The sequence below is a fragment of the Herpailurus yagouaroundi genome, unplaced genomic scaffold (genome assembly GCF_014898765.1).
Source record: "Herpailurus yagouaroundi ecotype Mexico unplaced genomic scaffold, PumYag 162, whole genome shotgun sequence".
NCBI lineage: Eukaryota > Metazoa > Chordata > Mammalia > Carnivora > Felidae > Herpailurus > Herpailurus yagouaroundi.
This window is the reverse complement of record NW_024412403.1, coordinates 36,667,231-36,739,319: the sequence shown is the minus strand read 5'-3', so window position 1 is coordinate 36,739,319 and position 72,089 is coordinate 36,667,231.

Genomic DNA, 72,089 nt, shown 5'->3' with positions numbered 1-72,089 from the left:
TTCTCCATCTATATTTCATTGATATTTTACTTTAAAAAGGGTGGATGATATATTTTACTTTTGAGTTTTATACTATGTTTATTATAGATGATGTTATAATCCTTGATGTTTTCGGTTATTTTATAGCTAGATAGAAACTGTAAGTAAAAGAGATTTAGCAATTTATGAAGTATCTCAATATTTACAGAAAAATAAGTGAAGGGATAAATACTTACACTAAAATATAGACCAGTACTATCAATAAATTACTTCGTAATATTATTAAATTAGTGCATATGATTCTGTGACACTATTGCATTTTAACTACATGCATGAAAAGAACCACACAAAGCTAGTAAAAAAGGATTCCATTATATTCATGAGGGCCATTTAAACCACTCATGGAGTAAGACTTAAAAAAAAAACTGACAGAATGGTAATTCAATAAAGAAGACTGAGATTTTTATTCAGACATGACAAGAAGCAATGATGTGGATCATTCTTTTTTTCTTTCTTCTTACCTTTCATTCTTTCTTTTCCTTTCATTTGCCCTCCTTCCCTCCCTCACTCTCTCTCTTCCTTTCTTCCTCCCTTCTTCCTTCCTAACTTCCTTCCTTCTTAACTTCTTTCTTTCTTTTTTTCTTTGCTTTGCTTTGCTTTCTCCTGTCTTTGTCTTATTCTGGTACTGGGACTATATTGACTTCATAAAATCAAATACTAAATGTTTACTCTCTTTTCTAGAAGAAATTGTGTAAAGTTGCTGTAAATCTTTTTGATTGGTTGATAAAACTGTCCATTGGAAATATATGACTCTGGAGGTTTCTTTTTTGAAATCTTTTGAGTTACAAATCCAATGTGTTCCATAATTATAGGACTATTTAAGCATATATTGCATCTTGACTAGGTTGTGATCATTGTGTTTTTTGAGGAATTGGTCCATTTCCTCTTTTAATTTCTATCAAATTTTTATTTAAATTCTAGTTAGTTAATACAGCGTAGCATTAGTTTAAGGTGTGGAGTCTAGTGATATAGCACTTACATACAACACTCAGTGCTAATCACAAGTGCCCTCCTTTATACCCATCACCCATTTAACCCATGCCCTCTACCCACCTTTTAATAATATTTGTTCTTCTAATCCATGAGCATAGAATACTTTTCTATTTCTGTGTTATCTTCAATTTCTTTGGTCAGTCTTTTATACTTTTCAGAGTACAGGTCTTTTACCTCTTAAGTTTATTCCTAGGTATCTTCTGGTTTTTGGTGCAATTGTAAATGGGATCTCTTTGATTGCTCTCTCTGTTGCCTCATTTTTGTGGATACAAATGCAACAGACTTCTGTATGTTGATTTTTTATCCTGAAACTTAACTGAATTCGTGTATCCATTCTAGCATGGTTTAGGTTGTGTGTGTGTGTGTGTGTGTGTGTGTGTGTTTTGGTGGAGCCTTTTGGGTTTTCTATCATAGATTATCATGTCATCTGCAAATAGTGAAACTCTGGTTTTTCCTTGCTGATTTTGATGCTTATTATTTCTTTTGTTATCTGATGCTGTGGCTAGGACTTCCAGAACTATGTTATATAACTGTGGTGAGGGTGGACATTCCTGTCTTGTTCCTGACCATAGAGGAAAAGCTCTCAGTTTTTCCCCATTGAGGATGATATTAGCTGTGAATCTTTTGTATACAGTCTTTATGATATTGAGGTATGTTTCCTATCCCTACTTTGTGGAAGGTTTTTATCATGAATGGCTATTGTGCTTTGTCAAATGTTTTTTTTTTTTTTTTTTTTTATGCTTATATTGAGGAGATCATATGGTTCTTGTCCTTTCTTTTATTAATGTGGTGTATGTAACACATGAATTTACTTGTGAATATTGAACCACCCTTGCAACCCAGGAATAAATCTCACTTGATCTTGGTGAATGATTCTTTTAGTGTAATATTGGATTCATTTGCTACAATTTTGTTGAGCATTTTTGCATCCATGTTCATCAGGGATATTGATTTATACTTCTGGTTTTTAGTAGAGTCTTTGTTTGGTTTTGAAAATTTTTTTTTAAGGTTTATTTATTTTTGAGACAGAGAGAGACAGAGCATGAACGGGGGAGGGTCAGAGAGAGAGGGAGACACAGAATGTGAAACAGGCTCCAGGCTCTGAGCAGTCAGCACAGAGCCCGACGCGGGGCTCGAACTCACGGACCGCGAGATGGTGACCTGAGCCGAAGTCGGACGCTTAACTGACTGAGCCACCCAGGCGCCCCTGGTTTTTGAATAAAAGTAATGCTGACCTCATAGAATGAATTTGAAGTTTTCCTTCCATTTTTGTTTTTTTGGAATATTTTGAGAAAAACAGATACTAACTCTTCTTTAAATGTCTGGTAGAATTCCCCTGGGAAGTCATTTGGCCCTGGACTTTTTTTTGGGAGATTTTTGATTACTGATTCAATATCTTTGCTGGTTATCAGTGTTCAAGTTTTCTATTTGTTCCTGTTCCAGTTTTGGTAGTTTATATGGTGTTTTGGAAATGAATCCATTTTTTCCTGTCTGTCCAATTTGTTGGCATATAATTTTTCATAATCTCTTATAATTGTTTTTATTTCAGTGGTGGTGTTTATTTTTTCTATCTCATTTGTGATTTTATTTATTTGGATCCTTTCTCTTTTTGATAAGTCTGGCTAGGGGTTTATCAGTTTTATTATTTTTTTCAAAGAACCATCTCCTGGTTTCGTTGATCTAGTGTTTTGTTTGTTTGTTTGTTTGTCTCTATATCACTTATTTCTCCTCTAATCTTTATTATTTCCCTCCTTCTGCTGGCTTTAGGTTTTATTTTTCTGTTTCTCCGTCCTTTAGGTGTAAAGTTAGGTTGTTTATTTGAGATTTTTTCTTTTTTCTTATTTTTTTTTTCTTTTTGAGATAGACCTGTTTTGCTCTATACTCCCTTCTTTTGTTTTTTTTTTAATTTTTTTTTCAATGTTTATTTTATTTTTGGGACAGAGAGAGACAGAGCATGAACGAGGGAGGGGCAGAGAGAGAGGGAAACACAGAATCGGAAACAGGCTCCAGGCTCTGAGCCATCAGCCCAGAGCCTGACGTGGGGCTCGAACTCCCGGACTGCGAGATCGTGACCTGGCTGAAGTTGGACGCTTAACTGACTGTGCCACCCAGGCACCCCTGTACTCCCTTCTTATGACCACTTTTGCTACATAACAATGACTTTGGAGCATCATGTTTTCTTTTTAATTTGCTTCAATGTATTTTTTTTAATTTCTTCTTTAATTTACTGGTTTGCCCATTCATTACTTAGTAGCATGTTTAATTACCTCCATATATTTGTGGTATTTTCAAATTTTTTCTTGTGGTCAACTTCAAGTTTCATAGCATTCTGGTTAGAACATATGCATGGTATGACATCAGTTTGTACTTGTTGAGGCTGATTTATGACCTAGTATGTGATCTCTTCTAGAGAATATTCTAGAGAATATTCCATGTGCACTTGAAAATAATATACATACATAATCTTCTGAATATATCTGTTCAGTTCATCTGGTCTAGTATATCATTCAAATCCATTGTTTCCTTGTGGATTTTTTCACTTAGATGATCTGTCCTTTGATGTAACTGGGGAATTAAAGTCCTGTACTATTATTTATTATTATCAATGAGTTCATTTTTTGCTTTTTATTATTTTTTTACATATTTCGGTGCTTTCAAGTTGAGGGCATAAATATTTACAATTGTTAGTTATTCTTTTCAGATAGACCACTTTATTATAATATAGTGCCATTATTCATCTCTTGTTCCAGTCTTTGGGTTAAAATTTAGTTTGTCTGGTATAAATATGGCTACTCTGGCTTTCTTTTGACATCCATTAGTATGAAAATAGTTCTTCATCCCCTCAATTTCAAACTGAAGGTATCTTTAGGACTAAAATGAGTATCTTGTAGGCAGCATATAGATGGGTCTTGTTTTTGTTTTTTTTGTTTTAATACATTCTGACATAATATGTGTTTTGATTGGAGCATTTGCTCCATTTATATTCAGAGTACTTATTGGTAGTTGGTAGATGTGTATTTAGTGACATTTTATTATTTTTTTTGTTGTTTTTGGAGATTTTCTCTGGTCTTTTCTAGTCTGTTGCTTTTAGTCTTTCCTTCCCATTCCAAGAGTGTCATTTATAATATTTCTTGCAGGGCTGGTTTAGTGGTCACAAACTCCTTTAGTTTTTATATGGGAAATTATTTATCTCTCCTTCTATTCTGAATTAAAGCCTTGCTAGTTCTAGTATTCTTGGGTGCATATTTTTCCCATTCAGCACATTGAATATATTATGCCACTCTCTTCTGGCTTGCCAAGTTTCTGTGGATGATCTATTGCTAACTGTACTGGTGTTCCATTGTAAGTTAGGGACTTCCTTTCTCTTGCTGTTTTAGGATATTTTTATCAGTATATCTTTGCAAAATTGACAACAATATGTCTTGGTGCTCATCTCTTTGTTGATTTTGATGGGAGTTCTCTGTTCTTTCTGGATTTGGATGTCTGTTTCCTTTCCCAGTTTAAAGAAATTTTCAGCTATAATTTGTTCAAATAAACCTTCTTCCTCCCTTTCCTTCATCTTCTAGGATTCCTATGATATGAATGTTATTATGTTTGATTGAGTCATTGAGTTCTCCAAGTCTACTTTTGTGATCCAGAATTTTTCTTTCTCTCTTTTGTTCAGTATTATTTTCCATAATTCTATCTTCTATATCACTTATACATTCCTCTGCTTCTTCCATCCTTGTGATTGTTACATCCAGTCAGTTTCACATCCTAGTTATTGCATTCTTCATTTCAGCCTGATTATTTTCCAGCTCTCTTATCTCTGTGGTATGGGTCTCCCTGGTATCTTTCATGCCTTTCTAAGTCTAGCTAGTATCCTTATGACTGTTGCTTTACATTCTAATTTTAGGCATAGTACTTATATATGTTTCTATTAGATCCCTGGCTGTGACCTTTTCTTGTCCTCTCTTTTGGAGTGAATTCTTCCATCTTGGCATTTTTGTCTAGGTCTCTGTCTTCATTTCTGTGTGGGGGAAGCCTGTTATATTTCCTCTTCTTGAGAGAAGTGGCTTTATAAAGAAGAGGTCATATAATGTCCAGGACCTGGTGCCTCAGGAAATGTCTCTGGTGTGGGCTTCATGCACCCTGCTGGTGTGTTTTGGCTGCTCCATCACTCAGGACCATTATCAACAGAGTTTCTCCTTACCTGATGGGTGGAGTGTTTGGACTCTTGCCAGAGTGTGGTGACTCTGTGTCTAGATGTACTAGATGTGCTTTGGTCTGGTTGTTAAAAGATACCTGATTCTATTTCCACTATAACTGAATATTTGTAGACTTCTATGGTCAGTACATATGGTTCATGAAGGGGTTTAAGCTGGTCTTCTGGAGAAGGGGCACACTGCACTGGTCCTGAGGCATACTTAGGTATGTAGCAGTACCAGGGGATCAATGGGGGCGCGGGACTTGGTATATGCAGATTAGGCAGCTAGTGCTGGTGCTGTGCTGTTTACTGAAGTTGTATTATGCTGAGGGGCAGGGGAGAGAAATGGCAGTAGCCCACTCTTTTATATCTCTGGAGATGTGAGTTCATGTTTGCTGCTCTCAGGGAACAGCTTTTAAGGGAGCAAAAAGTTTCCCCTCACACATCACAGGAATTTTTCAAATTGCTGATATCAGACTCTGTCTCTGGGTTGCTTGCCTGCCTGGAAAAGTGCAGTGCATCTTGGCCCTATTCTAGTCAAACTTGCTGACTTTTAAATTCCAAACTGCAGGGACCTGGGAAGGGGTCTTTGGAAAAGGGTCTTTTCATGCTGGAACTGATTCAGGTTTGACCCAGAAGGGCAGTTGCACCAGAGCACGGGGGTATGGAATTTGGAACAAGCAAGCTAAACAGCCAGTGTCCTGTTTAGTTGCCCTCGGCAGGTGTCTCTGTGCCTATGCTGAGGAATCAGGGAGGGAAATGGTGACTACTGTTTCTTTAGTTCCCAGAGGAGCAATGCCACCTCTCATAAATATGTTCTAAAAAGAATGAACAGTCTCTCTATGTTTCCCTTAGGCAATTCTCAGATCATGTTGTCTGCCCTGGGGTTGTTTGCCTGCCTCCTCTCTGGGAGTAGGGTAGCACCCTCAGGTCTTTATCCTAACCAAGTCTGGGGTTCTCTAAAACTCCAGTCTTAGAGCCCTGCTGGCTGCAAAAACTCATGAAGCTCAGCCCCTCTCATTTTCCAAGCCAATGAATGGCTTTATCTCCACACTTCCTACCTCCCATGCTGTGGACTCTTCTCTCCCTCTAGTTGTACAGTTTTTCTCCCAGTCCTTATATCAAATTCTTGAGTATTCAGAATGATGTAATAGTTATCTAGCTATGTCTGAGGGATGAGGCAAGCTTAGGGTCCTCCTGCTCTGCGCTTTTAACTCCCCATCTGATCTATGTATTCTAAATCATTAGTGTAACAAACAAATTTTTGTTCATGTTATTTTCTTATCTTTTTAATAGCTATAGAATCTATTGTGAAATGATGTTTTTCCTGACATTGGTGATTTTTGACTTCTCTCTTTTTATCTTTATCAATCTCACTGAAAATTTATCAATTTTAATGTTTTGAGAGCCAGTTCATATTTTATTGATATTTTCTATTGTTCCTCATTTTTGAGTTTATAGGTTATACTCTTATTTTTCTTCTTCTTTGTCTCAGGTTCATTTTGCTCTTTTTCCCCCTTGGCTCTTGGGGTGAGAAATTAGATTATTAGTTTGAGACTTTTACTTGTTTATAATGTATGAATTTCATGTTGTAAATTTCCCTTTAAGCACTATTTTTGTGCATTTTACAAATTTTGCCATATTGTGTTTTTATTTTTATTCAGTTCTATGTATTGTGTTTTATTTTTATTTTAATGTTTTATAGCTATGGCATAGTTTACCTATACCATTCTTTTTTTTAAGTTTATATATTTATTTTGAGAGTTACAGAGAGTTCAAGTTGGGGGGGGGCAGAGAAAGAGGTTGGACAGGAGATCTTAAGTGGGCTCCACACTTACAACAGAGAGTTGGGCCCAGGGCTTGAATCATGAACCATGAGATCATGACCTGAGCCAAAGTCAGACGCTTAACTGAGGCACTCAGATACCCTTGTGTTTTATTTTTATATCTCTATTCACTATGAATTATTTATAAATTTAGTACTTAATTATAAGTGGTTGAAAATTTATCCATTTTTATGTTATTGATTTTTAGTTTTATTCCGTTATTGTCAGAAATACTCTATATGATTTTAATTATTTTAAATATGCAAAGGCTTATTTTGTGGCACAGAATATTGTTAAATTTGTTCAGTGCTATATGGGATCTTGAAAAGAATACATATTTTGTTGATGGATGGAATGTCGTGTAATGTCAGATCCTTTTGTCTGGTGATATAGTATTTCTTGGTTGCTGAGAGTATGGTGTTGAAGTCCTTAACTCTAAATGTGGTATTGTCTATATTTTAAGTATTCCCATTTCTGTTACATCTATTTTGAAGCTCTGGTCTTTGATTAATACATATTTAGAATTGCTATCCCTTCTTCATAAATAGATCTTTTTATCATTACCTGATGTCCTACTCTGTTTCTAGTAACTTTTTCATTTGAAATTTTCTTTATCTGAGATTTATATAGTTACTTTTACTCTTTTTAAATTAATTTTTGCATGATGTAACTTTTTACATCCTTTTATTTCAAAATGGTCTGCATTAAGATTGAAGTGGGTTTTCTGTAGACAGAATATGGTCGATTGTTTTTTATTTTTTTTTTTTTATTTTTTTTTATTTTTTTTTTTAATTTTTTTTTTCAACGTTTATTTATTTTTGGGACAGAGAGAGACAGAGCATGAACAGGGGAGGGGCAGAGAGAGAGGGACACACAGAATCGGAAACAGGCTCCAGGCTCTGAGCCATCAGCCCAGAGCCCGACGCGGGGCTCGAACTCACGGACCGCGAGATCGTGACCTGGCTGAAGTCGGACGCTTAACCGACTGCGCCACCCAGGCGCCCCTCGATTGTTTTTTAAAACAATACTCTGTTAGTCTCTGTCTTTTTTTGGTGTATTTATTAGACAAATTTAAAGTAATATAGTCTCAGACTGCCTTTTTATGATGATTTTTGTTTCCTGTGTTTCTCATTTTTCTGATTTTTTGTGTGTTTCCTATAAATAATTTAAACATTTTTATATTTCCATTTTGTTTTATTTATAATGTTTTTAGTGTATTCCTTTGTATAGTGTTCTTAGGGGTTGTTATAGGTATTACCACATATATACATATCTTATCACAGTGTATTGGTGTTAATACTTTACCAGTTTGAGTAAATTGTAGAAATCTTATTTCCATTTAGGTTTCTCTACCATCATAATTTTAAAAAATACATTTCTTTTTTATTTCCATTGAGTAGCACATCTGATGTTGTTTAACTTTTGCTTCAGCTGAAAAATATAATTAAAAAAACTAATGATGTAAAAGTACTCTCATGTTAACTCTATTTTTACACACCATATTGTTTTACTTTAAATTCAGAAAAATCTGTGTTATCATTTTCTTTGAGTTATGAAAGCTACTTTAGGCATTCTTTATTGTTTCATCTGCTAGGAATTTTTTTTTTTTTAGCTTTCTTTTGTCTTGGATACCTTTATTTCTCCTTTGTTCCTGAAGGATAGTAGTAAGTAGTTTTAGTTTTGATAGTTCTCTTTCACTGTCTGAAAAATGCTAAGACAGATCTTCAAACTTTTTATGACAAGAAAAAAATTGTAACTATGGTGATGGATATTAACTAGACAAACAAATTAAAAAAAGGAAAAGAAAAATATGCTATTGTCTTCTGGTCTCTTTGGAGTCATATAAAAATCTGTTCTTTATAAGGAATGTATCATTTTTCTTTGTTGCTTTTAAGAGTTTTTCTTCCTCCTTTTAGTTTTACAAAGTTTAATTATTGTTTTTATTTGTGAGGCTTTACTTGGATTATTCCTATTAAGATTTATTCAGCTTCTCTAATAGATTTTTGTAGCACTTTTATGAAAGCCATTTAAAAATCTTTGTTAGATCATTCAAACATCTGATATCATCTCAATATTAGTTGATCTTTTTTTTTTTTAATTTAACTTAAATTCTGGTTGTTTGGGTTTTGCTATATTGAATCATTTTTAGTTGTGTTCTGAACATTTAGTTTATTACCTTGGCAGACTTTATTTACTTCTATTTTATCATTCAGCCATTTTGTTCAGATTTGGCATATATGTACTTTCTTATTTGATGGCTTTAGTTTCATTACAGGTTAGTTTTTGACTTCTTGCAAAGGGTATGTTGGTCTACTTTATTTTTCTAGTGGCATAAACATTACTCATGAATCTTTGCTAAAAATGTTTACATAGGTAGAAGGAGCTTTGCTGGGTTGCTTGTTTTTGCTGGGAAACTTCCATTTTTAGTAAAAATAGAATACTTATCTGAACAGTCAGTATTATTTTAATCCCTTAAGGTACTACTAAGGGTGTCTGTGGTAGACATACATTTATGCAGGCCTTTATTCTGTGTTCTTTATTCATCTCCATAAAAATGTTGCTAAGGCCAATGTCTAAGAGATTACTGTTTTTGTTTTGTTTAGAAGTTTTATGATTTCAGGTCTCACATTTAGGTTTTTAATCCATTTCAATTTATTTTTGTGTATGGTGTAAGAAAGTGGTCCTATTTCATTCTTTTTCATGTAGTTATCTATTTACCCCTGCACCATTTATTGAAGACTGTCTTTTCCCATTTTGTATTCTTGTCTACTTTGTCACAGATTAGTTGACCACAAAAGCATAGGTTTATTTCTGTATCTTATTCTATAGGCTCTCTTTTCTATTTCATAGATTTATGTGTCCATTTCTGTGCCAATACCAATGATTACTAGAGCTTTGTAATAGCTTTGTAGTGTAGCTTTCTTTGTCTGCAACTTCATTATTTTTAATTGTTTTGATTTTTTAGAGGAGTTTTAGTTTCACAATAAAATTGAGAAGAAGGTACAAAAGATTCCCATATGTCCCCTGCCCTGTCACTTGCATAGTCTTCCGTATTATCAATGTCCCCCCCCCCCGAGTGATACATTGTTCATAATTGGTAAACTTACTTTAAAATATCATAATCATACAAAGTCTATGGTTTAAGTTAGGATTCATTCTTGTATATCCTATGGGTTTTGACAAATGTAGAATGATATTCATGTAAATGTATTCATCATCATAGTATCAACAGGATATTTTCATTACTATAAAATACTCTTCTTCAGTTCTCAACAGTCTCTTATGCTTTGGCTCTCTCCCACTCTAACCTCTTTTTTTTTTTTTTTCCTTCCCCTCCCCCATGGGTTCCTGTTAAGTTTCTCAGGATCCACATAAGAGTGAAACCATATGGTATCTGTCTTTCTCTGTATGGCTTATTTCACTTAGCATCACAGGGGTGGGAGGGAGGAGAGGGTGGGTGATGGGTATTGAGGAGGGCACCTTTTGGGATGAGCACTGGGTGTTGTATGGAAACCAATTTGACAATAAATTTCATATATAAATAAAAAAAATAAAATAAAAAAATAAAACAACTTCATCTATCACCTCAAAAAAAAAAAATAAATAAAATAAAATACTCTTCTAAGATTAAGCACCTCGTACAAACCAATGGTAACTGCTAATCTTTTTATCATCTCCATAGTTTTGCTTTTTCTACAATGTCAGGTAGTTGGAGTTACACAGGGCATAGCCTTCTTAGATTGGTTTCTTTCACTTAATAATATGCATTTAAATTTCCTCCATGTCTTTGGATGGATCGATGGCTCATTTTTTTTTTGTGCTGACTAATAATATTCCACTGTACCAAAGTTTATTTATTCCTACTGAATGACATTTTGGTTGTTTACAAGTTTTGGCAATTATAAGTAAAATATTTCTAAACTTCAACTTTTAGATCTCTGCGTGGACCTAAGTTTTTAACCCCTTTAGGGAAATACCAAGCAGTAATAATAATGGATTATGTGGTAAGACTATGTTTAGTTTTGTAAGAAACCACCTAACTACCTCCCAGAGTGGCTATTATATTTTTCATTCCTATCAGCAATGAATGAGAGTTTCTGTTGTGCATTAAGTGAGCATTTGATGTTGTCAATGTTTTGTTTTTTGCCCATGCTAATAGGTATGTTACTATATTTCATCCTTGTTTTAATTTATATTTCTCTGATGGCATGTAATATGGGATATTTTTATATACTTATTTGCTATATGTAAATATCCTTTGGTGTGTTGTCTACAAAAGTCTTAGGCCTAGTTTTTTGTGCTTTTTTTTCTTATTGTCAAGTTTTAAGTGTCATTTATATATTTTGTATAACAGTCCTTTATTAGATGAGTCTTTTGCAATTATAACCTCCAAGTCTATGGCTTGTCTTCTCATTCTCTTGACATTGTATTTCACAGAATAGAAGTTTTCAGTTTTAATGAAGTTCAGCTAACCAATTCTTTAGTTCATGAATTCTCCCTTTGCTATTATATCTAAAAAGACATTGCCATACCCAGGGTCATGTAGGTTTTCTCTTTTTTTTTTAATCTAGGATTTTAATAATTTTGTACTTTACATTTAGTTCTTTCATACATTTTGGTTTTTGGTTTCATACATTTGGTTTTTTCATACATTTTATCTTTTTGAAAAAAGTGTAAGGTCTATCAAGATTCATATTTTCATATGTGGATGTCCAATTTTTCCAGAACCATTTGTTAAAAAGACTATCTTTGCTTCATTAAATTACCTTTTCTCCTTTCTCAAAGATCAGTGGACATTACTTATATGAGTCTACTTCTGAGCTCGCTACTCTGTTTCTCCAACCTATGTGTCTATTCTTTCTCTAATACCACCCTCTTTTGATTATTGTAGCTCTATAGTAAGTCTTGATATCAAGTAGGGTGGGTCTTCCAACTCTTGTTCTTCTTCAGTATTGTGTTGGCTCTTCCAAATATTTGCCTCTCAATATAACTTTAGGGTCAGTTTTTAAGTAATCACAAAATGGCTTAATGGAATTTTTATTGGGATTGCATTAAATCTATAGATCAAGTTTGGAAGAACATACTTTTGATAGTATTGAAACTTTGCATTTATGAATACAGAGCATCTCTCCATTACTTAGTTTTACTTTGATCTTGTTTATCAGAGATTTATAGTTTTTCTCAGAAAGATTTTGTGTACACACACACATGTAATATTTATACCTATTTCATTTTTAGATGCTAATGTAAGTGGCATTTTGTTATTAATTTAAAATTCCACTTGTTCAGTATGGTTATATGGGAAAGCAATTGACTTTTCTATGTGGATCTTGCATCTTGCAACCCTATTTAGTTCCAGATGGGTTTTTTGTTTCTTTGTTTCTTTCATATATTCTTTTTTTTTTTTTTCATACATTGACATGTAATCTGAAAACAAAAACTTTTATTTCTTCTTTTCTAATTGGGGTTCCTTTTATTTGGCATTTTGGTCATTGCAGTAGCTAACACTTCCAGGGTGATGTTGAAAAGATGCTGTTAAAGGGGACATATTATTCTTGTACCTGATTATAGAAGAAAAGTTCAAGTTCACATCATTTGTGTAATGCTAGCTATACCATTATGTAGATATTCTTGATCAAGTTGAGAAAGTACCTTTCTATTGCTGGTTTACTGGAAGTTTTTATCATGAATGAGTGTTAGATTTTTGTCTCACAAAGTGCATTTTTATTGGATGTTATTGAAATAATCATGTGTCTTTTCTTTTTTAGCCTATTTATATGATAGACTATATTAATTGATTTAAATCTTCCAGTCTTCCATACCTGTTGCTATACCTCTTCAAGGGGAGTGTGAGTACCTACAATAAAATAAAAAAAAACAGCACAAAAAACAAAAAGCAAAAAATATCCTAATTCTTGTCTCCCTTCCCTTGTATAATTGCTGTCATTCACTCATATATAGGTATACTATATGCGTGTGTATGTGTGTACATGTGTGTATACATAATTGAACATTGTTATTATTATACAGAATAAGTTGTTAATAAATTAAGAGAAATACAGGTTTTAATTTTATTTTTTCTTATAGTTTCTTCTATGCTCTTCCTTAAATTTTCAGATGTGAGTTTCTGACTTATATTATTTTCCTTCTCTTTAAAGATATTCATTTAATATTTCTTCCATGGCAAGTCTACTAGCAAACTTCTCTCAACTTTTGTGTTTCTGCAAGCGTCTTTATTTCTAATTTACTTTTGAAGAATAACTCATAAGGTACAGTAGTCTACACTGGGGCTACAAAAAAAAACCCCAGAGTACAGCTATATGTTTTTAATGTTAATATGGGCAGATGACACAATTATTAAACACAGAGAACAGAAGGTATTAATATGGACTATGAGAGATAACTTATTGTTGCCATTACTTCCACAAATAATTCTTTTTATGAATTCTTTTTATGGTCACCTGACCAAAAGTTAAACAGTAGTGATGTGTTTTCCAAGTTGACTCTGGATACCATGGAAGTCCCGGTGGTCACATTATTCAAGACTCTGTTCTCCTGTTTTTATAAACCAGGAAAATTTTAATATCTTCCTTATAGTTGGGCATTCTGGCTACATTTCTCATATTTTTCAATCAGCTGCTTATAGAAAAAGACTATATATGATTTGAGTCCTGAGGAGAGCCAATCTTGTCAACACTTTGATTTAGGATTTCTATCTTCTAGAACTGTGAAAGAATAAACTTCTACATTTGCATGTTCATATCATTTTTTTTAATGTACTCTGCTGAGCTGCATGACTATTATTGGAACTTCTCTCTATAGTTATACATGATGTATAGGTATTTTGAGTTTAAAATTATTTGATAACTGTTTCTACCAAATCCCAGTAATGTTTTAATGACTGTTCACTCTAAGACATTATGTATTAGCTACTGTTTCAGGTAAATTTTAAGCCCCAAATTACAATGATTACCACTGGGGCTGTTTTAGAAATCTACCAAATACTCTATTTATAATACTTCCATGTGATGGCTATTTTCAAAATTATTTTTATGTTTGGATTATATTCCTCAGAGTGTAAATTAATAGTAAATGTACAGTAAATAGTTTAGGCGTTTTCCACCAAGTCTCTCAAAGCCAGTGAGTGTCTGAACTCTATTCTAATTCAAATATCCTTTTAAACACTAGAAGAGATAGGGTTGACCTTCAAAATTCAAAATAGTTACAAAAGGCATTTCGCATAATTTTTATCATTAGTGTTGGCAAAGGAGGCAGCTTATTTTGAACTCTATGAGGAATGTTTCTTATGACCACTCCAATACAGTTATCCCTAAGAATTCAACTGACTGGATTATCCTTTTTATCCTAGGCTAGTTCACATGTTAATACAATTCTTAAATCTTACTTACATTCCATATCTGTTCATATTGAATGTTTGATTTTAGCTGTGGTGCCATCTACCAAGTGATAAAACACTGAAGGGTGAAATAATATGATCAGTTTGGGCCAAAGAGATCTCTACATTTTTATTGCTGTTGTGATTGTATGAGTAATGCTGTTATTTGTTCTTTGTATTTTGTGTGATATTTATTGGTAGAATAGACCAATACATTTTTTTTGTCTTAAACAACAGAATTCATTTTCTCACAATTCAACAGGCTAGAAGTTGAAGATCAAGGTGCCGTCAGTGTTGGTTTCCTGAGATATCTCTCTTCCCAGCGTATAGATGGTTGCTTTCTTGCTGTGTTCTCAAATATGGGGAGAAATAGACGTCTCTGGTGTCTCTTTCTTTTCTTTTTTCAGTTTTTATTTCAATCACGAAGTGTTCATCACAAGTCCATTCCTTAATCCCCATCAGCTATTTCACATGTCTCCCTCCCATTTCCCCTCTGATAACCATGTGTTTGTTCCCTGTAGGTAAGAGTCTGTTTCTTGTCTTCTATCTCTTTTTTGTTCTCCTTTTCACATTTATTTTCGGTCTTACATTCCACATAGGAGTGAAATCATATGGTATTTGTCATTCTTCAACTGACTTATTTCACTTAGCATAATACTCTCTAGTTCTATTCATGTTGTTGCAAATGGAAATATTTCATTCTTTTTATAGCTGAATAATATTTTATTGTATGTACCACATCTTCTTTATCCATTTATCAGTGAATGGATGCTTGTACTGCTTTTATAACTTGGGTATTGTAAATAATGCTGCTATACAATTAAGGACACATGTATCCCTTTGAATTAATATTTTTTGTGTTCTTTGGGTAAATACCTTGTGCTGCTATTGTTGGATTGTAGATTAGTTCTATTTTTTGAGGAACTTTTTGAGGAACTTCCATACTGTTTTCTGCAGTGGATTCATTGGTAGTCATTCCTACCAACATTTCAAGAGGGTTTCTTTTTCTCCTGCTGTTTCCTCTGTTGTTGGTTTTAGGCATTATGACAGATGTGAGGTGATAACTCATTAAGTTCTGATTTGCGTTTTCCCAATTATCAGTATTGTTGAGCAAACTTTCATGTGTCTTTTGTCCATCTGTATGTTTTCTTTAGAAAAATGGCCATTCATGTCTTCTCCTCATCTTTTAACTGGAATTATTTGTTTTTTTGGTTGTTGAGTTGTTCTTTATGTATTTTGGATACTAACCATTTATGGGCTATGACATTTACAAATATCTTTCCCATTCCATAGGTTGTGTTGTACTTTTGTTGATTGTTTTCTTCACTGTGCAGAAGCTTTTTTATGTTGACGTAGTCCCAGTAGTTTATTTTTGCTTTTGTTTCCAATGCGTTAGGAGATATATCCAGAAAGAAGTCTATGGCTGATGTCAGAGAAATTACTGCCTGTGTTCTCCTCTACGATTTTGATGGTTTCCTGTCTCATATTTAGGTCTTTAATCCATTTTGAATTTATTTTTGTGTATGGTGTGAGAAAGTGGTCCAGGTTCATTCTTCTGCTTGTTGCCGTCCTGTTTTCCCAACAACGTTTATTGAAGAGACTGTCTTTTTCCTATTGGATGCCCTTTCAAGTTTTGTCAAAGATTAATTTACCATATAGTTGTGGGTTTATTTCTGGGTTTTCTATTCTTTTCCATTTATCTATATGTCTATTCTTGTGCCAGTACCATAGTGTTTTGATTACTACTGTTTTGTAATATAACCTGAAGTCTGATGTGGTGTTGCCTCCAGTTTTTGTTTTTTTTTTTTTTTTCTTTTCAAGGTTTCTTTAGGTTTTCAGGATCTTTTGTGGTTCCAAACTAATTTTAAGATTGCTTGTTCTAGCTTTGTAAAAAATGCTGTTGGTATTTTGATAGGGGTTGCGTTAAATGTGTAGATTGTTTGGGGGTAATATAGGCATTTTAACAATATTTGCTCTTCCAAAGCATGAGCATGGAATGTTTTTCCATTTCTTTGTGTCATCTTCAATTATTTTCATCACTGTTTTATAGTTTTCAGGGTACAGGTCTTTCATCTCTCTGTTTAGGTTCATTCCCAAACAAACATTCCATTCTAGTTTTTGATGTAGTTATAAATGGGATCAATTCGGGGCACCTGGGTGGCTCAGTCAGTTGAGCGTGCGACTTCGGCTCAGGTCATGATGCTGCAGTCTGTGAGTTTGAGTCTCACTTCGGGCTCTGTGCTGAGAGCTTGGAGCCTGTTTCAGAATCTGTGTCTCCCTCTCTCTCTGCCCCTCCCCCACTCATGCTCTGTCTCTCTCTGTCTCAGAAATAAATAAACATTAAAAATTAAAAAAAAAATGGGATAAATTCTTTAATTACTCTTTCTGCTGCTTCACTGTTGATGTATAGAAATACAACAGATTTCTATATGTTGATTTTGTATCTGTACTTTACTGAGTTTGTATATCAGTGCCAGCTATTTTCTGGTGGAGGTTTTGGAGTTTTCTTTTTCTTTATTTTTTAATCTTTATTTATTTTTGAGAGAGAGAGACAGACAGAACTCAAGCAGGGGAGGGGCAGAGAGAGAGGGAGACACAGAATCTGAAGCAGGCTCCAGGCTCTGAGCTGTCATCACAGAGCCCAATGCAGGGCTCTAACTCATTCACGGTGAGATCATGACCAGAGCTGAAGTTGGACGCTTAACTGACTGAACCACCCAGGTGCTGTTGGAGTTTTCTATATAGAATACCATGACTTCTGCAAATAGTGAACATTTGACTTCTTCCTTGCCAGTTTAGATGCCTTTTATTTCTTTTTGTTGTCTGATTGCTGTGGCTAGTACTTTCAGTACTATATTAAATAACAATGGTAAGAGTGGACACCCCTATCTTGTTCCTGACCATAGAGGAAAAACTCAGTTTTCCCCATTGAAGATGATGCTAACCATGGTTTTTTCACATATGGCCTTTATTGTGTTGAAATATATTTCCTGTAAACCTGCCTTGTTGATGTTTTTTTTTTTATCATGAATAGATGCTATACTGCATCTATTGAAATGATCATAAGGTTCTTATCCTTCTCTTATTGATGTGAGGTATCATGGTATTTGATTTGAAAATATTGAAACACTCTTGCAAATGAACAATAAATCTCACTTGACTGGTGATTTTTTAAATGCATTGTTGGATTTGGTTTGCATGTATTTTGTTGAGGATTTTTGCATTCATGTTCATCAGAGATATTGGCCTTTAGGTCTCTTTGTTGGTGGAGTTTTTATCCAGTTTGGAATTGGGGTAATGCTGGCCTCATAGGATGAATTTGAAAGGTTTCCTTCCTTTTCCATTTTGAAATACTTTGAGTGGAATAAATATTGCCTCTTCTTTTCTTTAATAGTTTGGTATATTTCACCTGTAAAGCCATCTGGCCTTTGATTCTTGTTTGCTGTGTGTATTTTGATTACTGATTCAGTTTTTTTTTTTCTGATAATCTCTTCAAATTTTCTATTATTCCTTTTTCATTTTTGGTAGTTTATACATTTCTAGGAATTTATCTATTTCTTCTAGGTTGTCAATTATTTTACATATGTTTTTTCATAATATTCTTTTATAATTCTATTTCTGTGGTATGGTAGTTATTTTTCCTTTCCCATTTATTATTTTAGTTTTCTTTTTATCTATATAAGTATGGATAGAGGTTTATCATTTTTCCCCCCAAAGAACCAGCTCCTGGATTCATTGATCTGTTCTATTGTGTTTTTGTTGTTGTTTGTTTGTTTTGTTTCTGTGTCATTTATTTCTACTATATTTAGTACTGATACTAAATATAGAATTTTTTATTTACAAAAATATTTATAAATATTTATTATTTCCTCACTTCTGTTGGTTTTAGCTTTTGTTTTTGTCCTTTTTCTAGCTTCTTTAAGTGTAAGAATAGGTTGTTTGAGATATTTCTTGCTTCTTGAGGTGGAACCTGTATAGCTCTACAATTCCCTTGACAACTGCATTTGTTACATTCCAAAGGTTTTGGACCATTATGTTTTCACTTTCATTTGTTTCCATGTAACTTTTTTATATCTTCTTTTATTTCCTGGTAGACTCATTCATTGTTTACTAGCATGTTACTTTAATTTCCATGTATTTACAGTGTTTCTGGAATTTTTCTTGTGCTTGATTTCAAGTTTCATAGCTTTGTGGACAGAAAAGATGGATGGTGTAACGTCTATCTTTAATTTTTGAGGCTGCTTTTTCGACATAATATGGGATGTATTTTGGAGAATGTTCCATGTACATTTGGAAACAATGTGTATTCTGCTGTTTTAGGTTGTACTGTTCTGAATAAATCTGTTAAATCTCTCTGGCCCAGTGTGTGATTCAAAGCCATATATCCTTGTTGATTTTCTACTTAGATGATCTGTCCATTGATGTAAGTGGGGTGTTGGAGTCCCCTACCATTATTTTATAATCATTGATTAGTTTCTTTGTTTTTAACTGTTTTTAGTATTTGGATGCTTCCATTTTGGGTGCATAAATATTTACAATTGTTATATCTCCTTGTTGGATTGCCCCCTTTATCATTATATAGTGTCCTTCTTTGTCTCTAGTTACAGTCTTTGTTTTAAAGTCTATTTTGTCTGATAGAAGAATTGCTACTTTTGCTCTTTTGACATTCACTTGCCTGATAAATGTTTCTCTATCCCTTCACTTTCAATCTGCAAGTGCCTTAAGGTCTAAAATGAGTTTCTAATTGGCAATATATAGATATTAAAAAAAATAATGTTTGTTTGAGTGTGCCCGGAGGAGGGTCAGAGAAAGAGGGAGACACAGAATCTGAAACAGGCTACAGGCTCTGACCTGTCAGCACAGAGCCCAAGGTGGGGCTCAAACCCACAAATGGTGAAATCATGACCTGAACTGAAGTTGGATGCCTAATCAACTAAGCCACCCAGGCCCCCCAGCATATAGATATTTTTTTATCCATTCTTTCACTGAATGTTTTTTGATTGAAGCATTTCTTCTTTTTAAATCCAAAATAATTATTGATAGATATGTACTTATTGCCATTGTATTACTTATTCTGTGGTTATTTCTGAAGAATTTCTCTGATCCTTTCTTGTGTTGCTCTCTTTCACGGTTTACTGGTTTTCTTTAGTGATATATTTTGATATTTTTAAATTCTTTAAAAATTTATTGGTAGTTTTTTTTTTATTTGTGGTTACAGTTAGGTTTGTATATACCATCTTCTACATAGAGCAATCTGTATTCATTTGATGGTTATTTCAGTTTGAACTCCTCTCCTCCCTTGTTTTAGGTATACGGTATCATATTTTACATCAGTTTATTTGTGGGTTCCTTGATGTATTTCTTCCAGAAATATGTAATTTTACTGATTTTGTGTTTCCTAATTTGTACTGTGATTTTTCATCTAACCTTTCCATTCAATGTGTCCTTTTTAATATTTGTTTCAGGGCTTGATCAGCAGTCAAGGGCTCCTTTAGTTTTTGTTTGTCTGGGAAAATCTTTAGCTCTCCTATTCTGTTTGTTAGCCTTGCTTGATAGAGTGTTTCTGGCTGTGGACTTTCCCCATTCAACACTTTGAATATATCATGCACTACTTTATGACTTAGCAAGTTTCTGCTGAAAACTCTGATCATAGCCTTATGAGGATTTCCTTTGTATGTAACAGTCTTCTTTTGTATTGCCCCTTTTAATAATTTTTCTTTATCTTTATATTTTACCATGTTAATCACAACATGTCTGTGTGGACCTGCTTTTGCTGATTTTGTTGGGGGTTGTCTGCTGTTTTATTCCCCAAATTAGGAGAGTTTTTCAGCCATTATTTATTCAAATAAAATTTCTCCCTCCTTTTGTCTCTTCCTCTTCAGAGACTCCTATAATATGAATGTTACTATCTTTTAAAAAGTTACCTAGTTCCCTAAGTCTATTCTCATTTTGCATAATTCTTTTTCCTCTCTTTTCTGCATCTTGATTAATTCCCATTACTCTGTCTTCTGGACATTAATTTGTTTCTCTGCTTCTTCCATTCTGTTGTTTATTCCACAAGCATGCATCTCATTTCATTTTATTTATTGAGTTCTTCATCTTTCTCCTGTTATTCCTTATCTCTATGTTAAGAGTCTCACTCATGTCTTCCATTCTTTTCTGAAGCACCCTGAGTATCCTTTCTTGGTGTATCTTTGCAGTGAGTATCCTTGATCATTTCTTTAAATCCTCCATCGGTCATGTTACTTATATTTGTTTTGCTTAGATCTCTGGCTGTGGTCTTGTCCTATTCTTTAATTTGGGACAATTGCCTCTGTCTTCTCATTTTTTTAAGTTTCTGTGCCTGTTTCTCTGTGTTAAGAAAGTCAGCTACATCTCCTAATTTTGAGGGTAATGGCTTTATGAAGAATAGGTCTTTTATTGACCTGCATTACAGTATCCTCTGTTCCCCATGGCCTGGAATTTCTGAGTGTCTCTAACTCGTAACACATATAATCACATAACAGGTGTCCTGGCAGATTTGTCTATCTGGACAGTCATCTGCAGAGTCTCTCTTTGCCTGTTGTGGGCAGTGTTTGGTCCCTGGCTTGAATGTGGCACATTTTAACTAGTTGTCCTCTGGTCTGCTTGTGAAATTGAAACTGGAAATGAGGCCTCATAAAACTCCCAGGTTGGGAGATGTGGTATGAACAGGGGTTTCAGCTTGTGTTCTGGGGGATAGGGCTGTCATGCTGGGACTGAGGCAAGTTTGACTGGGATGGGTGGTGGTTCTGAAGCATGGCGGGTGTGGGACTTGGTGTAAGCATTTATGTAGGGAGTATTGGTTCTGTACTGGTTTCTGCAGGTGGCAATGTACTTATGCTGAGGGATGGGAGAGAGAATAGTGACTGCCAGTTCCTTTTTTCCTGGAGGGGTCTCTCCATGAACGTTATCTCTCTGGGCCTTGCTCCAAGATGAGCAGTTAACTTCCTCACTGTGTGCCCCAACTGCTCTTCAGATTGCTGTTTACACGGTGTATGTCTGTGGGCTATTTGCCCTTTGTTTTCTACAATAGCATCCGCAAAGTCCTCTGAGCTCTCCCAGAGGCAAGCACATTGACCTTTAAAATTCTGGGCGTTAAGCCCTGCTGGTTGCAAGAACTCAAGAAAATTTTCCCTCTCATTTTCCAAGTAAATAACTATGGGGATTTGTTTTCCCGGTGTACTCCTCTATGTGTTAGTCTGTCTCTTACCGTTCTCTGCAACTGTAGCTCCCTCCCCACTGCAGTGGCCACAATCTGTTTCTCTCCCAAACTGTCTCTGTATTTAATACCTTCTTTGATATGGTCTCTTCTCTACCTTTAGTTTGTTCTCCCAGTCTTCGGATCAATTTCTGGGGTATTCAAGATGATTTAATAGTTATCTAGCTGTATTTGTGGGATGAGGTGAGCCTAGGATCCTCCTACTCTGCCACCATCTTCCACTCCTGTAGACCAATACATCTTTATAGCAAGTGAGAAATAAATTCACAAATATGAGAGGGAAGAACAGGGAAGAAATTCAAAGGACAGAGAAGAAAAATGTCTTGACGTAGATAGAGTATAGTAAGTGTTATGCCCAGAATTCGTGATCCCCAAATACCGCCAAGGAGCTGAGTCCAATGTAAAAGCAAAAGAGCCTTTATTGGAGCTAGCTCGAGCTCAATCCCCTACCTGCACCGATGCAGCAGTGAGATACCTGGGAGAGAGAGCTAGTTTCAAAAGGACAAAGGTTTTATTGGGGCCTAAGGGCAGTTGGTGAGGTAATGGCTGTGGCTTCAGCTGATTGGCTGGGGAAGGGTCCTAGTCCTGTTAGGCAGGTGAGCGGGAGGTTACTCAAGGGGAGGAGGCATGGTCAAGGTGAAGGACACAGAACAAGTTGGAGTTGGGCGGCATAGGCCCACCCTTTCAGTAAGCACAGTTATCAAAATCATAAGTGGAAGGATAATGAATTATTTTTTTCTGTAGTGGCCAAAGAAGACTCTTCTGTTGTAGGATTAGGTGTATCCATAAGTATGATGCTGTAAAGGAGAGTATAGATTTGTTATTTTTCTTTGATGATGGGGCAGTTATTGTCTCTGAGAGACAAACAAGAAGTATGTCTGTGGCTAACTATATAGTTTAATGTAGATTTGAAAGTACTGCTGTAGGGAATAAGAGAGATATCACAACTTGGATAGAGAAGGAACTACAGTACAGTCCTGAAAACACAACTGTTTTTGCAAATGAGAGTTTATGGTAGTAACAATCTACAATATTTTGACTTTGATTAGCATCCATAGCTTAGAAGCTTGGAGTCTGAATGGCTTTAAATTTTTTAATGTTTTTTTTTTAATTTATTTTTGACAGAGAGAGAGAGAGCGAGAGAGAGAGAGCATGAGTGGGGGAGGGGCAGAAAGGGAGGGAGACGCAGAATCTGAAGTAGGCTCCAGGCTCTTATCTGTCAGCGAGATCATGACCTGAGCTGAAGTTGGATGCTCAACAGACTGAGCCACCCAGGCGCCCCTGAATGGCTTTATAAAGAAATATTGCTTAATCAAAGGTGATCATCAGTAAGTGAGTGGGGTGGGGAAGCAAGGAAATATAGATATCCAGAATATATAATGGAATGGCTTATTTTTCTTTCACCATTTTGACTGTAGGCTAATTAGTAAAAGACTTCAACATTGAAGGTAATGATGAACAGATCTAAAATGTATACATTGTGTGATTCTAGAAGTAGGTATAGTTAGTGTGATCACATTATGTATGGTCTAAACTAAGACACTTTTAAGATTGAAAATGGAAATGATTAATAACTTTGAGAGTGAAAAGATGGGATATTAAAGCTAACATCAAGACGAGAGTCATAAAATCTTAGACAATTCTGACCAAACATCACTGGATAGTCATTGTAATTATGGAAAAAATCCCTAAAGAAGATTGTTGGATAAGTCCTTAACATTGACCTTGAAGTTGCTCATAAGGGCAAGAGATGGAGTGGAGAATATTTGTGACCTAAATTAGATATGGTATGAAATCACAGAGATAAGTAATACACAGTGTAAAAGATATAATTCACTTGAAATAAAGAAAACACTGGTATTCATGCTCCTTAAAAAGCTTAAAATCTAGTTTTTTTTTTATTTTATAGTAATACTCAGATATCATAAAGAAATTATTAAGTGTCAAAGGGATCTTTGACACACCATCTCCCAGAGAATTATAATTATTATCATACACAATGAGAAATTTTCATGGGAGAGTTTGAAATTATAAAATTTTCAATAAGAACATATTCTATATTCATATTAAATTGGCTTTGTCAATATATACAAAATGCACTTTTATGCATAGCATATCAGAGTTGAACAATTCTACAATGATGTTAATTAATTTATTCATTCTATGTTTTCATTTCTAACAATAGGTTTATGCATCTTCATTAACAATGAATTCTATGTTTAGAATCAATAAATTAATGATTTTATCAAACTTTTTTTTTTCCTGAGGAAGAAACAAAGTCTCTTATACTTTTTAACTGGTTATGAAAGATAAAAATTTGATTTATATTAAATTCTTTAAGATAAGAAGTCAAAACTGTAAGTGGCTACTCAAATTTTTTCTCATAGAATATTAGACAATATGAAGAAATGTGAATAAATAAGACTAGAGAAGCAATAAAAAGTAATGAGAAGTAAAAGATATAGCACTTTTCCTGATAATAGATAAAAAAATCTTTCCAATTTTGCAGACCATATAACATCCAAAAGAGAATCAAATCACAGGCAAATTTTAGTCTCGGGCAGAAAAATCCTAAATACAGTGTTAGGAAGTGAATTCTAGGAACTCAATAAAAGGTTAGTAGGGATTTTTCTTCTTGAAGAAAAGTGAGATGGATTTAATGTTTGCAAATCAGGAAGTATAATTTACCATATTCACAAAACATAACAAAAAAGCATATGATCATCTCAAAGGATGCGACAAAAAACTTTTGATAAAATTCAATATGACAAAATTTTACTACTGTAAATATTAGAAAAAATTTTAATCTCTTAAAGAATATTTAAAAAACTGCCTTAAATTATTTATAAAGAGGATATCTTAAAGACTTTTTACTTAAGATTGGTAATGAGACAAGGTCTGTTCTCTTTGCAACTATTCAGTGGTATACCAGAGGATTTAGTCAGTGTATTAAATGAGAAAAAAGTAATAAAGTATATATATAGAGATAAAGGAAGAAACATTTGCAGGTGACATGATTATATAACAAGCAGAATGTAAAAAATTATAAATAAATTTATAACTAGGATATACATTTGCACAAATTGGCAGTTATGGTATACAAGTTCAATAAAAAACTATTTCAGGGGTGCCTGGGTGCTCATTCGGTTAAGCGTCCAACTTTGGCTCAGGTCATGATTCTCCGGTTCGTGGGTTTGAGCCCCATGTTGCGCTCTGTGCTGACAGCTCAGTGCCTAAAGCCTGCTTTGGATTCTGTGTCCTCCTCTCTCTCTGCCCCATCCCCACTTGTGTTCTGTCTCTCAAAAATAAATAAATGTTAAAATTTCGATTTTGGCAGCAAGAAATTATAAAATAGAATTTCAGGAAGACTCCATTGACATTAGCAGTTAATATTCCATAAGTAGAAAAAAATCCAATAAAATATTGACCTTTATATCTATCCCTGCCAATAAACCATACAAAATATTATCAAAAATTAATAAAGAGAGGGATATACCATGTATATGGTATAGATAAACTCTTACCTCATAGCATACATCAAAATAAAGCCCAGAAATATAGAGTTTAAATAAAAAAGTGGGGGCGCCTGGGTGGCGCAGTCGGTTAAGCGTCCGACTTCAGCCAGGTCACGATCTCGCGGTCCGTGAGTTCGAGCCCCGCGTCGGGCTCTGGGCTGACGGCTCAGAGCCTGGAGCCTGTTTCCGATTCTGTGTCTCCCTCTCTCTCTGCCCCTCCCCCGTTCATGCTCTGTCTCTCTCTGTCCCAAAAATAAATAAACGTTGAAAAAAAAAAAATTTAAAAAAAAAAAAAAAAAAGTGAAGGGGTGCCTGGGTGGCTCAGTCAGTTAAGCATCCAACTTCAGCTCATGTCATCATCTCATGGTTTGTGAGTTCGAACCCCACGTTGGGCTCTGTGCTGACCGCTCGGGGCTGGAGCCTGCTTGGGATTCTGTGTCTCCATCTCTCTCTGCCCTCCCCCACTTGTGCTCTGTTTCCATCTTTCAAAAATAAATACATGTAAAAAACACTAAATAAGAAAGTGGAAAAAAAGGAGGAGAAAAAATCCACTATTTATTATGTGGGGTGCACACACACACACACACACACACACACTCTTGTGTACAGATTTGGCATTTTTTAAAATCTAAAGTACAAAACGCAGATAATAAACTCAAAACTGTCCAAAACACACCATTTTAAAATAAAAAAGTAGTATGTTTTTGTTTTAAACTCTTTAAAATTAATATTTACATAAATTATGCTAGATAAAAGTTATAAAGATACAATATTCAGAATCAAAATCCTTTATCAAACTTATATCTAACATTGTTATATGTGAGATCTAAAATCTAAACTCTCAAGAAGCAAAATCCAGGGCCAGATGGCTTCACAGGCAAATTCTACCAAACATTTCAAGAAGAGATAATACCTACTCTCAAACTATTCCAAAAAACAGAAAGGAAGGAAAAATTCCAAATTTATTTTATGACACTGACATTACCCCACTATCAAATGAGATAAAGACTGCCCCATCCAAAAAGAAGAGAAAAATCTACATGCCAATGTCCCTTATGAACATGGATGAAAAAATTCTCAACCAAGTGCTTACAAACCAAATCCAACAATACATTAAAAAAATCATTCACCTCAATCAGGTGGAATTTATTCCTTGTTTGCAAGAGTGATACATACAACATTCACAAATCAATCAATGTGATACACTACATTAACAAAAGAAAGGATAAGAATCACTTGATCTCAGTAGATGTCAAAAAAAGTGGCAAAGTACAGCATCCATTCATAATAAAAACCTTCAACACAGTAGGTTTAGAGGGAACATTTCAACATAATAAAGGCCTATATTAAAAACCCACAGTTAACATCATCCTCAATGGGGAAAAACTGAGAGAGTTTTTCCTCTACCGTCTGGAACAGGACAGAGATGTCCACTCTCAACCACAATTATTTAACATAGTACTGGAATTCCTAGCCTCAGCAATTAGACAACAAAAAGAAATAAAAGACATCCAAATCATCAAGAAAGAGTCAAACTTTCACTATTTGCAGATGACATGATACTACATGTAGAAAACCCAAAAGCTCCACCAAAAATAGCTAGCACTTACACACAAATTCAGTAAAGTTGCAGGATACAGAATCAACATGCAGAAATCTGTTGCATTTCTATACAGCAATAATGAAGCAGCAGAAAGAGAAAACAGTATGGAGGTTCCTCAAAAAATTAAAAATAGAATTACCATATGATCCAGTAATTCCAATACTGTCTATTTACCCAAAGAAAACAAAAGCACTATTTTGAAAAGCTATATACACATCTATATTTATTAAACATTATAACAATAGCCAATAAATGTAAGCAATCCAAGTGTCCACCGATAGATGAATAGATAAAGAAGTAGTATGTACATACAATGGAATATTATTCAGCCATAAAAAAGAATGAAGGGGTGCCTGAATGACTCAGTTGGTTGGGCGTCCGACTTTGGCTCAGGTCATGATCTTGTGGTTCCTGAGTTCAAGTCCTGCATCGCTCGGGCTCTGTGCTGACAGCTCAGAGCCTGGAGCCTGCTTCGGATTCTGTGTCTCCCTCTCTCTCTCCGCCCCTCCCCTGCTCATGCTCTGTCTGTCTGTCTCTCTCATAAATAAACGTTAAAAAATTAAAAAAATAAATCTTTCTATTTGCAACAACATAAATGGATCTAGAGGGTATAAGGATAAGTGAAACAAGTCAGAGAAAGACAAATACCATTTAATTTCTCTTGCCTGTGGAATTTAAGGCACAAAACAAAGAAAAAAAGAGACAAACTAAAAAACAGACTCTTAACTGTAGAGAATAAACTGATAGTTACTAGAGGAGAGGTGGATGGGGGGATGGGTGAAACAGATGAAGGGATTAATGAGTGTACTTATCATGATGAGAACTGAGTAATATACAGAATTGTTGAATCACTTTAATGTAAACTTTAAAATAATATGACACTGTATGTTAGCTACTAGAATTAAAATTTTTTAAAAAGTAGTAGGAATAAAAGAAAACTCAAGTTTCTATTTCCTATAATGTTAAAGTAACTACTTTATTATAGAAATTAAAATCCTGTTAAAATTTAATATATAAAATTTAAGATGAACAATTGAAGTAAAAGGAAATCTTTCAGAAGGTTAAATTCCAGAAGAACAACTCAACAAGTATTGAGTCGTTAGTATTTTACTATCATAATTGATTTTTTAAAATATTTTATTACATTGTTATTTAAATATTATACCAAAATGATGACTTTCTCATTCCTGAATAAGAATTTTATATCCTATTACATAACACTTTGTAAAAATTGCTAATTGATGAAGTTAGACCTGAACCACATAGCTCAAATAATGTAAAATTAAAACTGAAAAATAAGAAAATGTGACATAATTATCATTGAGAACAAGTCTGTAAGTAGAAGAACTGCATACAATATGTTTAAAAGCCTTAAAAATGGTCATCTAGCAGGCAATATATATATATATATATATATATATATATATATATATCCTGCTTTATATATATTATAAATATAAATATATAAATATAAATAAATTTATATATATATATATATATATATATATATAGCAGGATATACATTCTCTAGTTTATTACAGTCTTCACACCATGTTAATTATGTGAGTTTTCCAGTTTACTAGAACCACCACTCAGTGGTTCTCTATCTTGAGTATACATTAGTAGCCCTGGGAATAGTTGTCAAACCACATATTGTTGGGACCCATATTCAGATTTTCTTATCATTAAATAAGTGAGGGGAAGGAGGAGGATGTTGGTGAAGGTAAGACAGATAATTTACTCTTCTAAAAAGTTCTCTGACTCAACTCACCTGGAGACTGAAACTTTGAGAACCACTGACCTTACTAAGTCCTGAAGGTGTTTTTGTTTGCAAAGCATGACTAAATCCACTGCCAGTTCTGTTTTTTTTTTACTAATGGGAGATTACAAGAAGTCATCCTCAAAAAGAGTAACAGCCATCAATATCTTTACTTCTACTTGAAAAAGTAAAGATAAGAAAGGAAGCATCCAGTCTCAAAATAATACCATCACAGTATTATCATTTAGATTTTTGTTGGATGATCGTTGTTTAATCTGGCAAAACTCCTTTCTCCTGAATAAAAAAGTTGCCATTAGCATTCTTATGTTAGACCAGGCCCCTTGGATGGAGGAGAGGAAAACAAATGGGGACACTGGAAGGGTGTCTACTCACTGGCAATAGCAGCTCATGAAGAACAAGTCAAGGACTTTGTAAGATTGTTTACTTCATAATCATCTGGGGACTGGAAAGAAAAATGCACTACTCACTAAGTCTGTTGGGAGAGGAAGGGCATTGTTTTTTCAATGTGGAATGCCCTAGCCGATATTCTTTGGGAATTTTAGTGAATAAGGAAAGTATGTGGAAGCTTAGACAAAACTATTCTCCCTTTTTGAAGCTGACCATGTTCTGTGATGCTGCTCAAGGACATTTAAATCTCTAGCATATAAGTTGGTCAAGTCTTTCGGAAAAATTCTAATTAGACTTCTTTACCTGTCAGGAATGCTTCTGGTGCTGAATATTCTAAGCCCCAAGGAAGTAGGTAGCAAAACACTCAGAAGTATTGTCAATTTACCAACTATCTGAATTAGCTAAGTAGGCGTTCTTAACTAATTATTTTATTTGGATCAAAGACACGTATAAAATTTTATGTTTGAAGTTAAAATTATAGAGTTTTATTTACAAATTTGCAAACATTCATACTTAATTGCTAATTGGAATTATGAGTTAGTAAAATAAATTCTATCACTTAGATGATATTGCCCAACTGTAAGCTAATTTAAGTGTCTGAGCACATTTCAAGTAGATTAGGCTAAACTGTGGTGTTCAGCAGATTAGGTGTATTCAATCCATTTTTGACTTAATGATATTTTCAACTTGTGAAGGTGTTATTGGGACATAAGTCCATCATAAGTCAAGGAATATCTCTACTCAGTAATTCATACATATCTCCAAGACAACAGCTATTTATATTAACATCACGAAAAGTCTTTACTTGAGTAAGTTAATCATCTTACATTTCCTAAATAAATGGGGGAAAAGATTTACATTTATATAACGTTCTTTACCATCCATAACACCATGATAACAGCAAAAGTGTGTTTTCAAAGGTTTCAGAACATCTTAGGATTATTTTCAGCTATTTAGCACTTTTACCAGCTACTGCTGTGTTCTATTTCCTTCGATAAGACTTAAAAAAAAACAGATCAAGTCTCATCCTCACCCCATTTGTTTTTATCAACATGAAATATCAATAAAGCTAGTGAGGGTACTGGCAAAAAGTGGGACACGTCTATGATATTTTCTCCTGGAGTATATTGACAAATCTTGTCTATGTTGCTTCCCCCTGGTTACAGGCAAGAGAAAGAGAGAAAAGAAAGAAAGAGAAAGAGAGAAGAGAAAAGAAAGAGAGAAAAAAAGAAAGTAATATTAACAGCTGCACTCTGAGAGATCTATTTTTATGAATCCAAACAACTGACCCTTTCTACACCCCTAGGAGTTTATTATTACCATAAAACTGTTGTTTAAGGGGGAAAAGTGACTGCCAAGTTTTCTGAGGGACTGGTGCTAGCCTTGTAATGACCAGAGAATTCAGAAAATCCCTGTGGACCCACATTAAGGATGTGTCCAGTAGTCTATGTCCAAATGACTCTCAATTCTTCTCTTCATTTCTGAGCAATTCTAAAGGTGAAAAACTCCAAGCATTGATAAATCAACAATTACAACATCAGTTCTTATACTTCTTATGGGAGGGCATCAACAGTGAGAATTATTAAAACCAAACTTAATTTAGCAACACTCATATCCTATGCTTATCTCTTTCAAGTATCTGATACATGGTATAATAAATATTTTTTGCCTTTGAAGATTACCAAAAACTTGAAAGCAGACACTGAAAAACGTAATTTTATTTTTGGTGCTTAGTACAGGATCTGGTGTGTAGTAGATTCTAAGTTTTTCACAGAATAAATAGTTGGGAAATGAATAAATGATTGAATAGATAGATTACTCCAGTGTCAACAAAACACTGATTTAAAACAGTTCTTTAACATTAGTAGAGCAAAAGCATATGATGACTTTAACTTTACTACTTTGGGCTTTTAAAAAGTTATGATTGAACAGAGTTAGAAAAAAAATCCTATTTTAAAAATGATAAAGGTCTTGAGTTATTTGATATTTTGTCTAAATAATTAAAACATTTCTTGAAATGTCCCACGATGTGTCAATATATCAGATAGATGGTGGGTTGATTTTTAAATGCATCTTTAAATTTTTTTCATTAATTAATGGAAAAGAAATATGTTTATGATTAATTGGAAGGTCATGCCAGGAAATTGGTAGTTTGGATAAAACATCATTGAAAAAGAGTTTTTTAGATAATGAGTTAGTAGGCTATTTTGTGTAAGTCAGAAGATTCATATAGATGTGTGGAAAGGCAGATTAGGATTGGACAACAGAGTTTATCCAAAACAAATGTGTCATTTAAGGTTACATTTACCTTGGAGTAATAAAGATCCCAGTATAACAGTGACTTAACATAGAAACATCTTTCTTCTTCAAGCAAATTGAATCTGAAAACAGTCTAGGACTTATATAATAGAAAGACAGTTTGCCACAATCTACCTGGTCTGCTATGCTTAGCATGTTAATTTACTCCATACTCAGTTTAGATAAAAGAATGCCGAAGAATACACCCATTCCTATTAAAGGCATTTCTTGGAAAAGACAGCCAGTTGGCTTATGACTACAATTATTTCCAAGTGAGTCTTGGAAATACAGTGTTTATTCCAAGTGGTCATGTGCCCAGATACATCCAGGTCCCTGGATATTTTGGTGGAAGACTAACAGTTTGGACTCCAAAATGAGCTAACTGTATAATATCTGTGTTTAGTTTCATAGAACATTTTGACAGTACTAAGTCTCAGGTTCTAGGTCTTTGGCAGATAAAATCCTATATTCAGTTTGTGATGGTTAATCTGGCTCTCCACTGTACTCAGATATTTGGCCAAACATCATCTAGATATTTCTGAAAAGTATGTTTTTTTATACAGAAAAAAGAGTTAAATCAGTAGACTTTGTATAAAGCAGATTACACTCCATGATGGGAGTGGTCTTTATCAAATCATTTGAATGTTAAAGTAGAAAAACACTGACTTCTTCCTCTGAAGAGGTGATTCTGTCAGCACACACTACGTTCCAGTTTAAACTACAGAATCCTGTTTTTCCTGGGTCCCCAACCTACTCAGAAGATTTGGTGTCTGCAATAGCATAAACCAACTCTTTCTCTCTCTTTCTCTGTCATATGTATATATGTATGCATGTAAGGGGGGATATATATGCATATATAAAGATCTATCTATCATCATCGTCATCATCATCATCTATCATCTTCAAGATATAATGGAACAGTTTCAAGTTCAGCTGTTGCTTTAAAAAAGAAGGTGAATCAGCAAATCAGCAACACTGGGTATGAGCTAACAAGTGGTTGTTCCTTTCTTTTGAGTCTAAAAATCTTCCAACAGCCTCATTTGAGATTCTACCTTAAACAGAAACATACAAAAATTAGTATTCTGGAATATAAGGCTAAACCTAGCCAAAGTGACATGACAAATCTATTACACCATTCAATAGAAAAAATGGATGAATGATAAGCATTGATAATTTATGAAAGCAAATAAAACTGAGCAAAAAAGCAAAATTGTTAAAAATCTCTGTTAACTGAGATTTTGCAAAGTAGAGAAATTAAAATTTAGGTTAAGGTGCTATATTATTTTACCACCATCATGCCTTCAAAGGCAAAAATGTAGGGTACTGTTATTCATTGCTTGGGACAATGCAGATTGTAGCACAATATCAAAATTTAGAGATGCATGTACTCTTGTATTCATAACATTGTTCCTATGATTTTTAATTTTTTTAATGTTTATTTATTTGTGAAAGAGAGAGAGACTCTCTCTGAGTGTGAGCGGGGGAGGGACAGAGAGACAGAGATACAGAATCTGAAGCAGGCTCCAGGTTCTGAGCTTTCAGAACAGAGCCTGACACGGGGCTCGAACTCACAAACTGTGAGATGACCTGAGCTGAAGTCAGACGCTTAACTCACTGAGCCACCCGGGGGGCCCAACATTCTTCCTATGATTTAAAAACTTAAATAGAAGCATTAATGGATATTCATGTGTACTGAAACACTGTTTACAATGGCCACAGAAAAAAAAGCAACATTGTGAATTAAGACCAATAAGTGCATAATTAGTTCATTTTGCTTACTTATAGAAGCACTACAAATAAGCAATTAAAGCTATGTCAAATGCATTAAGTATTTCCAGAATAGTGTAAAAAAATCAGATTAGTTTCTGTAGCATAAACATATTTCTAAAAGCAAGTAAAACAAAGATGTATGTTTTATCATTTTGTATATGTGTATGTTCATGTAGAAATACATCAGCCTTAAGGGTATTATTTAGTGTATGTGGGTATATACAATACAGGAGGAGGATAAGGAAAGAGAAAAAAAAGGAAAATAAACCTCCTACATATATCATATGATGTAACTTATGTGAAATTATATATGTGTGTGTGGTGTACAATTAAGATACTGTTAGGTTTATGTGTTTGCTTGCTTTTAGACGTACAATAGCTCAGGCACCAGATCACCAAACTTGTAGATATAGCCATAACTTATCAAAAACAAAGTTGAAGATTATTGTATAGTATATTTCTCTTTAGGAAAACTGTCAGAGAGAGCTTTATCAGGATATATGAATGCATATAAGCATATAAATGAAAATGCAACAACGATTTGTTTATAATAGTTACTATAAAGAGGGTATAATAAAATGTGAGGAAAATATTAGAAAATATTCTAACAGATTTTGAAAGGTCATTATTTCTAATTTTCAAGTAAGTATCTTAGTGTATATTTTAATCTCCTAGGTCTTATTTAGTGATATTTAATTATCAAGTTTTCCATCGACTCAATTAGATATTTAAGCATAGAAAATGTACAATAGCTCAGGCACCAGAGCTTTAGAAACTAAGTTTACTGAAGGAAACGAATTATGAAAAAATTGAAAAATATGTAACATTTTTTTACATGTATTTATTTTTGAAAGAGAGAGAGAGAGAGACAGAGCACAAGTGGGGAGGGGGCAGAGAGAGAGTGAGACACAGAATCCAAAGCAGGCTCAGCCTGACATGGGGCTCAAACTCACAAACCGTGAGATCATGACCTGAGCCGAAGTCAGAAGCTTAACCGACTGAGCCACCCAGGCGCCCCTATATAACATTTTGATACACACTATATTATATATTACTTTGGGAAAGGAAGATAAAATGCCTAACCTTCCAGAGAATAAAGGAAATGATTTATCAACTGTGTGATGCTTGATCACAATCCTGAAGAATGAGTAGGAGTTCGTTTCTTTCAATCCCAGAACTGAGATACATCGTGTTTGGAGTTTAAGCAACAAATGGAAGTTTGATAAAGAGTATTTTGAAAATGTAGACTAGGTCCCAAATATCAAGGGTTTTGCATAACTTACTATTGATATTGAACATAGCTATTATTTGTTGCGCAGTTATATGTCAGTCACTGGACTAAGTGGCTTATGTCAATTGTTACTTAATTTTATACTTGAACTAACTTTAAGACTGGTAAATTAACCTTCATTTTACAGATTATAAAAGAAGGCTTAACACCTTAGTTATGGGTTTTACTTTTAGGCCATGTGTTTTTAGGCCAAAAACATTGAGGAAATCAGAATTCAGCAAATAGTGACATGGTCATTGTTTTAGAATGTTAAGGTGATACTATGCAATAGTCCCAGGAAGAAATATTAAAAACATAATTTAAAGCGGTAGCTCAAGAAGATGGAAATGGTGGATATGAGTTAAGTGATATTTGGGATACTCAATTAGCAAGATTTGGTAATCTGTTGGAAGCTTGAAATCAGAATAAAAACTACAGTCACATTTGATCTTGTATTAGGTACCTGAATGAATAAGTGCTATTAATTAAAATCATGAAAGCAGTAAAAAGAATGTGTTTCATTTCTGTCTTGAAGAGATCACAAGTTCACAATTAAACTGTTAATAAAACTGAGTTGCCTTTGGGGTGCTCAATTGAAAAATAGCCAGGAGAAATTAGGAATGTATTCCCAGCTTGGTACAGATATAGGGCAGGACTTCACCATCATCTTCATGATGGAAATAGAGATCATGTGTGTGGATATTTCCTTGATTAACAATGAATTTTGACTGAGTTAGTCATATTGCATGGATCTGATAATCCCCAATTATATATCAATCTCAAAAACTAGAATTGGGACAGAAAGCCTCATCTTGGAGAGGCTGGTTTGTCCTTTTCTCTCTGCTTAAGTGTAAGTTTATTATGTGCCTTTTCTTTCTTCTTTTCTGTGTGATTTAATGCTTGGAGATATCTGCATTAAAAATATATTAAGATTCCAGAAGTAGACTCACATAAAATATATGCATTTAATTTTTGACAAAGGAGCAAAAGCAGATATATTGAAGAGGGTTAGCTTTTTCAACAAGTCATGCTGGGTCAGTTGGACATTCATATGCAAATGAATAAATTTTAACCTCACACTGTATACAAAATTTAACTTAAATTGGACCAAGGATTTAAATGTAAAACACAAAACTATAACACTTCTAGGAAAAATGAGATATTTGGTAATTAGAATTAGGAAGATATTTCTCATACTTGACACCAAAAATCCAATACATGAAAGAATTATAAATTTGACCTCACCAAATTAATATTTTCTCTGTGAAAGATCCTGTTAAGGGGATGCAAAGATAAATTTTAAAGTGGAAGAAAACATTTGCAAATTATATATATGACAAAGAATTTGCATTTATAATATATAAAGAACCCTCAATATTCGACAGTAAAAAGAATACAATTAATAAATGGTCAAAGGGAGTAAGCAGTCATTTTACAGAGAGGATATACCCACGACAAAATTAAGAAAAAAAAAGAAAGTCAATGTCATTAGCCATACAAAAAATGCACATTAGAATTACTAGGAAATATCACTACACTCCTATCAGAATGGCTAAATATACAATTAGTGATCCCACCAAATGCTGATGAGGCTACAGGGGAACTGGATCACTCACACATTGTTGGTGGGAATGTGAAAGTGTACGGCCACTCAGGAGAATAGTTTAGCAGTGTCCTTTAAAACTAAAAATAAAATGGACTTTTTTGGTCCTAGAGGAATAAAAATATTTTCATATTAAAATTTGTAAATAAAGGTTCATGACAGTTTTATTAAAAAGAGCCAAACATGGACACAACCCAAATCTTCAACAGTGAACAGGTAATCTGTGGCACATCCAATACCGTGGGACACTAATCAGCAATACAAACAAATAAACTTGATGCACACAATGACTTGTTTGAACTTCAAGCAAATCATGCTGAAAGGAAAAAAGCTAAAAGGAAACATTTCTCATGATTGCATTTATATTATATTTGTGAATATATATACCGTCATGATAAAGATGAAAAACTTAGTGGTGGTTAGGAGTTTAAGGTGAAGAAAGGACATGCTTCTATGAGGCTGGTGTGTTGGAATCTTGGGATCAAGGTGGGGTAAGTAATTTGATTTGGGTCATTACGGTTACTTGATTTTGGTTATACATGACTATGTCCCTCACTTGTAACAGAATTGTATAGAGCCACACCCACACAAATACGTGCATGTATAATCAATGAAATCTGAATAATGTCTATAGTTTGCACCAGTGTCTATTTCCTGGTTTTTCACACTGCGCAATAGTTCTACAAGATGTTAACATTGAGTTAAGCTGTAGGGAGTGTTCATGAGACACAACTTTCTGTGAAATCTATAAATAGCTCAAAACATTAAAAAAAACATTCTCCTCCTGAGTTTTGAATTATTGACTTGTGGAATTCCTGGGTGGTATGGGATGACTGTATTTAAGAAGGTCTACATTTGTTTTGTTAGCCCCCTGCACATTTCTACAATACAAGTGTATAGTTGTTAATCTCTATATGTATTCATATTATCCTGAATGTCAACAGAAGGTATATGAAGAAATGCAAATTAATTACATACAGAAAATAATAAGTATGCTTCTCCTCTTTGCCCCAATTATTCACCCTGGGGTGAAACATGGAGAACTAGATATCATCTTATAAATGGTAGAGTGATGTAAAGGAGAAATCTCAAAAAAAGTAAATGTGGACAGTTATGTAAGAGAGAGAGTCAGTTGTCTCTCTTCCCTCTCTGAGATAATTTTTTTCAGAAATATAATGGGAAGGATTTGGGGTTTTTACTCTAATCCTTTGGTATGTAAATAAAAGATGATATTAGTATCAGCAAATTTATAATCTAGAGATAGCTGCAGAGACAGGGTGATTTATCTACTGTTGAAATGTAAATATAACTCTAGGGATGTTTATCTCACTAGCTAATTAGTCATAATTTAACTTTTAGGCTTTTTAAAATTTTAGAGCAGGTGACAAGTTTCAGTAAAATTTACTTGGGAAAACTTAACTATGCAGAAACACAAAATATCTTTTCTCTTGTCTCCAATAAATCAGGATTTTAAAGAATTTTAAACATACTGTTCTATATTTTCTAGAAATGATTTCTGTTACATTAAATTTAGTATCATATTAAATTCAATATCCATATTTCATCATTTTCAGTGAACTTGACAAGGTACTAAAATTATTAATAGACAGTATTTTATACCACAGGTGGATCATTACAGTGGGCATGGGAACTTTAAGATTTTACTTATCTGCCCCTAAGGAACTGAAAGAGAATTAGAAATATTATGTGGACCACTCATTGAATTGTGAAGTTGATTAAGTTTTGAAAATAAATGACCTAAGCAAATCTATCTCCTTTCTTTAAGAAGTGCTTTCTTGAATTGTATAAGAATGTGTTTCCTTTCCTTATGCTCTCTCTGTATAAATTTGTGATTTAGTTTCAATGGCATTATTTTTCACAAGTTTCAATATTTAACATTAAGCCATGCCTTTATTCCTAATTATCCTTGAGAGAAAATATGTCCATATATGTATTTAAACTTGTTGATAAATATTTAACATATTAGAGATACTATCAGTCATAGGTTTATTTTTCAGTTTAAGAATTTTAAGAAATTTCAGAATTTGAAGATTTTTAAGATTTTCATTGTAGGCCCCAGTAGACATTAATAAAGTCTTATTGAGTATGCCATTTGACTTACCAAAGTTTGCTGAAATATTTCTTCTTACAAAACACATAGAACCTAAGTGCGATGAACAATAATTCTATCAGAATCTGTTTAGAAAAGTTATCCAATGCCTTCTGTAAAATGAATTTACAGACTATTTCATTTTGCAATATATACTTTAACTTCAAAAAGAAAAGAATTTGATATGTAGCTGCAGGTTTAACTTTGAGGAGTTTTTATTGGGAGGAATTCTTTTTTAAGGTGGAGGAAGTTACATCTTTAAACAAAAATGCTATTCAGAGCCTCTCCGAGAGTGACTAAATAACAACATTAACATTTCTGTCAAGTGACTTCCACAAATTCAAGGCCTAAAGTTTTGAGTATGTGCCTAAGATTGTGAACCTACTTTCCTTGTGAGCTTTTACAGTATCAGCGCAATTTGACTAACTATATATCAGAGGACCTGGAATTGGCTTGTGTGAAACGTTTAGAAACAACCATAGAAATTTGTTAAATGATTTAAAAGTCCTAAAAGCCATTCTTAACTTAATATGCACAAATACGCCTCTGTGAATGCTATCCACAATTAATGATGATAAAATCCAAGGAAGACAACAGAATTTTAAAATGTCTAATACATCTCTTATGCAGAAACTCCAGAAAAGAAGTAGCTTCTATAGAGATAATAAACATATTTTTTGTGCTTTTTAATATTATTTTCATATTGCAAAAGAAGGAAAAGCAGTTCGTACTGGTGCTATATTAATTCAAGCATCAATACAGTAAACATAGAAAAATGCAGCAACAAATGCTGTAAATGAATACAGAAGCTTTACATGGATTTTATGGAAGCTTTATGGAATTTTCTAAGCATATATGCAAATGTAGAGAGAATAGCATCATGAACTCCTTTGAGTCCATCCTCCAACTTCAACAATGACACCAACTTTAAAATAGTTTCATGTATATGCCTGCTATTGCCTACCCACAAGTTATTTAGAGGTAATCACAGATATTATGCCATTTATTGATAACGAATTTTCTAATGCCCAATGTCTGGTTTGTGTTTAAATTTCACTGCTTATCTGAAAATATTTTTTATTTTATATTTGAATAAGTGAATGAGATTCACCTACATTTAGTTATATGTCCCTTAGCCTTCTTTTCATCTATAACATGCCCACCATTCCTACCTTGTCACCTTTTTAATGCTAGTTTTTTTTAAGATAAAGGTAATATTATATGAAAATAATGTTTGCACTGCATCTAAAATGTACTATTTAAAAAGAATGTCATTTTTAAGGTAAGGTTTCTCACTCACATCTTGATATATATTATATATCTTCGGGGTGCCTGGGTGGCTCAGTTGTTTGAAGTGTCTGACTTTGGCTCAGGTCATGATCTCATTGTTCCAGAGTTTGAGCCCTGCATTAGGTTCTGTGCTGACCATTCAGAAACTGGAGCCTGCTTCAGATTCTGTGTCTCCTTTTCTCTCTGCCCCTTCCCCACTCACGCTGTCTCTCTTTCGCTCTCAAAAATAAATAAACATTTATAACCTTAATATAGATCTTCATTTTATATAATTTATATATATATATATATATATATATATATATATATATATGATTTAGATTTTGTCAAGCTGTGATCATATAATGAAGTTTCTAACAACAATCCCATACAGGGTTTTACAGTCTTTTTAGATTTGACTATATTTAAAATGACATTATAATCTTAATTTCCAAAAGTATACATAATTTAGAATTGATAAAACATTTTTTTTCTGCTTAAAGATTTGTTTGCAAATATTATTTTTGGAAGACATGTGTCAATAAAAGAAACTACAGTTTACTTTGTTTTTATTCAATGGGCTAGATTTTCAGTAGAAATCATCATATTTTATAGGTTCAGTACACTTAACACAAAACACTAATTATGAATTTCAGTAACTTCTCTTTAGAGGACCACTTTAGGTTGCATGAATATAAACCATGGTTTGGTTCAAGAGAAACTTGCGCTGGTACATGCAATGGTACATTGCCATAATCCATTTGTAAATTTCAGGGTACTTTTCTGCAATATTTCTGTCTATAGACCACCACCTGACATTTCTGTACACAATTATAAAACTATACAGTCACTGCTGTCTAAAACTGCACTTTAGACTTTAATATGTTTTTTCTATGTACAGAATCATAAAATATTAGCTAGGGAAGGAAAAGATTTCTAGGTCATCTTGTCTCTCTCAGCTCCAATATGAGATTGTTCCAGGCAATATATTCTTAAATATTCTATCTAAGAGAGATTTTAAATGATGTGGGTTAGAGAACTTCTGTTACTTCCCATGGGATGCCATTCTGCAATTGAACACACTTCAGCAGAAACCTATTTAGCATTCTCACTTATATTTTCATCTCTTCCCTTTTGCTACACTTTGTTGAATTTGGTGGTAGAATGCTGCTTTGTCATGTTGTCCTCCAGATATGATGAGCATCTCTGCTGCCATGCCACTTTTTAGTCCAAGGGATGGGAAAACATTATTAGAATAATAAAGGAAGCCTACTATATCATACTATGTTTAATAATACTGTAAAAAAAAGCTTTAAACATAATCGCAATATAATTGTATTACAGAAGTTAAATGCCTTAGTAACTTACTTATATATATTTTCTAATCTAATCTAATATGCCTGATTGAGAAAAGTGTCAGGAAAAGCCTGCTGAGCCCATCTAATTTCCTAAAACAGAGTAGTGATGGGGTGCCTGGGTGGCCCAGTCGGTTAAGCTACCGACTTCATTTAAGGTCATGATCTCCTGATCTGTGAGTTTGAGTCCCACATAGAGCTCTGTGCTGACAGCTCAGAGCCTGGATCCTGCTTCAGATTCTGTGTCTCCCTCTCTCTCTCTGTCCCTCCCCTGCTCACATTCTGTCTCTCTTTCTTTCTCTCAAAATTAAATAAACACTAAAAAATAAAACAGAGTAGTAGTTTGTCCAAAATCAGTGGAAATCAATATTGCAATTAAGTTATATTTCAGCACTCTTAAACCACTAAAAAATAAAGACATTAGTAGAAATAAATAGGCAGTGAAGGAGGGCTCATTGAACAAGAATCCTTTAGTTGAGAAAAATCTGGACTAACCCTCACTGTATTGAGAAGCACAATGTTGCGTATTTTTGCCCCCACACAAACATTCCAAAAATCAAATTTTTCTTTTAGCACAGCATAAAGTGACCCTTTGCATTAGTAAATATTTTCTCCAAAGGAGAAAACATTTTGTAGTATAGCATTAGCAATGAACATACTACAGGCTAGTCAAGGGACAGTATACTTGTATTATTTTCTAATTAAGTACTATGGATACATTTATATTAGATATATTTTCATTTGACCTTAGGCTAGTCAGAGTCCTTTTAAGATTATCAACCTATTCCAAACATTTAAATGATCCGATCCTAGAAGATTTCAGTAAGGAAACAATTTGTGACCCCTGCTTTTTTTAATGAAAATGTTGACTATCAACATTTCAAACCCTTGTTTCTTTTGAACTCAGTTCCATCCTATAAAAATCCAAGAGATATATGTGTGTGTATTGTGTGTGAGCATACGTACAAATACATACAAGAACATTTCATTGTAACACATAGCTTTATAAAGTTATAAAAATCTCTGCATCCCTTTTCATAGTATGCTTAATAATATCTGTGTTTTTAAAAAATACATCACAAACTAGTATTTCTATCATTTTATCTCTCATTCTGTTTAAATTAAGATATGTTTTGTCTAGACAAGATTGATTTGGAGACTGGAATGACCAGGTTTAAAATCTAATTATGCTGGTAAATAGCATGGTAGCTAGATTCAAGATTTTTGCTGCTCTGTGATTTCATATTCAAAACAAGACACTTAAGTTGAATATCCACTAAATTTTCTGAAACTTGGCCTTTCTTCATAATTTTTGTTGTTGCTGTTTTTCAAATACACACTTTGGTAAATGTTTTAGTGACAATAATATTTCAAATTAGAAAGGTTTGAGATATTTTCTTTTTTATAATTTTCCATGAAACATTTCTTTTGTTTGTAACATAATTCATGTTAATAATTCTGTTGACTTCTGGTACACTGACTAATCTGTAACAATCTCTCTTTCAATCATTTGCATTTATATGACACACCTCTTGCTCATACTTTAAAATGCTTTACAGATCAGAACAAATTAGGAAAACACCAACTCAAATAAAAGTGTTTAATTTGGATTTAAACTGTGACAAGGACTATGAGAATTTAATCCTGAGAGAAATAAAATGAGGAGAATTAAATACTGGCAGTTATTATACAAACAATAGTCTATTTTACAGCTAGCCTATTTCTAAAATGAGGCATTTAAAATTAAAGAAGAAATGAAGGACAATTATAACATGTCAAACATGCAACTTTATTCTGAGGAACTGAAAGCATGCCAATTTCTCAGTCACAGTGTGAATATTCCAGAAGGGAGAATCGTCCAATTGCAAATTTGAGGCATAGCATGCAAAACACTAGAATCATATAACAAATTTTAATATCAATATTGGAATACAGACTTCTGTTGTCAGAATTCTATCTAATCTCTATAAATTCTACACATTGCTAAACACAGCAAAGCTTTGGAAAAACTTAACAGTTAGTGTTTAGCTTTGTTATTACATATGTAGCTTTTCTTCATGCCAGGTTGTGAGGTTTTGTAGTTCTGGAAGTGTAGTTGGGAGGAAAAGGCGATGGAGGGTGATAATAAAGTAACATATATCCGGCTTTGTAGAAACTAAAAATTACGTTTTAGAGGAAGAAAGGAATCAATGATGCTAATAGTGTAATGTGGCTGTCCATTTTGAATTTCGGTCTGCCATCTTGTATTGTTCTTGTAACTATGTTGATATCCTTACCTTGATTATCAAAGTATTCAAAATAGCCATTTAAATTATGTCTAACTTAGAGCGTATATGATCTTTTGAAAGCAAATAAGTAAATAAAATTGTCTAATCAAACCTTGGGGGGAAAATACCACTAACCTGATATTTGTTGGTCATTCTGTTCTGCCCATCTACTTGTGCACAGCAGGCAATTCATCACTTTTTAACTTGTTTTGCAAACACAGCATCATCTACAGATGACTAATCTGCTTCTATCTCTATGCTGTATAAACTTAACATATTTCTTAGTCATTGAATCTTCTTTAACAATATGGTTATAGCTCTTAGTGACTGTATATAATTTGATTGCAAGCAGATATACCAAAATAAGATGTTATTTTTCATTTTAGGTCATTTGCTCAATATTTGCTTTCCTTAATTATGAATTGATGGCCAGCTTTTAGAATGCATTTACTTATTTAGAATCAATTCCTATAAAAAGTATTTCTGTTGGAAATAGCTTAATTATGTATTAGGATTTGGAAAATATATAAAATATATTTCCAAAGGAAAGGTTAACACATATATAAATGGAAGCAATTCATATTAGAATGCTATGAAATTCATTTTAATTCTCTTATGAGCAGGTGATATGATAAATCGCTTTAAAAGATTTTATGATTGTAAATTCTCCTGTTTCTGTACTAAACTCTATTTGACCATGATGGGCATTAATAGTCCACCAATAATAATTAATTGATGTATTATTTTTTCATTTTATGTTAATGTTAACTTTTGAAACACATTTATAGTTTTTTTTTCAGCCAAGCATAGAAAGCCAGGCTATTACTATATCATGTATTTTAGGCCCCTTTATTCTTTTATGTTTTTTTAAAATAAAGAATATATCAGAAGCATTTTAACTTCAATAAATAGAACCCAATATAAAAATGAACTTCTGATTACATTGAATGTTTCTTTATAAATCTTCCATATTTATTGGTCTAATGATTTTTTTTAGTTTTATAATTTTTGTTGACGTATAATTGACAATGTTATATTAGTTATATAGTTATTTGACACTTATATACATATGAAATGCTCACCATGCTAAACATAGGTACTGTTTGTCTCCAGTTATTATAATGTTATTGACTATATTCCCTACAATGTACCTTTCATCCTATGATTAATTTATTTTAATATTGGAAATTCGTACCTCTTAATTCTCTTCCCCAGTGTCCCCCCTCCCACCTCCTTTCCCCTCTGGCAACCACCAGTTCATTTAAGTCTATTTTTCTATTTTGTTTGTTTGTTTCTTCATTTTATAGATTCCACATGTAAGTGAAATCATATGGTATTTGCTTTTGTCTGACTTGTTTCACTTAGCATAATACCCTCTAGATCCATCCATATTGTCCCAAACGTTAAGATCTCATCCTTTTATGACTGACTGATAGTCCATTGTATATATATCCCACTTCTTTATACATCTGTCATTGGACTCTTAGGTTACTCCCATCTCTTGGCTACTGTAAATAATCCTGCAATAACCTTAGGTTTGCGTATATCTTTTTGAATTAGTGTTTTCATTCTCTTTGGGTAAATAGCCAGAAGTGGAACTACTGCATTGTATGGAATTTCTACTTTTTTAATTTTTTGAGGGATCTCCATTCTGTTTTCCATAGTGGATCCACCAGCTTACATTTCCACCAGCAGTGCACGAATTCTTTACATTCTCAGCAATACTTGTTATTTCTTGTTCTCTTGAGTCTAGTCATTCTGACAAGTGTAAGGCGACAGCTCATTGAGATTTTGATTTGTATTTCCCTGATAATTAGTGATGCTGGGCATCTTTTCATGTGTCTGTTGGTCATTTGTACGTCTTCTATGAAAAATTGTCTATTCAGCTCCTCTGCCCATTTTTAATCGTACTATTTGTGTTTTTGGTATGAAGTTAGATGAGTTCTTTATATATTTGGAATATTAACCCCTTATTAGACATACTGTTTGCAATTGTCTTTTCCCATCCTGTGGGTTCCCTTTTCGTTTTGTTGATCGTTTCTTTCACTGTGAAAATTTTATAGCTCTTTGTTATTGTTGATTTTATTCCCCAGAGAATCAAAATTTAAATTTATTAAGTAATAAACAGAGTCTGAGATTGAATTCCTAATTCATTAACTGTGTTTTAATCTCAACATTTAATTTTGTTTTTGTTACTTTTTTTTTTTTTTTTTTTTGCTTTGGTGTTTTACCACAATTTACATTTACTTTAATTTGTTTTTAAGTTTACAATCAAGATGTTTTTAGGTTATAAATGTGGCTGTCATTGCAGCTTTAACTGCAATCATTTTGATGCATATCTATTCATACATCAGTTTTCTACATGTGCTGCGACTGTTATTATAAGTACCACTTTTGTTGAGAGTGCTGCTATAAACATTGGGGTACAAGTGCCCCTATGCATCAGTACTCCTGTATCCCTTGGATAAATTCCTAGCAGTGCTATTGCTGGGTCATAGGGTAGGTCTATTTTTAATTTTCTGAGGAACCTCCACACTGCTTTCCAGAGTGGCTGCACCAATTTGCATTCCCACCAACAGTGCAAGAGGGTTCCCGTTTCTCCACATCCTCTCCAGCATCTATAGTCTCCTGATTTGTTCATTTTGGCCACTCTGACTGGCGTGAGGTGATACCTGAGTGTGGTTTTGATTTGTATTTCCCTGATAAGGAGCGACGCTGAACATCTTTTCATGTGCCTGTTGGCCATCCAGATGTCTTCTTTAGAGAAGTGTCTATTCATGTTTTCTGCCCATTTCTTCACTGGGTTATTTGCTTTTCGGGTGTGGAGTTTGGTGAGCTCTTTATAGATTTTGGAGACTAGCCCTTTGTCCGATATGTCATTTGCAAATATCTTTTCCCATTCCATTGGTTGCCTTTTAGCTCTCAAAATAGCCAAATTATGGAAAGAGCCTAAATGTCCATCAACTGATGAATGGATAAAGAAATTGTGGTTTATATACAGAATGGAATACTACGTGGCAATGAGAAAGAATGAAATATGGCCTTTTGTAGCAACGTGGATGGAACTCGAGAGTGCGATCCTAAGTGAAATAAGCCATACAGAGAAAGACAAATACCATATGGTTTCACTCTTCTGTGGATCCTCAGAAACTTAACAGAAACCCATGGGGGAAGGGAAGGAAAAAAAAAAGAGGTTAGAGTGGGAGAGAGCCAAAACATAAGAGACTGTTAAAAACTGAGAACAAACTGAGGGTTGATGGGGGGTGGGAGGGAGGGGAGGGTGGGTGATGGGTATTGAGGAGGGCACCTGTTGGGATGAGCACTGGGTGTTGTATGGAAACCAATTTGACAATAAATTTCATTAAAAAAAAATAAGTACCACTTTAACTTCATAAATTCTAAAAAAATATTTTTCTTCCTTTGAAATTCCAGTTGTCTTATTTATCTTTGTGGGCTTTTAAAAACACATGGCTTTGACTGTTTTATTAAAATAAGAGAATTTAAGGAGTACAGATTTTATTTGGGGGCCATAAGCGGAATTTTTGGTAGTGAGGTTTCATTGAATTTTTTGTAGCTAGAGCACAGTATTTATACAATTATCAAAAAATTAAATAAATATATAAGTATAGGATTGTTTTGCTTATTTATTACATATTCAGTTTGTCAAAGACATGTCCATTAAAATCTGCAATCTAAGGTGTTTTCCCAATTTCCTCTAACTTTCAATTTTTTTATGTATGTTTCTTCTGTGCATAGATATACTTGACTCATATTCTTTGTCTATTGAAATACTTGTTAATACAAAATTGCTTTTAAATTATTTAGGCCTTTTTGCTCTGATAATATTGATATCAGATAATTATTGACTTTTTTAAATAATTGATAATTATTGACTTTTTAAACACTTATATATATTATTTTCCTTTGACATGCATTTAAAATTGTGTTTTCTTGGCTGAAGGATCAGTGTATGTAATGTTCCTTGTGAAGAAGTTCCATGAGTTATGTAGCTTGAATTAGGAGCATTTTATAACTAAAATAGCTGCCTTTGTTACCTTCCGGAATATAGCCACCTTCTAGAGAGTAAGGAATATTTTCTCACTAGTGCCTGCATTTCTTTCCTATGAAATAGGATCAAAATGTATAGGAAAGACACACATTTCTGAGGTCAGAAGCACTTCTCTCTGTAGAATATTCTTTACCAGAAATGGAAGGAATTATTTCTTTCTGAGCAAAAACTCAACATATTTTTCTACTAGAAACAATATCTAAAACAATTGTTTGGTTCTTAGGCTAGTAAGGTACATTTCAAATGGCAAGAGACAAATGTCCAAGATAGAGTAAAAGAAGAATTTAGTGGATTTCACAATTTATGGGCAAAAAACAACTCAGAGAAGGGAAGAGAAAGATAGTATTAATTCATGTAATGTCTCAAGTTGAAAACCACATATGAAGGTCAACCATTGTTTCTTTAAAAATAGAGAAAATCTTAAAATACTCTGATTTGACTCGTTAGGGACAGAGAGGTGGTAATGCCAATTCTTTTGTTCTTAAACAATTAAAATTAAAAATGTATGTTCTTAAATTTATGACTTAAAAATTATGTTCTAACAGATGCTAAAATTTACTTTAGGATGTGTCAGGTATTATTCAGCTGATGAATAAACAGAATGTGGTAAATCCATGCAACGGAACACCATTTGGCAATGTAAAGGAAAAAAAATACTGATATTTGTTATGGCATAGAGGAACCTCAAAAAAAACCATTCTAGTTGAAAAAGCTAGATGAGAAGTACAAAATATTCTGAGTCCATTTTATATGGTGTGTCTAGAAAAGACACTTTTATTCAGTATTTGGATCATTGGTTGCCTAGTACTGGGAAGCTGTAATTGAAGATAGATTAAATGTGGATTTGAGAGATATTTCAGAAATAGTGAAAATGTTCTAAAGCTGGGTTGTCATTATATTTCTGCAAATCTATAAATTTACTTAAAACATTTAATTCTGTATTTATAATGGTTAAATTGTATGGTCTATTGGGGTGCCTGGGTAGCTCAGTTGAGCGTCTGACTTTGGCTCAGGTCATGGTCTCGCAGTTGGTGAGTTCGAGCCCCAAGTGGGGCTCTGTGCCCAAGCTTGGAGCCTGAAGCCTCCTTCGGAATCTGAGTCTCCCTCTCTCTGCCCCTTCCCCTCTCATGCTCTGTCTCTCTCTGTCTCTCAAAGATGAATAAATGTTTAAAAAAAATAAAATAAATTGTATGGTCTATAAATCATGATGTAGTAAATGTATAAAAATAGTTTAAAATTCTATTTTTTTATCTGACTCATTGACCAAACTACTTGGATTGTGATTCCCTATCTTTTAAAAGATTTAAATTTGGTGTTATTTTTTATTGATCAGCTTTTATACTTATTAAATCTTCTTTGTATCTACTCGGCCAGCAGCAGTTTGTTTTTCTTTTCTTTAATAGATTTGATAAGAGATTCTATCTATTATTATGACTGCCATGGATTTAATATGCTGATAATTCCAAAAACTATAACTCCTTTTTAACTCTTCTTTTCAAACTCCATGTACTTCTATATCCCTCCTTCTAGAGTGTTTTTTTTTAGATGAGTTACAGGTATCTCATATCTAATGTCAACTAAACTAGCCAATAGATGGAAGCCTATACTACAACTTCCAGTGATATGCTTTCCAACCAGTGTAAATAACTTTGCAACTGTGGAAATTTTGCCAATTTTATATTAATAAATAATACAAGAAAGGAGAATACAGTATGATGATAAAGTAGTAGAAATTAGTGTTTTCTAGCTGCAGTTAAAGAGTGACAACAATATCTAAATGTGTCAAAAGGTATAAGCAAATTGGAGGATACATTATTTGCAAAATTTCCAACATTCATGTGTCATGTTGTTGAAGTGAATAAGTGCCTCTGTCTCTCCAACGCTGCCAATGAGAATTAAGACCTTTTTCTCCCATGAATCATCATATATAGGCATTTAATATCTTTAAGTGACTATTTGTTTTGGTATAAAATTTAAAATTTTTAGCGGATCTTTGGGAACGCAAGCTGGTGCAGCGACTCTGGAAAACAGTATGGAGGTTCCTCAATAAACTAAAAATAGAGCTACCTTATGACCCAGCAATTGCACTACTAGGCATTTATCTAAGGGATACAGGTGTGCTATTTCGAAGAGACACATGCACCCCAATGTTTGTAGCAGCACTATCAACAATAGTCAAAGTATGAAAGAGCCCAAATGTCCATCGATGGATGGATGGATAAAGAAGATGTGGTATACACACACAACACACACACACACATTGGAGTATTTACTCAGCAATCAAAAGGAATGAAATCTTGCCATTCGCAACTACATGGATGGAACTTGAGGGTGTTATGCTAAGTGAAATTAGAGAAAGACAAAAATAATATGACTTCACTCATATGAGGACTTTTAAGAGTCAAAACAGATAAACATAAGGAAAGGGAAACAAAAATAATAAAAAAACAGGGAAGGGGACAAAACAGAACAGACTCATAACTATGGAGAACAAACTGAGGGTTACTGGAGGGTTGTGGGAGGGGTGATGGGCTAAATGGGTAAGGGTCACTAAGGAATCTACTGCTGAAATCATTGTTTCACTATATGCTAACTAATTTGGATGTAAATCTAAAAACATAAAAAAAGAAAAAAAAAAGAAGTGGCCATAAACATATTTAAAATATTCAAATTCACTAGAAATCCAAATGCAAAATAACTAATGAGATCTCATTGTCACCTATCAAACTGGTAAACATTTTTACAATATTCAGAGAAATGAGCGTTCTTTTATACCACGAGAGGAATATAAACTGGTTCCACTTCTCTAGCGGGAAATGTGGCAACATGAATCAAAAGCCTTGAAGTAGTCCCATCTTTCTGTACTAGAGTTTTTATCCTCAAGAAATAAGCATTATATTTTTTAATAGGTAAACCTGGAAGCAATCAAAATGTTCAACAATATAACATTGATTACGTTATTGCGTATTCGGCAATAAAATGTCTGCAGATATAAAACATGATTTTTTTAAAACATTTTTTTTTTTCTCAACGTTTATTTATTTTTGGGACAGAGAGAGACAGAGCATGAACGGGGGAGGGGCAGAGAGAGAGACACAGAATCGGAAACAGGCTCCAGGCTCTGAGCCATCAGCCCAGAGCCTGACGCAGGGCTCGAACCCACAGACCGCGAGATCGTGACCTGGCTGAAGTCGGACGCTTAACCGACTGCGCCACCCAGGCGCCCCAAAACATGATTTTTTTAAAATTGTTAGCGGATCTCGTAAGAACCCACAAGATTTGGCCTGTATCTTTTATTATTTCCAACTGGCATCTTTGATATAATAATTATGAATTCATTCCCCAAAGATTACACATGACATGCAACTGTTTTTCTTTTAAATAATATTTCTTTTTTTTAAGTTTATTTATTTTGAGAGAGAGAGAGAGAGAGAAAGACTGTGAAAGAGGGGAGGGGCAGAAAGAGGGAGAGACAGAATCTCAAGCAGGCCTTGCACTGTCAGCACAGACCCCAAAGTGGGGCTTGAAATCATGACCCATGAGACCATGACCTGAGCCCAGATCAAGAATGAGACACTTAATTTACTGAGCCAGCCAGGAGCCCTGGCATGAAACTGTGTTACCTACTTTCTCCTTCATTTCCTCTACCAGGAATACCCCCCATTGCTCTAAAAGGTTAAATTTTCACTTGTTTTTCCAGATTAACTTTAAGTGTTATAGTCTCTGATGACCATGCCCTAACTCCTTCTCTTTCCTCACCTATTCTATGAAAGATGTTCTCATATCCTCATCATCTTATTATTTATGTTGTATTGTACCTGGACAATTATTTCCTTTTCCTTGCTGAAATGTGAGTTTCATGAGACAGGGAATCTTTCTATCTGTGTAACTTCAAAATCCAGCACAAAGCAGAAGTCCTCAACAGACATTTTTCCAAAGAAGACATACATATGGCCAATCGACACATGAAAATGTGCTCAACATCACTAATTGTTAGGGAAATACAAATCAAACTCACAATGAGATATTACCTTACTCCTGTCAGAAAGGCTAGAATTGAAAGGACAGAAAATCACAAGTGTTGGTGAGAATGTAGAGAAAAAAAGAAACACTCATACATTGGGGATGCAAACTGGCACAGCCACTATGGAAAATAGCATAGAGGTTCCTCAAAAAATTAAAAATAGCAATATCATTTGATCAAATAATTCCACTACCCAATGAAAACAAACACTAATTCAAAAAGATATGTGCACTCTGTGTTTTTTGCAGCATTATTTACAATGGCTTAGACGGGGAAGCAACATAAGTGTCCAATGACATGCATATATATACATATACATAAATGTACACATGCACAGGAATATTATACATCTGGAAAAAGGATGAAATTGTGCTATTTGAGACAACATGGATAGACCTATTATGGTAAATGAAATAAGTCAGACCATGAAAAACAAATAACATATGATTTCATTCCTGTGTTGAAACTAAATAGAATCAAAAACAAAAAGCAGAATCACTTATGTAAATACAGTGAACAAATTGATGGTTGCCAGAGTAAAGGGTGGGGGATGAGCAAAATGAATGTAAAGGGAATGGGAGTTAGAGGTTTTCAGTTATGGAATGAATAAGTCATGGAAATAAAAGGCACAGCATAAGAAATACAGTCAATGATACTGTAATAGTAAACAAACAAACAAAAAGAAACTAACAGAGCAAAGCACAGTATAGGAATTTTAAAAATTTTGGTATGTAGTTAAAATAATGTATGTATATTTAAAAATATACTAGTTAACATGTTAATATATTACTTTATCTTCCATTTTTAAGAAGAAAAGCCCTCTTTCTGTTGAGTAGTCTTAACATCTGTTTCCTCACTACCATATCCATGGTGGCCTAGCAATGAGTTTGCTCTCCAGTATTCTGCTGGATCATGAGGAAACTCTACAAGATCCCTATGTGATATGAATTCCCCTGAACTAATGTCTTAGAACCAATACCTTAGTTAAAGAATTTACATAATCCTATGTCTGTATGCCTCCTAACTGCCCTATAAAAGTGTAGAGCAGCACGGAAAAGATTTGTTCCGCTGGAGCCTTTCCAATGGTGTGACCAGCCATGCCTAAGGCAAGTATACTTCTCTATGGACTGATGGGAGCTTACGAGACTGCATGCATTTGGCCTAGTCTTTGTGTCTAACTTCCATAAAAAAAAATCTGTACAGATTATTTCCAGAAGTCGAACAATAAATTATCCACAAGCATAATATTTTTAACCTTACATGAAATTAAAACTATAAGTTAAAGTGATGATAAGATGACATTATTTGCCTTAGAAAAAAAAGTGGCTAGGGGCGCCTGGGTGGCTCAGTCAGTTAAGCGTCGGACTGTCAGCTCAGGTCACGATCTCTCGGTCTGTGAGTTCCAGCCCCGCGTCGGGCTCTGGGCTGATGGCTCAGAGCCTGGAGCCTGCTTCAGATTCTGTGTCTCCCTCTCTCTCTGCCCCTCCCCCGTTCATGCTCTGTCTCTCTCTCTCTCTGTCTCAAAAATAAATAAACGTTAAAAAAAAATAAATAAATAAAAGAAAAAAGTGGCTAGGGTTTTAATAATAATTTTCTACAATAACCTTTACATATTGTGTGGGTCATTTATTACTAGATTTTTTTAAGTTTATTTTGAGGGAGAGAGAGAGAGAGAGAGAGACCTCACATGCTTGTGAGAGGGTTACAGAGAGATGGAGAGGGAGAGAATCCCAAGTAGGATCCACACTGTCACTGTGGAGCCCGATGGGGGGCTTTGGGAGGGACTTGAACTCATGACCACTGAGATCATGACCTGAGCCAAAATCAAGAGTTGGATGTTCAAGCCGACTGGGCCACCCAGGCACCCCTATCGAGTGCTTGTTCTTATACCATCATATGCCTGATATTTAAGGAGCCATATTTCAGTGCTTGGGTTTCCATATCATTTTTTCAAAGCAAAAATGACTGATAAGTTTTTCCATTTAGTAGAAATGGTTGCACACAAACTCAGTTACAAATTCACGTAAATTTTTTGAAGACTATATTATTCAATAGAACTATATGTTTTGTAATTCATGGAACATGGAATTGATATTTTCATAGGTCAAAATGGTGAAATATTGGCAAGTATGTAAGTTTTGATGTGACAGAATATGGTATATTTCTCTTTGATGTTAATTATGTAGCAAAAATAAATATTTCAAGTATAAATATTAAATAAATATAAATATTAAGTATAGCAAGTATAAATATTTTTGCTTGGATAAATAAGCAAATATTTACAAATATTCACTCTACAAGTACAAATATTCACTCTACAACTAGTAACTAATGAGAATAATTAATAAATTAATGCATTTAATCATTTCCAAATACAAGACTTACTGTATAATCTATAATTCCTCTAAAATAATTTTCTTCTAAAAATTTCTCAAAGCATATGCTATAGATATAAACACCACCAAGATTGCTATGGTTTTATTAAAACTCAAATCATTCTATAGTCAAATATTTTATTATTATATTAATAATAATAAAATAAATATTTTTATTATCATATTCCAATTTAATTCTTGAATAATTGAATAATTGAATCTTGAATAATTGAAACATGAAAATATTTTGTATAATATACGAATTCTTTTCCAATCAGTGAAATAAGCCCATTTATTGCTGGAAAGTGCAGAAAATATGTTTGCAAAACAAGCCTAGTACATTGTTCATAATAACCCAGGTATGACAAATAAAGAAAAAGTTGAAAACTGCTGTCTAGGCTCAAAGGATTACTGACAGATAGCCTTGACCAGAGATTGTTGCCATCTGTGATTAGAAAACAATCAGTCATTTTAGCACATTATTTACTTTTGGAAGACAGACCAAGGTTTCCTGTTGCCAATTCATCTTCAGGTTAGAGACCATTTGTGTTTAATTATATATTTTTTGTTTAAAAGAATAGATTCAATATGTTACAATGTTTTACATCTTATTTTGCTTAATTCAAACAAAATATTCTTGAAATATTTAATGAAAAATACCTTAGTATATGTTCTTATCTTTAATTTTACTATGCTTTTGAATGGTATAGAACATTTAATAATCTTGAAAAGAATAAATAAAATTAGATTTATTTTTTCAGACATAAAATATGATACCTGAAAGGATATTATATCTTATGTGTTGTATTATAACTTCCTCTGTCTCTACACATTTTTATGAATTTATTTTATATATCATTTTAAGTTTTTTTCAAAGATCAACATAAAATGTGTGCCATATATACTAAAAATGAATTATTTTTAAATATTGTCTTCAAAGCTAAAATATATTAAAGGTCTAGAGGAAGCTTTGTTACAAAATGTGATATAAGTCAAAGAAATACATAGTTGCTTATTGTTGGTAAAATAAATTTGGTAACTTAGCATTAGTATATTTTAAAAGTGTAAGGTTGAGGGGCACCTGGGTGGCTCCGTTGGTTGGGTGTCAACTTCGGCTCAGGTCATGATCTCACTGTTTTGTGAGTTCGAGCCCTTCATTGGGCTCTGTGCTGATAGATCAGAGCCTTGAGCCTGCTTCAGATTCTGTGTCTCCCTCTCTTTCTCTTCCTCCCCTACTCTCACTCTTTCTCTGTCTCTCTCCAAAATAAATAAACGTTAAAAAATTTAAAAAAATAAAAATGTTAGGTCAATACAATAACCAACAATTTTGCTTATTATTTTAGATAGTCGTTAATATTACAGTTCAAATGTCTTAGATGTTTGCTGTACATTTCTTTCTGAAATTTTGTTTTCTTCCAGCTCCATTGAGATATAATTGGCATGTATTTTTTTAAGTTTAAGATGCAGATTGTAATGATTTGATATATGCATATATCATAAAATGATTAACACAGTAAGGATAGTTAACAGATCTGTCACTTCATGTAGTTACAATTTTTTTTGTGTATGGTGAGAAGTTTAAAGACCTACTCTCTTGGCAACTTTCAGATCTGAAATGTATATTGTATACTATAGTCACCATGCTGTATATTACATCCCCAGAAGTCATTCATCTTATAATAGGCAGTGCATATCCTTTGACTACCTTCACCCATTTCCCACAAACCCCCCTCCCCTGTCCCAGGCAACTACCAGTCTGCTCTCTGTTTTTATGAGTTTTTTTTATTATTTCACTTATAAGTAATATGATCTACAACTTGTGTTTCTCTGACTTATTTCACTTAGCACAATACCTCCAAGGTACATCCACGTTGTCATAAATGGCAGATTTCTTCCTTTATTTGGCTTAAAAATACTCCTCTGTGTGTGTGTGTGTGTGTGTGTGTGTGTGTGTGTGTGTGTGTGTGTTAGTGTATGTTATCCATTCATCAACATTTGTTTCCATTGTCTTGGCTTTTGTAAATAATGCTACAATGAACATGGGGTGGGGTGCTGATATAACTTTGAGATTGTGATTCCATTCCCTTCAGATATATGTCCCGAAGGGGAATTGCTGTATCATATAGTAAGCCTAGTTTTAATTTTTTGAGGATTCATCATACTATTTTCCAAGGTGGTTGCATCAATTTACAATCTCATCAACAGGGTACAGGGTTCCCTTTTCTCCACATCTTTACTTAGTTCTTAGCTTGTCTTTTTGATGATGACCTTTCTAACAAGTGGGAGGTGATTTCTCACTGCGGTTTTGATTTACATTTCCCTAATAATTAGTGATGTTGAACATCTTTTCATGTTCAATATGAATACTTTCCTTGGAAAAATGTCTATTCTGCTCCTTTGCCCATTTTAATCAGATTGTTTTTGCTACTATGTTACATGAGTCCCTTATATATTTTGGTTGTAAATCCCTTATCAGTTAGGTAGTTTGCAAATATTTTCTCCCATTCCTTATATTGTCTTTTCATTTTGTTGATTGCTTCTTTTTCTGTGCAGACACTTTTCAATTTGATGTAGCATAATTTACTTATTTTTGCTTTTGTTGCTTGTGCTTTGGATGTCATGCCCATAAAATCATTACTGCCTGCCTTCTCTATCTGATTCAGTAGCCAGATCCTAAAGACTCACCAACGATCCTTCTGAGGCAGGGCCTGAGTATGACTCTGGAATGTCTTGCAGTGCTGGGGAAGCTGGATGTCCATCTTTGATTCTCTTTTTCCCACTGGTAAAAATAGAGGACCAGATAGGCCTTGCTTGGGGAATAGCTGATGTGGTCAGAATATAACTGCTCTTCTTACCCTTCTAATTTGTTCCTTTTCGGTCTCTCTTACCCATTGGGGTTCTTCAACACCACCATTGCTTTCTGGGATTTTTACAATGATGTCTTGTCTATGGTTGTTGGTTAGTTGGTCTTGTGAGGGAGACTGAAGATGGGAGTAACCTACATCATGATCTTGATGGATTTTTTTTTAAGAAAAAAATGCTGTTCATTTCCCTTCAGAAATATGTAGTGTGGTTAACTTCTCTGTTTGTTATATTTTTACTCTTCTTTTTCCTAAAAACAGAAATCCTTGGTATTATTACAGCTCAATTCATTAGCCATATAAAAAAATAAGCTTTGGGGTACCTGGGTGGTCCAGTCGGTTAAGCACCTGACTCTTGAATTCAGTTCAGGTCATGATCTCACGATTCATGAGTTTGAGCTCTTCATCAGGCTCTGTGCTGGCAGCATGAAGCCTGCTTGGGATTCTTGCTCTCTCTTCCTCTCTCTGCCCCTCCCTTGATCTCTCTGTCAAGAAAAATAAACTTAAAAAAAATGAAAGAACATTAAACTTTTATTTTTTTGTCAAGCTCTAAAAATTAAAAAGTGTCATCATCATCTTTTCCTTAATGACTTTATAGCACACCTTGGGAATCTGATTCATTGTTGTTGTAACATGTTGGTTTATAACAGTTATTTTGTGAGATGTATATTTTGTTTGTAAGAAAAGTGATGTCTTACTCAGTAATATTCACATACATACTTTAATACCTATTTTTCTTTACCTTTTCTAAATATGAATATCTTAGAACTTATATTTTATGTTTTGTCATAAATAAATTACTCTAACTTAAAAGTACTTCAGTTTTATTAATGTATAGACTTTCCACATGCAATCTTTCTTCTGTATCTCCATGATTTTATTTTGGTAGTTTTTCTTGTTTCTTGAGCCACATACTTGTAGGGTATATTCATTCTTTCTTAATTAGTTAAGAATTACACCTATGAATGTTTCTTTGAGCACCTGTTTGAAAATATGTAGTGTATGTAACAGAAGAATTTGATTACTTATTTTTATGGACCGACTGTCTTCGGTCTACAGACTCTCTTCTCTAGAAACAAGACAGGTTTACTATGTCTCTAATCACATGTCATTCAATAGTGCAACTCTTTCTCCTTGGGAGAAAGGATATTAATGTGCCCTAATTTTAGTTAGCTTCTCTTTCTTTTTTTCCTTTTTTGTACAATGCAAGTCATAGCATTCCTTTAAAATGTTATGGACACTATTTTGGTAAAGAATGAGAACCATGTAGTACAAATGAAAAAAATACAAAAAGACATCACAAAGATACAGAAAGAAAATATAGCTTATCTTTAAAAGATACTATGTCTATTAAATTTTTTTCTCCATAATTGCAATGATGATACATACACAAGAAGATGAAAGATAACCTCACCACAGTATGTTTTTTTAAAATAATACCATGTGCTTTATTTTAAGTTTTTGTTTAAATTCCAATTAACATCCAGTGTAATATTAGTTTCAGGTATAAAATTTAGTGATTCAACACTTCCATACAACACCTGAAACTCATCACAAGCGCGCTCCTTAATCCCCAGCACCCATTTAACTCATCTCACCACCTGCCTCCTCTCTGGTAACCACCAGTTTATTCTTTATAGTTAATAGTCTGTTTTTTTGGTTTGCTTCTTTATAATTTTTCTCCCTATACTCATTTTTTCCCTTAAATTCCACATATGAGTTGAATCATGTGGAAATTTTTTACTTAGCATAATACTCTCTAGCTATATACTTATTTTACTTAGCATAATACTCTCTCGCTCTACCCACATCATTTCAAATGGAAAGCTTTCATTCTTTATTATGGTTCAGTAATATTTCATTGTTTATATACAACATCTCTTTTATATCCATTCATCAGTTGATGGACACTTAGGCTATCTCCATAGTAGGGCTATTGTAGATAATGCTACTATAAACATTGGGGTGTGTGTATCCCTTTGAATTAGTATTTTTGTATCTTTTGGGTAAATACCTAGTAGTACAACTGCTGAATCATAAGGTAGATCTGCCTTTAACTTTTTGAGGAACTTCTATACTGTATTCCACAGGGGCTGTACCAGTTTGCATTTCGACCGATCCTCAAGGAGGGTTCTCATTTCTCTGCATCATCACCAACACCTGTTATTTCTTGTGTAGTTGATTTTGGCCATTCTGACAGTTGAGAGGTGACATCTTCTTGTAGTTTTAATTTGTATTTCCCTGATGATGAGTGATGTTGAGCATCTTTTCTTGTGTTTTCTTTGTAAAATGTATTCATGCCTCCTGCCCATTTTTGATTGGATTATTCATTTTTTGGTGTTAACTTGTGTAAGTTCTTTATAGATTTTGGATACTACTCCTTTATCAGATATGTCATTTGCAAATACCTTCTTCTATTCTGTACATTGCCTTTAGTTTTGTTGTTTCCTTCACTGTTCAGCAGATTTTTATTTTGATGAAGTCTCAGTAGTTTATTTTTGCTTTTGTTTCCCGTGTTTCAGGAGACAGAACTAGAAAGAAGTTGCTATGACCAATGTGAAAGAGGTTATTGCCTATGTTCTTCTCTAGCATTTTTATGGTTTCAGATGTCACATTTACTCTTTTCTTTTTTTTTTTTTTTCTTTTCATTTCTTTTGACTGCTTTGGCTATTCAGGTTCCATACAAATTTTAGGATTGTTTGTTCTAGTTCTGTAAGAAATGTTGATGGTATTTTGATAGGTATTAAATGTGTAGATTGCTTTGGGTAGTATAAATATTTTAACAATAGTTGTTCTTCCATTCCATGAGCATGGAATGTCTTTCCATTTCTTTTTGTCATCTTCAATTTCTTTCATCAGTATTTTAGAGTTTTCAGTGAACAGGGCTTTTACCTCTTTGTTTAGGTTTATTCCTAAGTATCTTACTGTTTTGGGTGCAATTGTAAGTGGGATTGATCCCTTAATTTCTCTTTTTGCTGCTTCATCATTGGTGTATAGAAATGCAACAGATTTCTGTACATTGTTTATGCATCCTGCAACTTGAATGAATTTGTGTATCAGTTCTAGCTGTTTTGGGTTTTCTACATATAAATATTTTAAACACTTCTCTGATTTACTTTTATCATTTTGATTAAGGGCTAATATTCTATTTATTCTTTATGTGAAGTATCTATTGATTCTCAATAAAAAAGTATTCTTTCATTTCTATACCTATTTATCCCATTCACTTTTGTATATTTTAGTTACATTAATTTTATACCACAGTCACCAATCTATTCTTTAAATAAGGTTTTCAAAATTTATTGATTTATCTTATTTTATTCAATTCTCATATTTTGACATTTTAAAATTGGTTCACATTCAATATAATTGATTAGTCATCAAGGTTTTCTTCTATCATTAAAATTATGAGAAATGCTCTATTCCATAAATCTTCATATTTATAGACATTTTTAGGTAGAATCAAAGATCTCTGGGTCAACCCATTCTGGCCTCTCACCTTTAAGTTTGTATACTATTTTATAATTCATTTTTTATTGATACAATTAACACACAATGTTATATTAGTTTCAAGTGCACAACATATTGATTCAACATTTCTATACATTAGTCTGTGCTCACCATGATAAACATAGTCACCATCTGTCACTAAAAACATTATTACAATATTGACAATATTACCTGTGCTGTACTTTTCATCTATGTGACTTATTTATTTATGATGGCACTTTTTATCTTGTGACCCTCTTTACCTCACCCCCCCCACCTCTCCTCTGGTAACCATCAGTTCTATATATTTAAAAGTCTAGTTTTGTGTTTATTTCTTTTCTTCTTTGTTCATTTGGTTTGTTTTCTAGACTTCACTTGTAAGTAAAATAATATGGCATTCGTCATTTTCTGTCTGACTTATTTTACTTAGCATAGTACTCTCTCAGTTCATCCATATTACCACAAATGACAATATCTAATTTTTTATGGTTGAGTAATATTCTATATGTGTATTATATTATGAGAATTCTGTTGTTTTGAAACATAGTTACCATCTTTAATCAAGTCATTTATTTTTTATGGAGATAGTCTCTTTCTCTTGCTGTGTTTGATCTGTTTACATAGTTACCTTACAAAATGGATTACTGATGGAGTTCATAAGGTGTTTTTAATTTTAATAGAGGGATTAAAATTATGTGCTTGATCTAAAGGGGTATAAACTCTACAATTAGTATCCTTCCACTATTATTATTTATTTTCTGTGTATCTTTACAACACATATCAATATGTGGTCTAAGGTTGCAGCCATTTCTGTTGTTCAGTAAAGATGAAGTTCTCTTAACTCTTTAAAGAACTTAAGGGGCACCTGGATGGCTCAGTCAGTTAATATCTGACTTTTGATTTTAGTCCAGGTCATGATCTTACAGTTCATGGGAGAGAGCCTTGCATTGAGCTTTGCGCTGACAGCACAGGGCCTACTTGGGATTTTCTTTCCCTCTCTCTCTGCCCTTCCCCGCTCTTTCTCCCTCTCTAAAAAATAAAAATAAATAAATGTAAAAAAATAATTGGGGAGGACTTAAGATGGCAGAATAGTATGGGGATCCTGACCTTGTCTTGTCACTGAAACATGGCAGATCAGCATCAAACCATTTTGAACACCTAGCAAAATGATCTGGAGGTTGATGCAACAATCTGCATAATTAGAGCCAGAGAACTTGGCAGGTACGTGGTAAGAAGAGGTGAATTGGGGGGGAGAAAAGCTGCGGAGCCTTGGAGGGTAGGGATCTGTTTTCGAGGAGAGAAGATAGAGAAAGAGAAAGGGGAGAGTGCAGCATATTGGGATCCTGCAAGAAAAGCACTCCCCCCTGAAAGTAGCTGGAGAGAGAGAGAGAGAGTGAAAACACTCACAGGGGACTGGAAAAGAAACCTGTTCCCCAAAACCATTGACATGGAGAAAGCAGAGGGTTTCAATACTGAGGATTATATAAACACTGGAGTGCAGAGTGTGAAGTTTTGGAGTTCAGTGCCTGGCAGTGCTCTGTTGAGGAAGTGGGGTGAATTGATATTGATAACAGCACTGTCAACCATAGCCAAATTATGTAAAGAGCCCAAATGTCCATTGACTGATGGATGGATAAAGAAGATGTGGTATCTGTATATAATGGAATATTACTCGGTGATCAAAAGGAATTAAATCTTGCCATTTTCAATAATGTGGTTGGAACTAGAAAGTATTATGCTAAGCTAAATAACACAGAGAAAGATAAATATCATGTGATTTCACTCATGTGGAATTTAAGAAACAAAACAGATGAACATAGGGGAAGGGAAGGAAAAAATAAGTAAAAACAGAGAGGGAGGCAAACCATAAGAGATTCTTAAACACAGAAGAGAGGGGCGCCTGGGTGGCGCAGTCGGTTAAGCGTCCGACTTCAGCCAGGTCACGATCTCGCAGTCCGTGAGTTCGAGCCCCTCGTCGGGCTCTGGGCTGATGGCTCAGAGACTGGAGCCTGTTTCCGATTCTGTGTCTCCCTCTCTCTCTGCCCCTCCCCCGTTCATGCTCTGTCTCTCTCTGTCCCAAAAATAATAAATAAACGTTAAAAAAAATAAAAAATAAATAAAATAAAAATAAACACGGAAGAGAAACTGAGGGTTACTGGAGGGGTGTTAGGTAGGGGGATGAGCTAACTGGGTGATGGGAATTAAGGAAAGAACTTGTTTGAATGAGCACTGGGTGTTATATGTAAGTGATGAATCACTAAATTTACTCCTGAAACCATTATTATTACACTATATGTTAACTAACTTGGATTAAAATAAAATAAAATAAAATAAAATAAAATAAAATAAAAATAATAAAAGTAATTTAATTAACAGTTTTGATTTCAGGGTAGAATTTGAATAGATGTACATTATTCTTCCATTCTTTTTCCAAACCATAAATTCTATTAATGTTTGAGCACTTGCTTTGACAATATTTGAAAAATAAAAATAAAAGCCAGAATAAGAAACTAGTTATTTTGCATATGGAGAGAAAAGAAAATAAAGTTAAATGTTTTTAATGCACATATGTTCTTGGTGAAAATATTTAAGACTGTGCAAATGTTCTCAGTTTGCAAATATTGAAAATATGATTTCCTGCTATGTATGTTTTAATTTTAAAAAATCTCTATGTTAGCTTATTCTCAACTGAACATAATTATTTTTATACTTATTAAGACTTAGAAATTAATATATATATGTGTGTATATATATATATATATATATATATATATAGGCAAATTTTCCAAGACTTAAGAAAAAGCTAACCTTATTACACAGTAATTTTTTTTATTATGCAATTATATAAATTGAAAGTTCATGTGATTCATATCACTGGATAACTTCCTATAACTTCCTTTGTTTTTTATCTGGGAAAAAATATTTTTTTTCTACACTCAAGCAAATTTTTACCTAAGAAAGCAAAAATAAGCCAAAAACAAAAGAAATATTTTTTTTTTTAACGTAGTGTCATGAACTATTTTATTTGAAGAGGCACCCAACTAGGAACACAATATACACCTTTTTTTTTATTTGAAGTTTCAGATATGCATGTCTTTAAGAATGGCAAGTATGTGATTTTTTGTCTTAATATTTCAGTTACTTTTTGCTTTTCTATAGTGTCACATATTTAAAGAACAATATTTTTCACTTTAGAGTACTATAATATAAAACAAAATTTTCAGATAATGTGACAAATAATATTCACCACTAGAGACTAGAAGGGTATCTTGTTTATCAGAATAAAATAGCATGGAGGCATATTTCTTCCATTTCCCTCAAAATAGGCAAACATTTTGCAACCTAACTTTATTTTTTTGTCTTTATAGAAATGTTCATAATTCAACTGATTTCTAAAAACATTTATTAGGTACCTACCACATTCTGGGGGAAATGTTTCATTAAAAGAAGGTAGAGTAACCCCCAGCTTCTTCTATACTGTTTCTGATGAGCTCTTCCCCATTGCTCTATAGTATTTATCTCTTTTCCATGAGAGTTGAAATAAAAATGTAGGTTGAAAACATCCCATTATTTTAATATTCTGTATTATTTTTCATGATGGTTGTTTCTTTGCCTGCTACCAGTTACGCTTTAGAATAAGGATTAGGCAATATGTTTAAATTTTCTTAATTAGTACTTCTAAGTTATGTCTCATGATTAAAGAAATGTGTATGTGTGATATTGTTACTATCAATTCAAGTTGTAGTGTGTAAGTTCCCATTTAAAAAACAAACCAAAAGAAAATAACTCACCAAGAAAAGAATATTTAAAGAAGCATATTACTTGTGGAAGTCCCAATGTAATGGAAAGGTGATTATCATTATTCCAGTGACTTGGTGTTGTGTGTAAGTTTTCCATTATTTTATTTTCCTCAAAAGTTAACCATTTCATGTTACCTTTCTTCCTGATCCAATGAAGTAAAAGGAAAATGGCAATTCTAGAAAAGACTTTATCTCTTAAAACTGGAAATTCGCTGCCTGGGTTTTCTTGGTTTTTACAGTATCCTGAAATTGAATGTTATTTTAAATCTGTATCCATGGTCTCTAATTCTCTCATTTTTATATGCTTAAAACCTAAATTCTCTAATTATGGTTGCTTGTCTGTAGACATGGAATAATCATGATAGCATAATGTCTTCACTGGCCTCTGAAAGTCACTAAGTGTATTGCTAATAGTCATTCAATAATAGCTGAAATCCAGGCAAAAATATTATTTATTAAAAGTATTAAATTATAGATTATAGAAATTGAAAAAATTCAGAGCAATGTATTATTTTATGAAAACAAATTTTATGCATAGAGAGGTAGAGAGAGAGCGAGTAGGGCAGGGGCAGAGGGAAGGAGATACAGAATCTCAAGCAGGCTCCACACCCAACAGAGCCCAATGTAGGGCTTGATCCTGTGACCCTAGGGTGATGAGTCAAATCAAAATAAAAAGTCCAACACTCAACTGACTGAGCCACCAAGGCACCCCAGTTTATTTTATGAACATTTTATTTTTATTTATTTTTTATTTATTTTGATAGCAAAAGAGAGAGACGGAGCAAGTGTGTGAGCAGGGGAGGGGCAGAAAGAGAGGGAGAGTGTTAATCCCAGGCAAACTCCATGCTGTCATAGCAGAACCTTGCTCAGGGCTCAATCTCACATACTGTGAGATCATGATCTGAGCTGTAAGCAAGAGTTGGACGTTTACTGCTGGAGCCACCTAGGTGCCCTTATTTTACAAAAATTAAAAAAAAAAAAAATTGTGCCATGTTACATTTTAGTTTCAGGAACAATCCAATCAAGAGTAAATTAAACAGGGACGCCTGGGTAGCTCAGTTGGTTAAATGACTGACTCTTGGTTTTGATTTGGGTCATGATCTCACAGTTGGTGACATTGAGCCCCACATCTGGCTCTGCATTCATGACACAGAACCGACTTGGGGTTCGCTCTACCTCTCCCTCTCTGCGTCTCCCCTACCCATGCTCTCTTTTCCTCAAAATAAGTAAATAGACATTTAAAAAAGACCAAATAAAATATTTTATTAATATATTTTAATTAATTATGAAATATATATTTTATAGATTATTTGTACAATACATATAGCCATAAAATAAGTTAAAATTTACTAATAGCTCTTCTACCATAGAAAATTCCTCTTAAAATTCTGATATATGATGGGGGCGCCTGGGTGGCGTAGTCGGTTAAGCGTCCGACTTCAGCCAGGTCACGATCTCGCGGTCCGTGAGTTCGAGCCCCGCGTCAGGCTCTGGGCGGATGGCTCAGAGCCTGGAGCCTGTTTCCGATTCTGTGTCTCCCTCTCTCTCTGCCCCTCCCCTGTTCATGCTCTGTCTCTCTCTGTCCCAAAAATAAATAAATGTTTGAAAAAAAAATAAAAAAAAAATTCCGATATATGAAATTGGAATATTATTGTACATACATGTCCCATTTTTAAATTTATCATATTGTGACAATTATATTTACTAAAACCATGATTCTAGCCGTTCCATATTAAGTATACACTCTCCAATATTTTCAAGTTATTTATACATCATTTCATTATTAAATTATTATTATTATTTAGTTATTTATTAACTGGTATTTAATTTATTCTTAATTTACCTATAAATGGACAAAGGCCAAAATAATATATTAATACAGACGTCTTGCACATTTCTATTTTCTTACTCCTGCTCTTAGAACTTGAACATTTTAAGAAACTCGAGGAAATTAATACATTTTGGTATTACATATTGTTTCAAATATTTTAAACTATGAAATTCAGTTCAAAGTGTATTATTTTTCTTTTTACTGTATTTATCTGATGATGCATTTTATGTTATAAGTTAAATAATCTCAACTTGCTATATAATATTTTCATGAAGGAAGAAATTATCCTCGAGTAAATAATTTATTATCAAGATTTCTTTACTATTTTGAAATTCAACTTTTACCAACAATTGAAATTTTGACACAGATTTGAAGCTTAGATCTTTGCAAACTGTACTTTGATTAATCTGTATTTCTAGTACTACACACTCTTTTTAGTTTTAGCTTATTTTTATTGAAATAAATAGCACTTAATCAAGTACTAGACTTAATGTAGTCCTTAAAAAATATTGTCTGTACTAGTATAATTATAATTTACATATTTTGTTTAGATTTTTAGACATTTAATGTATTTAGATATTTTTTTTTAATTTTTTTTTAACGTTTATTTATTTTTTTTGGGACAGAGAGAGACAAAGCATGAACGGGGGAGGGGCAGAGAGAGAGGGAGACACAGAATCGGACACAGGCTCCAGGCTCTGAGCCATCTGCCCAGAGCCTGACGCGGGGCTCGAACTCACGGACCGCGAGATCGTGACCTGGCTGAAGTCGGACGCTTAACCGACTGCGCCACCCAGGCGCTCCTATTTAGATATTTTAAAACTTATCCCAGTAATATAATAGTGATTGAATTAAACCCACCAAATAACTGGGAATTTAGCATTGTGTTAGCCACTGTATTTCAATAATTCTGCCTAACAAATAATCACAAAAATCTCAGAGGCTTACAACAATACTTGAAAATAGTTTTACTTAATCTCTTTACACATTTTTGTTTGGTATGTTTCCTTTTTCTTTTTAATTCACCTAGAGTATATTTTTACTTAATATGTTTTTTCTTTCACTTTTCAGTAATTGTCCATCCTTAAAGAATGATGTACCTATTATTGGAAAATGGATGAGACATTTGGAGGTCTTTCTTGAAATATTTTAGGTTCAGATGAAAAGAGAAAAAAGATCTAAGGTAAGATTTTTTTTTTTAACAACAATACTCTGGCAGTTCAGAAATATATCAATTGACAGTATTAAGGACAGAGAAAAAGTAGTAACAAGTTATTTTTCTTTCATTCTGAAGATTATTGGTCTTGCTTCAATCTTTTTTGATTTAAAAATTGAATATACTGAAGGTGTACAATATGATGTTCTGATATTAACTGTGAAGTGATTATTATAGTCAAGTTAATTAACATGTGAGATGTCTCATATACTTACCTTTTGGTTTGCTTAAAATCAATTCTCAGCACATTTCAAGTATACAATACAATGCTATTAACTTTAATCACCATGTTGTACATCAGAGCTAGGATTTTATTTATCCTACATAATTGAAACTTTGTACTATTTGACTAACATCTCTATTAGTATTTACTCCACTCTCTATCCCTGGTAACCACCTTTCTAATATTTGCTTGTGTGAATTTAATAGAATATATGGATTTTTTAGATTCCACAAATAAGTGAGATCATGGAGTATTTTTCTTTCTCTCTCTGGTTTATTTCATTTAACATAATGGCTTCCAGGTTCACCCATGTAGTTAAAAATGGCAGATCTCCTTCTTTTTGAAGAATAAAATTTTGTGTGTATGTGTATGTGTTTGTGTATCTATATCTGTCTAGATATATGTATTATCTAGATAACATATGTATTTCATAGGTAACATGAAAAATTGCTTCCAGGGTCTTTTGGGGTTCTACACAAAATTTAGGAATTTTTTTATTTCTGTGAAAAATACCATGAAATTTTGATAGGGGTTGCTTTGAATCTATATATGGCTTTGGCTAGTAGGAAATTTTAACAATATATGTTAGCTTCAGGTGTACAATATAGTGATTCAACAATTCTCTACATTATGCCATGCTCATCATGATAACTGTGGGTACCATCTTGGTATATTATATTTTTGTTTTTATTTGTTTTAGAATATTTTAAAATTTCCTTTTGATTTCCTCTTTGACACAATGATTATTCAAAAATGTGGGCGTTATTTCCCTTTATTTTTAATTTTCCCATTTTCTTATTAAGATTCATTACTTTGTGATCTGAAAAAAAATACATGGAATGATTTCAACCTTTTAAATTTGTTGACACTTGTTTTGCAACCTAATATATGATCTATTTGTGAATGTATTTCATGCACTCTTGAGAAGAATATGTATTCTCCCATTATATGGAAAGTTCTAAATGTGCCTGTTAAGTCTTTTTGGTCTACAGTGTTGTTTAAGACCATGGTTTCTTTATAGATTTTCTGTCTTGGTGGTCTATCTATTATTGCAAATGGGGTATTAAAGTCTCTTTCTCTTATTGTTTTGCTGTTAATTGCTCTCTTCAGATCTGTCAATATTTTATTAATTTATAGGTGCTCTGACACTGGGTGTATACACATTTACAATCTACCTTGTCTGATATAATTATAGATATCCCTATTTCTTTTGGTTACTATTTGCATGGAATGTATTTTTTCTTTCTTTTGCTTTTAGTTTATATGTGTTCTTAAAATTTAAAGTGAGTTTCTTTTAGACAATAAATCACTGGATTTTGTTTTTTTGTTTGCTTATTTAATGCACTCAGTCACCTTTTGTCTTTTAATTAAAGAGTTTAGTTTATCTACATTTAAAGTAATTAGTGATATGTATGGACAATACTGCCATTTTGTTAATAATTTTCTGTCTGTTTTGCTATTGTCTCTGTCAGCCTCTCTTACTGTCTTCCTTTATTATTTGGTAATTTCTTGTAATTATTTCCTTTAGTTTATTTTCATTTATAAATATATATTATGTTTTTTTTTCTTTTAGCTACCATGAGGCTTGCATAAAATGTATTGTAGTTAAAACAGCCTATTTTAAGTTGGTAACAAATTCACTTCCATTGCATAAAAGCCTTTACACTTTTACTGCCTACGCACGCACACACAGACACACACACACACACACACACACACACACACACACACACACTTTGTTTACTTGTAGTCAGAGTTTACTTGTTTTAATATTGTATCTATTAACAAACTTTTGTGATTATAGTTATTCTTAATATTTCTGTCTTTTAATTTTTATATCAAGGTTAAACATATTTCATGAACTACTACAGAATTATATTGTTCTGTGTTGACTATGTATTTACTTTTCCCTTCAGATTTATATTTTCCCATGCTTTCATGTTGCTGTTTAACTTGTTTCACAAACCCAGACTTCAAGTTATATTACAAAGCTGTAGCAATCAAAACAATATTGTAATGTCACACAAAAAAACATACAGATCAATGGAATAGAATAAAAAACCCAGAAATGGATCTACAACTATATGGTCAACTAATCTTCAACAAAGCAGGATTAATATCCAATGGGAAAAAGATGGTCCCTTCAACAAATAGTGTAGGGAAAATTGGACAGTAACATGCAGGAGAATGACACTAGACCACTTTCTTATACTACACAAGAATAAATTCAAAATGGATAAAAGGCCTAAATTTGAGACAAGAAAACACCAAAATCTTAGAGGAGAACACAGATAGTAACCTCTTTGACATCAGCTGTAGCAACTTCTTACTAGATACATCTCTAAGGCATGGGAAACAAAAGCAAAAATAAACTCTTGCTAGTTCAAAATAAGAAGTTTCTGCATAGAGAAGGAAACAATCAACAAAAAAGAAGAATGGAAAATAAGAGAAGGTATTTGCAAATGACATATCTGATAAAGAGTATTAGAAATCTATAAAGAACTTATAAAATTCAACACCCCCAAAATGAATAATCCAATAAAAAATGGATAGAAGACATGAATAGACATTTTTCCAAAGAAGATATACAGATGGCCAAGAGACACATGAAAAGATGTTCAACATCACTCATCATCAGGGTAAAACAAATTATTTTGAATAACTCTCCTAAAGAGTTCTTACAAGGCAGCTCAATTGGTAACAGATTCTCAACTTTTGTTTTTCTGGGAAGGACTATCCTCTCTTAATTTTTAGAAGGTAATTTTGCCAGGTATAGAATTTTTGTTTGGTGGAATTTTTCTTCCAGAACTTTGAATATATCATCCAACTTTCTCCTGTTCTGTGAAGTTTCTACTCTAAAATCTTATGGGGCTTCCCTTAAATGTCATGACTCACTTTTCTCTTGTTGCTTCCAAAATTCCCTTTGTTGATGTCTTTTAACAAATTGATTAGAGTGTGTTTCCATGTAGTCTTATTTGGGTAGAACTGTTCAGAAACTCTTAAACTTCATAAAAATGATTGATTTCTTTCCCTACATTCAGGAGTTTTTAGCCATTCTTTTTTTTATAAAATTTTTATTTAAATTCTAATTAGTTAACATATAGTGTGATACTGGTTTCAGTAGGAGAATGTAATGATTCATCACTTCCATACAACACCCACTGCATATCATAACAAGTGGTGTCCTTAATACCCATCACCCATTTACAGCATCCCTTACCCACTTCCCTCCATCAATCCTCAGTTTGCTCTCTATCATAGAAAGACTCTGATGGTTTGTTCTCCTCTCTATGCTTTTCCTCTTCCCATATGTTTATCTGTTTTATTTTTTTAACGTTTTTTCTTATTTTTAAGTAATCTCTACACCCAACTTGAGGCTCTGATAACCCCAAGACTCTAACTGACTTATTTCACTTAGCATAATACACTGTAGCTCCATTTACGTCATTGCAAATGGCAAGATTTCACTCGTTTTATGGCTGAGTAATATTCCATTATCCATTACACACACACACACACACACACACACACACACACACATACATATGGTACATACATATTCACATACACACACACACACAAACATGCCACCTCTTCTTTATCCATTCATCAGTCAATGGAAATTTGGGCTCTTTCTATAGTTTGGCAGTTGTTGATAATTCCACAAAAACAATGGGGGTGAATATACCCCTTCAAATCACTGTTTTTGAATCCTTTGGATAAATACCTAGTAGTGCAATTGCCGGGTCATAGGGTAGTACTATTTTTTTTTTTACATTTATATGAGTATCCATACTGTTTTCCAGAGCGACTGCAGCTGTTTGCATTAACACCAACAATGTCAGAGGGTTTACTCATCGGCATCCTTGCCAATGTCTATTTCTTGTGTTGTTAATTTTAGCCATTCTGATAGGTGTGAGGTAATATCTCATTGTGGCTTTTATGTGTATTTCCCTGATGACGGGTGATGTTGAGCATATTTTTACATGCCTGTTACCCATCTGTATGTCTTCTTTGGAAAAAATGTCTATTCATACCTTCTGCCCATTTCTTAATTTGATTATTTGTTTTTAGGTGTGGAGTTTGTAAGTTCTTTATAGATTTTGGATATTAACTCTTTATCATATATGTCACTTGTGAATATCTTCTCCTATTCTGTAGGTTGCCTTTAGGATTTTTGTTTCCTTGCAGTGCAGAAGTGTTTTCTTTTAACGAAGTCCCAATAGATCACTTTTGCTTTTGTTCCCTTTGCCTCAGGAGACGTGTCTAGTAAGAAGTTGCTATGGCTTATGTCAAAGAGGTTACTGCCTGAATTCTCTTCTAGGATTTTGATGGTTGGTTTCCTGTCTCGCATTAAAGTCTTTCATACTTTTTGAATTTATTTTTATGTATGGTGTATGAAGGTGGCCCAGTTTCTTTCTTCTGCACGTTGCTGTACTGTTTTCCCAATACCATTTGTTGAAGAGACTGTCTTTCCTATTGGATATTCTTTCCTGCTTTGTGAAAGATTAGTTGACCATATAGTTGTAGGTCCATTTCCGCATTTTCTATTCTGTTGATCTGTGTGTCTATTTTTGTACCATACTGTCTTGTTGACTACAGCATTTTAATGTAGCTTGAAGTCCAGAATTGTGATACCTCCAGCTTCAGTTTTCTCTTTCAGGATTGCTTTGGTTATTTGGGGTCTTTTGTGGTTTCATACAAATTTTAAGATTGTTTACTCGAGTTCTGTGTAAAATGCTGGTGATAGTTTGATAGGGATTGCATTAAATGTATAGATTGTTTTGGGTAATATGGACATTTTAAAAATATTTGTTCTTTTAATTCATGAACATGGAATGCTTTCCTATTTCTTTGGGTCCTCTTCATTTTCTTTCATAAATGTTCTATAGTTTTCAGAGTACAAATCTTTTACCTCTTGGATTTGATTTATTCCTAGGTATCTTACTGTTTTTGGTACAATGATAAATGAGATAGATTCCTTTATTTATTTTACTGCTGCTTTGTTATTGGTGTATAGAAATGCAACAGAGTTCTGTACATTGATTTTATATCCTTTGACTTTGCTGAATTCATGTATTAGTTCTTGTAATTTTTTGGTGGAGTCTTTCAGGTTTCCTACATAGAGCATCATGTGGTCTGCAAATAGTGAAAGATTGACTTATTCCTTGTCAATTTGGATGCCTTTTATTTCTTTTTGTTGTCTGATTGTTGAGGCTAAGACCTCCAGTACTATGTTAAATAGTAATGGTGACATTGGATATTCCTGTCTTGTTCCTGACCATAGCAGCATG